The sequence below is a fragment of the Macaca fascicularis genome, chromosome 1 (assembly GCF_037993035.2).
Source record: "Macaca fascicularis isolate 582-1 chromosome 1, T2T-MFA8v1.1".
Lineage (NCBI taxonomy): Eukaryota > Metazoa > Chordata > Mammalia > Primates > Cercopithecidae > Macaca > Macaca fascicularis.
In genome coordinates, this window is record NC_088375.1 from 145,404,030 (window position 1) to 145,476,118 (window position 72,089).

Sequence of the window (72,089 nt, forward strand, 5' to 3'; positions counted from 1 at the left end):
CAATTTTGTTCTCAAAGCCAGTACTTTTTGCACAATATTACAGTACTCTCAATAATAGCATGATTTTTTACCTGTCCTTGCCCTGTAGAAGTGATTTGTATTAAAAGCACCTTAGTATAAGTTGATAGCATTGCTGGAGCAATTGAATCAAACCTGAATTGTCTTACATCACAAATAGCCAGGCATAGGAGTGTTTAGGTACAGAAAGTTTTCTTTGTGTATCTTGGACTACTCTCGGTAAGAGAACCATAGGAATTATTTGTTCTCTTTGCCTGGTATTCCAGCTTGTACTCCCTTGGAAACAAATTATACACTTTTACTATCTACATGTTACTTGATTTTAAATTCCCTGTAGCTATTACTTCAGAGGATTACAGGTGTTGACTGCAAAAGATAGTAGAAAGAGCCTAGCACTGAGGCAGCCAAGAGATCCAATGATTCTAGTTCCAGATTTGGCATTACCTAGCTGTTGTACAGTGTTGAAAGCATAACTACTACTCCAATGACAGTTTGAAATATCTTGAAGTGAGTTTGAATTATTTCTAACTGTATTAGTTTCCTTTCGGTGCTGTAAAATATTACCACAAACTTAGTGGCTTAATAGAACACAAATGTAATCTCTTACAGTTCTGGAGGTAGGTCAGAAGTCCAAAATGTGTCTTATGGGGCTGCAAATCAAGGTGTCTGAATACCCTAGTGAAAAATTCATTTCCTCGCTGTTTTCAGCTGTTAGAGGCCCCTTTCAACTCGTTAGCTCATGGCTCCTTCCTGATATCACTCCCACCTGTTTCTCCCATCATCACAGCTCCTACTCCTCCCTGACTCTTCCTATGTCCTTCATATAAATACCATTGTGATTACATTGGGCCCAACAGGATAACCTAGGAGAATAACCTTATCTGAAGGTCTTCGACTGGGTCATAGATGCAAAGTTTCCTTTGCCATTCAAGAAAACATTCAGAAGTTTTAGAGATTAGAATGTGAACAAATCTGGTGGCCATTATTCAGCCTACCACAGTAATCAAAGTGGCCAATGATAGAGGACTGTGGAATGGAGTCAGAAACAATGAACTTATTTTCAGTAGCTTTGTTTATTTCTTCAATATGTGAACAGATAGCAGGAAATATACTCTATGAGATTCAGTCATATAGACTTGGATTTAAATCCCAGCTATACCACTTACTAGCTGGTAGACCTTAGGCAAATAACATAACCTCTCTGAGTCTCTGTTCCTCATTTGTAAAATGGGAATTATAATATGGGTTTTATATATGTGCGTATGTTATTGTGTGTGAGGGTTAAAGGAGATAACATATGTGAAGCTATTGTTACAAAAGCCAGTACAGATCAAGGTCTCAGTAAATGAGGCTATTAATACTACTAAAGCTTGGGCCTTTCTTCTAATTCAGTGTGTAACGTCTAGCACTTCCCCTCCACCTTTTATTTTAAAAATAGAGTCTTGAGTGTGTAGAGATAAGTTCATTGTACTTCTCAGTATTAGTCTGTCCAAGGTTTCAGTTTTAATGATAATTTAATTTTAATATTCTTATTTCTTCCCTTCCAGTTCTCATTCCTATTTCTTCCACTGGCTTCTCAATAAATCCTTTCTAGTGTTTTTCCCTATGTATCTTTAGATATATGCATATTGTTTTAAAATATACAGCATTATTTTATACTTGTATGTCTTTTTAATTAAACAGGTTTTATAATATATTTAAGGCTTCTTGTTTTTCCCACTTATTATTGTATTGCTCAAGATGTGTCCATCCAGCATGTTACTTTTCCACTCTGTAGTGAGGGGCTTCTAGAGTGTTCCAACACACCCTGCCACAGATGCATATGCATTTGCATGTCTTCATAGAGAAATTGGAAAGGGTTGCTCTGGGATATACATCCTGTACTTGGAATGTATATGGGGTTATGACTTAAGTATTGTCAAATTGTTCTCTAGAAAGACTCTATTGCCTCTTCTTCTACCAGAAGAACACATATTCAGCATCTTTTTATTGACATTTAGTGTTCTCTGACTCTCCTTTTACATGCAGTGGTACAAAGTTGTGTCATATTTTTTTTTTTTTATTATTTACCATAGTAGAGTTGAGGTTTATGTGTTTACTACTTTTCAGGTTTTTCCATTCTATGGATACAAATTTTATATATATATATAAATATAACATATATATATTATATATATGTTATATATACACACACATTTATATATATACAAATTATATATATAATTTATATGGATGTAAACCCTTTGCTTATTATTGGTTTAACCTGATTTTTATGTTTATTGCTTGTTAATTTGTTGGTGTCCCCTGAATGATCTAGATATTATTTCTTGTTGGGTGAAGGCATTTAAAATTTCCTGTCCAACTCTCTCATCTTTTTGTGAACGTTATCAAGTATGTGTGTGTGTGTGTATAATGTTAGATTTTGTAGATATATCCAGATATAGACATTGTGTCAATTTAGGTGCTGTAACTAGCTTTGTCAAATCACCTGTATTTTACAGATTGGATGGGAGGTCTCTTGACGAAAATAAATACAACAAATTTTCTTCTATCATGTGTGCTTTTAAGAGTCTTATTAGAAATATCTCTTCTACCTCAAGATAACAAAGATGCTCTCCTATATGGTCTTATTTTGTCTTTTTGAAAAGTAACCAGTTGCAGAAAAGTCTTATTCCAGCTAAATCAGTAAATATAGAAGTTGCATTACTTGGTTCCTATAGCAGCTCAACTCTAAGGAATATGATTGTTGTTTTGCTTGAATTTTACTCCTAGTGATTCAACTTAAGATTCAAAAAAAAAACCAAAAAACAAAACAAAACCAAACTTAGGTCAACAATCAGTCAGCATCTAGTTTCTGCCAAGTATAGACTGAGCTTCCAAATACATATTGGAGTTGGAAAGAGCTGATGGGAGAAATGAAACAAAGGTCATGCTGAGTTCAGCTCAGGATTTGGGGCATGCTTTACTAAACCTTGCTGTCACAGGCTGCACACAGAATCACTGGGGCAAAATGACTACTAAAACTGTAAAAATGTATCGTGGGGAAAACTCAGCCATTCTGAAAACGTTTTAATGGTGACAAGAACACGTGTCAACCCTGGATCAAGAGGTAAATGATAACATTTGGCAGCATATTTTAGATACACTGATTGCTTATGACAAAAGACCCAGAAAGTTATTTGTGGACTTTAAAAACTTTGACTCTGTTCCTTCTTAGCTACCCAGAATCTTTCTGAAGGTAGATACAATGTCTTTCTTGTTTGACTCCCTAACATGTAGCACAATGCCCAGCACAGAGTAAATAATGTTTAGTTAATATTTGTTAAATAATGCAATAACAGCAGTATACTGGTACAGGGAGTAGCTTCATGATCTGATTATGCTGTGAGACCCCTCAGTCTTGAAGGTTGTGCAGACATAAGTTCACTGGAAAAAATCCAAAGCCTTCCAATGAACAGTCAGTTACCTCTAGGCTTAAAAACCATAGAAGAGGGAACAAAATGGCAGAATAGAAACCTACACTGTTCTCCTTCCCCACCACAAAAATGCCACTGTGAAAATGTGCTTCACACATTATTTCAAGGATCCTCCAAAAATCCTTCAAGGATTTTTGTCTTCCAAGACAAACAAAAGCTGAGAGATTTCATTAAAACCAGACCTGTATTACAAGAAATGCTAAAGGCAGTTCTTCAATCTGAAAGAAAAGGATGTTAATGAGCAATAAGAAATCATCTGCAAGAACAAAATTCACTGGTAATAGTAAGCAGATGGAAAAAACAGAGTATTTGTAGCACTAATTGTGATGTTTAAACTACTCTTATTTTAAGTTGAAAGATGAAATGATCAACGAATCAAAAACAATAACTACAGCAACTTTTAAAGACACAGACAGTACAATAAGACATAAAGAGAAACAATAAAAAGTTTAAAAGCAGGGGGATGAAGCTAAAGCACAGAGTTTTTATTAGTTTTCATTTTGCATGTCTATGAATTCAGTGTTAAATTGTCATCAATTTCAAATAATGGGTTATAAGATAGAATTTTCAAGCCTTAGAGTAACCTCAAATGGAAAAACACACAATGGAGACACAAAAAATAAAAAGCAAGAAATTAAATCATACCACCAGAGAAAATTACCTGCATAATAGAAGAAGGCAGGAAGGAAGGAAAAAGAAAAGACCACAAAACAACCATAACACAAACAAAATGGTAGGGGTATGTTCTTATTTATCATTAATACTATTGAATGTAAATGAATTACACTCCACAGTCAAAAGGCATAGAGTGGATGAATGGATGAAAAAACAAGACCCAATAATCTGTTGCCTACAAGAAACAAACTTCATCTATACACATACATGTAGAGTGAAAATAATGGAATGGAAAAATATATTCCAAGCTAATGGAAACTGAAAAAGAGCAGGGGTAGTTAAACATATCAGACAGAATAGACTTCAAGACAAAAACCATAAGAAGAGACCAAAAAAGGTCATTATATAGAGATAAGTAATTATGGCAACAAGATTTGACTGTAAACATATATGCATGCAACACTGGAGAACTCAGAAATATAAAGCACATATTATTAGAGCTAAAGAGAGAGATAGAGCTAAATACAATATTAGTTAGAGATTTCAATAACCCACTTTCAGCATTGGTCAGATCTTTCAGACAGAATCTCAACAAAGAACCACTGAGTTTAATGTGCACTACAAAACAAATGGACATAATAGATACTTATAAGGCACTTCATCCAAAGGAAGCAGAATACACATTGTTTTCCTCAGCACTTAGATCATTCTGAAGGATAGACCACATGTTAGGTGACAAGTCTTAAAACATTCAAAAATTTGAAATAATATCAAGAATCTTATCTGATCAAAATGAAACAAAACTAGAATTCATCACCAATATAAATTTTTTAAAATCTGTAAACACGTAAAAATTAAACAATGTGCTCCTGAATGATGTGTCAGTCACTGCAGAACTTACAAAGAAAATTGAATAATTTCTTGAAATAAATTATAGTGGAAACACAACATACCACAACCCCCATGATACAACGAAAGCAGTACTAAGAGGGAAATTTATAGCTATAAATGCCTACACCAAACAAGAAGAACTTCAAATAAATAATCTAATTATGAAGCATCTTAACAAGTATAAAATCAAACCAAACCCAAATTTGATAGAATAAAAGAAGTAATAAAGATCAGAGAAGAAACACATCTATTTGAAATGAAGAAAACAATACAAAGATAAAATAAACAAAAAATTGGCTTTTTGAAAAGATAACAAAAATTGACAAAACTTTAGTCAGATTTTGAAAAAAAAAGAAGAGCCAAATAAATAAAATCAGAGATGAGAAAGAAGACATTACAACTGATACCTCAGAAACTCAAAAGATCATAAGCAGCTACTATGAACATATATATGCCAATAAATTGGAAAATCTATAGGAAATGAATAAACTCCTGGACACATACAACCTACCAAGATTGAACCATGAAGAAATCCAATACCTGAACAGACCAATAACAACATCAAAGCTGTAATAAAAAGTCTCCCAGGTAAGGAAAGTCTGGGACCTGATGGCTACACTGCTAAATTCTACCAAACATTTAGATGAAGTAATACAATTCTACTCAAACTGTTCCAAAATAGGGAGGAGGAGAGAGTACTTCTAAATTCATTCTATGAGGCCAGTGTTACTATGACACCAAAACCAAAGACACACGAAAAAAAGAAAACTGTAGGCCAATATCCGTGATGAATATTGATGCAAAAATCCTCAACAATATACTAGTAAACCAAATTCAACAATATATTTAAAAGATCATTCATCATGACCAAGTGGAATTCATCCCAGAGATGCAATGATGGTTCAACTTACACAAATCAATTAAATTCATACATCATCTAAGCAGAATGAAGGACAAATCCCATATGATCATTTCAATTGATGTTGAAAAAGCATTTGATAAAATTCAACATCCCTTCATGATAAAAACCCTAAAATGACTAAGCGTAGGAGTAACATACACCAACATAATAAAAGCCATATATAACAGACCTACAGCTAGTATTATACTGAATGGGGGAAAAGTGAGAGCCCTTCCTCTAAGAACTGGAACACCACAAGGATGCACACTTTTACCACTGTTATTCAACATAGTACTGGAAGTCCTAGCTAGAGCAATTAGGAAAGAGGAAGAAGTAAAGAGCATCCAAATAGGAAAGGAAGAAGTCAGATTATCCCTATTTGCAGATGACATGATCTTATATTTGGAAAATCCTAAATATTCCACCAATAAAACTATTAAAACTGCTAAACGAATTCAGTAAAGTTGCAGGATACAAAATCAACATATGAAAATTAGTAGCATTTCTATGTGACAACAGTGAACAATCTGAAAAAGAAATTTTAAAAAATCCCCTGTACGATAGCTGCACATAAAATTAAATATGTATGAATTAACCAAGTAAGTGAAAGATCTCTATAATCAAAACTTTACAACACCAGTGGAATAACCTGAAGAGGTCACATACAAAAAGGAAAGCTATTCCATATTCATAGGCTGCAAGAATCAGTATTGTTAAAATGCCTATAATGCCCAAAGCAATCTACAGATTCAATGCATTTCTATCAAAATACCTATGACATTCCTCACAGATAGACAAAAAAAAAAAATTCTAAAATTCATATGGAACCACAAAAGATCCAGAATAGTCAAAGCTACCCTGAGCAAAAACAACAAAACTGGAGGAATCACATTACCTGACTTCAAATTATGCTACAGAGCTATAATATCCAAAATAGTATGGTATTTCTATAGAAACAGACACACAGACCAAGGGAACAAAAGAGAGAACCCAGAAACAAATCCACACGTCTACAGTGAACTCATTTTCAACAAAGATGCCAAGAACATACACTGGGGAAGAGACAGTGTCTTCAATAACTGGAGCTGGGAAAACTGGATATCCACATGCACAAGAATGAAACTAGACTCTTAGCTCTCATGACATACAAAAATTAAGTAAAAATGGTTTAAAGGCTTAAATCTAAGAGAAAACTTTGGGGAATATCTCCAGGACATAGGTCTGGGCAAAAATTTCTCGAGTATTATCCCTGAAGCACAGGCAACCAAAGCAAAAATGGACAAATGGAATCGCACCAAGTTAAAAAGGTTCTGTACAGCACAGTGAACAATCAACAAGGTGAAGAGACAACCCACAGAATTGGGGAAAATATTTGCAAAGTACCTATCTGACACGGGATTAATAACCAGAATATATGAGGAGCTCAGGCAACTCTATAGGAAAAAGTCTAATAATCCAATTAAAAGTGGGCAACATTTGAATAGATGATTTCACATTACAATAGGTGCTGAGACTTCCTAAGGACAAGATGTTTGTCATCCCTATTTTTCTCTCTGCTTTTCTGTGTTTATGAAAACAATTGACCAGATGATTGTTAGCCATGATATTACAATGAAAAGCCTACAAATAAAAATATATGTGTATGTGTTAGTCCATTTTGCCATGTAATAAAGGAATATCTGAGACTGGGTAATTGTTTTCTTTTTTCTTTTTTCAAATACACTGTATTTTTAGAACAGTATTAGGTTAAAAGCAATACTGAGAAGAAGGTACAGAGATTTCCAGTATACCCACTGCTCCCATGCAAGTATGGCCTTCCCAATTATTGACATCCTGCTCTAGAGTGGTAGTTGTGTGACAATTTATGGACCTCCATTGACATGTCATTATCACACAAAGTTCATAGTTTACATGGGGCCACTCTTGGTGTTGTGCATTCTATGGGGGCAAATGCGTAATGTCAGGTAATCACCATTATAGCTTCATCCAGAATAGTTTCACTGCCCGAATAAACCTCTGTACTCTGTCTATGCACATTGTCCTCCCTTCAACTCCTGGAAATCATTATCCTTTTAGAGTTTCCATGGTTTTGCCCTTTCCACAATGTCATATAGTTGGAATCACATATACCGAGCCTTGTCAAGTTGGCATCTTTTCCTTAGTAATATGCAAGTTCTGGTGGATTCAGATTTCCTTACCTCTTTCTTCTACCATCTTTGGTTTATCCTCCCTGAATTTCTTCCTATAAATTTTCATCTTCTAAACTTTTTTCTCCAGGTAAGAACTTTCCCCTCTGGAAGCACAGTGTGCTGTTTCTTGGAAATCCAGTCTTGTCCTGCAAAAGAGAAGTATGTAAACATAGCTGTTTATTAATTCCCTCTCTTTTTCTCTCTTTGGCTTCCTCCTGCCTCCCTCTCTCTGTCTCTGTCTCCCTCTAAACCTCTGTGTTTCTCAGTCTTTCAGTTCTGTAAGAATCAATTCAACTCTCTTAAAATCCCTCTGCTGCCCTCATGTGGACATCTGCTGAGAAGCTGGCATGCTCCTCAAATCTGATGACCAAATGGTTAATAAGGAATGGGTGGAATTATCACCTGGCTCCCATCAATGGGCGCCTTGTGAGTTGCCTCCGTCTCAGGCTGCAGCCAGGACTTTGACCCACAGTCATCGCTTTACCAGTTATTTGGTAAATTTGATAGACTCAGCTCGTTTCCTGGTGCTGTTTGTATAGGAGTAGTTTTTCCTTCTTTTCTTGTCTTAGTACTAAGGTTTGGTGTCGAGGGAGAAAGGAAAAGCAATTTCCTCATTGAGCGTTGAGGGCTGTCTTTGGAATGAGAAAGGATGCCACCTGTTGGATTGTTTCTTGGTGGGATAAGGATGGTCCTTCTCTGGTGTCCAGACCTTCATCCTGGGCACCAGAGAGTTTCTGTGGGCTCCGGCTGCTGCCTCTTATTTTTCTCCAGGGCTGGGCATAAACTATTTTTAAAGTTATAACAGTAACACATGTTTATTTATACATACTTAAGGAAAAGCAGATGGTGAAAGAAAGACAATAAAAGTCACCTGTGAATTTCAACAGACTGTCATACTGTGGTGATGCTGAGGCATAAGAATCGGGAAGTGAAAAGTTGCAGTCAGCTGAGATCTGGCCGCTGCCCTCCAGCCTGGGTGATAGAGAGAGACTCTGTTTCAAAAAAAGAAAAAAAAAAGTTTGCATTCTGTCATCCTCTATATGTATATACATCTCAGAAACATCGTATCCCACTATAGATTAGAAGTGGTTTTATACCACTCTTCTCACAAAAAGCATATTGCAAGCATTTTTCTATGCAACGATACATAGTTAGCATCATCTTTTTAACACTATCTAGCCTTTTTCATGCTCACATTAGTGCTTTTGCACTTGAGTTGCTATTTGTGAGGACAGGAAGATTTAGGAGGTCTTCCCCGGTTAGTTTTTTGTCTTTCAAGCTTCGGCTCAAACACCACCACCTCAACCTGGCTTCTCTCAGTCTGAGAAGACTTGTCTTGTGCTTGTCATTTCCTTCATGCCATGAGTCACTCATTCCCTGAAATGATCTTGTTCATTTATTTGTTTGCTTGTTTTGGCTCTCTCCTAAGTAGAATGTAAGCTCCCCGGGAGCTTCTCTATCTTTACCACTCCGTCCCCAGGAATTAGAATCTTATTTCATGCAGAGAATTTATTCAGTTGATATTTGGACTACACACTGAGTCTACTCAATGGCTGGACCAATGTACCAAATGAATTCAAACAATTTTTTACTGTAGAGCTCTTGATTGTACCCAGTTGTTTAATTTTCTTATTTATTTATTTATTTATTTATTTATTTATTTATTTTGGTCGAGGTCTTTCTGTGTCATCCAGGCTGGAGTAACGGTGGCATCATCATGGCTCCCTGCAACCTTGAACTCCTGAATTCAAATGGTCTTCCCACCTCAGCCTCCTGAGTAACTGGTACTACAGCTGCATGCAACCATACCAGGCGACCCCCCTACCTTGGACTCCCAAAGTGCTGGAATTACAGGCATGAGCCACCATCTCTAGCCCTCTTTTCAGTACTTTTATAAACATTACAAAAGTGTCTTTGCACACTAGAACAGTTCTTTTCTGCCTCTCAAAATTTGACTTTGAAACATTTTAAACATACAGAAAAGTAGAAAGAATGGAGCAATAAATACCCATATAATGTTCATCAAGATTAAAAACGTGTTAATATTTTGGCATAACTGTCTCTTTGCACACATTTTTGATGAGCCATTTAAAAGTAATTTGCGAACTTCATGATACTTCACCGTTAAATGCTTTAGCATGTATCTCCTAAGAATAAGAACATTTGTCTAAATAAATACAGTGCTATTAGCATACCTAGGAAAGTTAATAGTTAACAATTACTCTTTAATATAATTTAATAACCTGCCCATACTTAAATTTTCCATTTGTCTCTAAAAATACTTTAGAGGTATTTTACTCACTTATAGTTTTGAGTCAGGAGCAAACCAAGGTTTATGGCTTATATTTGTATATGTTTAGAATCAATCTAGAATAACTAGGTTTTCTTTTTAGTATTATTCATTTTAAAATCTCAATTACTTTTTGAAAAATCCAGATCAGTTTTCTCACGTTCCTCATGATTTACCTTCTTATATCCTCATGGTGTAGTTTGGCTTATTTTTCTTTCCCGTCTGTTTCCTAATCACTGAAGCTAGGTACTTGCTCAGAGCATGTGGTGTTGATCACTGATAGGCATGATTCTTTTCGATATTCACATTGTCCCGAATTTGTCTGCAGGAAGTGTCTGCAAGCTAGCTTCTGTGCCTTTTTCATGTGATCCTGTTCATCTTTGAGTGTTCCTTTCCTTTCTGGCACAGAAATATGTCATAGCCATACCTTGTGTTTTCTCCCTATTCTTGGAACCTGAGATTTCTCCAAGGAGCATTCTTTTGTTTCACGTTTCTTAAAATGAGTAAAAGTTATTTGCAAACAAAAATCTGGATACTGGCTCTACTTGTAACTATTGGGGTGCTATTGCTTCAACAATCTTTTAGTGGCCTCTCTCTCTCTCTATATATATATATGCATATATATAATTTTATTTTTCAGTTCAAATTTATAAGATTTTTTGTAACCTATTTTATTGTATGTTTGTATTTTAAACACTCAGCAAACAAAATACACTGATGAAAATGTTAGATTTATTTTGCAGCAAGGGAGTATGGCACACCCTAGAGAACCATAGAGCATCTCAAAAGTGGGGATTTAAGAAAAGTGCAGGATTTGGGGCTAAACACAGGATGATCTCGGCAGAGGTGGTGAGAATTTATAAACTAGGTGGGTTGCTCTTCTGGAATCTATGTGGCTGAATGAGCTGGTTTTAAGAGTTCAAGCTTAGATCATTGTCCTGCATGTTATGATTTGGTGCAGTTTATTTGTGAAGCACAGTACAGTTTTGCAAGGTGTGGTTTTTACTTCAACTATTAATTTCCCCATCTTGACCAGCTGCTGACAAAATTATTCATATATTTATTTTTAAAACAGCTTTATTGAAGTGTAATTGATGTATAAAAAACTGCACATTTTTATTGTATACAATTTGATGGATTTCAACATATATATTCACCCACCAATCACCACAATCAAAGTAATAGAAGTGGTATTGCCCGATCACATGGTAGTTATATTTTTAATTTTTTGAGGAATCTCCATACTGTTTTCTAGCAGTCACACCATTTTACATTCTCATCAACAATGTACAAGGATTCTAACTTCTCCACGTTCTTATCACATTTATTATCTTTTAAAATTATAGCCATCCTAACAGGAGTGAGGTGTTATGTCACTGTGGTTTTGATTTGCATTTCTCTGATTATTGGTGATGTTGAGCACTGTTCAGTATATTTTCAAATATATTAAAAATTCACAGTAATGAAGATAATAGAATACTGGTGTAAGGACAAAGGTATAGACCAATGGAACAGAACAGAGAGCACAGAAATAAATTTGGGCATAGACAGTCATCTCATCTTCTAAAAGGATGTCAAGAATACATACAGAAAAAGGACAGCCTGTCTCTTCAACAAATGGTGTTGGGAAAGTTGGATATAGACAACTGGGATTACATCAGACTAAAACTGTGATATGTACCTGTTAGCCTTTAGTACACTTTCTTCAGAAAAATGTCCATTCAAGTTATTTGCCCACTTTTTAAAAATTAGGTTTTGTTTTTGTTTTATTGCTATGGGGTTGTAGGAATTTCTTATATATGTTGAATATTAGCCTGTTATCTGATATATGGTCTGCAAATATTTCCACGAGTCCAGATTGCCTTTTCATTCTGTTGATTGTTTTCTTTGCTTGGCAGAAGTTTTTTAGTTTGATCTAGTCTTACTTCTCTATTTTTGCTTTTGTTTCCTGCGCTTTTAGTGTCATATTCAAAAACTCATTGCCAAGACCAATGTCAAGAAGATTTTCCCCTATGTTTTTTTCTAGAAGTTTTATAATTTTAGGTTTTACTTTTAAGCCTTTAATCCATTTCAAATTGATTTTTCTTTATGGTGTAAGATACAGGTCCCGTTTCCTTCTTTTGCATGTGGATGTCCATTTTTTCCAATACCATTTGTTGAAGAACCTATCCTTTTTCTATTGTGTATTCTTGACACTCGTGTTGAAGATCAACTGTCTGCATATGTGTGAGTTTATTTTTAGACTGTCTATTCTGTTTAATTGGTCTGTATGTGTATTTTTATGCTAGTTCCACACTGCTTTAATTACTGTCGATTTGTAATAAATTTTGAAATCACGAAGTGTGATGCCTCCATCTTTGTTCTTCTTTCTCAGATCGCCTTGGCTATTTTGGGTGTTTTGTGCTAAGCTCTTGGCTTGAGTTTGTGGACCATCCATAAGATGCAACCCTGTGATAACCACATTTCTAGTTTATTTAAAGCTTTGACATCTGTGGGCTTTGCTGACCCTAGAGAGACTGACCCTCCCAGGGCTAGCCAGTTCTTAAAGACACTAAGGGATCCTCCTGCAGGTAAAATGCAAGCCAACCAATTTAGAGCCCATACCCCAACCACTTTCCTGAGTGGCTGCCACACTCTGGGTCACCTTCTACCTGCCCTAATCACTGCTAGTCCAGGAACTAGAAAGTAAGAACGATCCCTCTGCCCTAGAGCCCACTGAAATTATTCAAACTAGCCAATGCTAAACCTGCTTGCCCTGCTAGTTCTAGTTTACTCTTGCTCTGAACATTTACTGCAGTTCTTTGCATCCATGACTGCAATTGGCACCACTTGGAGATAGGGAGAGGCTTTAAAAAACATTCATATTCAGCCTCAACTCGAGACTTACTGAATCAGAGTCTCTGGTGATGTTGAAACACTCTTTGGCCTCCTCCCCTTGTTTGGGAATTTGGCCTTTAAGATTATTGATTACAAATCAGTCAACTTTTTAATATTGCTTTAAAATATAATAAACATTTCTTCAGAATTTTAAATTGTGTCCATCACATCTCTCTTTGAATAGATTATTCAGAGCAGTCTACCACATTTCCCAAATCCTCAACCTGAGTTACTGCCAAGACTCATGTCTCTGCATTCTATCTCTTGCTTCTATTCTCAAATCCATCTAGCAGTACCGCCGTGGCAGGCAGTCCCAGCATGCTGCTGTGTCCCCTGTCAAGGGTCTTTCTCCTTTCCTTACTCAGGTTTTACTCCCAGCTGTGAGACCCTGCCTGTTTTGCCCAAGCACAACTGGGAAATTCAGAGGAGCTAAAGTCCCCTGGGCAATTCTCAACCAATGGAAACTGTGGGCTGTTGAATAAATACTCCACATTGTCCCACAAAGAGACAATTAGGAAATGCACTCTATATAACTCTCCAGAATATCCACTTTGGGGACTGATCTCCAGTTGCCCACAAGGGTAACCAACTCATTAATTCACCCGTTTGGCTTTTTCGTCGTCCCTGTCTTACTCTTGCGTTCCCTATTCCTGTCATCATTTCCCAAAGGAACTATAGACATCCAAGTCTCTTTTCCTTGGAGGGAGAAATCAAATAGAAACACATTATCCCCATGGAAACTTAAGACCTTACCATTTCTCTTCTCATTTCAATTAATCTTTAAAGAACCTCCATCAAGGCCACTGTTTACATTAGAAAATGCCTGTATTATAACAAATTATTATGAATTTCTATAAATTCTATATTAACATCAATACATTTCTAAAAATTTTACATTGATATCCACAAATCACTTTGCATAGGAAAATTCATTCATGTTACCAGATAAATTACTAAATCGTACCACACGATGGCAGTGCCTGTAAGCACTTATCTTTTTGGTATACACTTGTGATACATCCATGATAATTGTGCTGTTCCTTAATCTGTGCTTGGGGTGAACAGGCCAAATCTAGCCAATGCAAGCAGAAATATCCCTGCAAAGTCTGCATTTATAGCCTTCATCATTGCCACCCACTAGCTTTAGTCATCATGACGTACATTCACACGTTAGGCTTCCTTGTTCACTCACAGTGGGCAGGTGTCCCCCTAGCCAAACCAGGTTCTTCCTCGCTACCACTGATTATGTTCCATCACCACTTCTTTCTCTATTGCTTATCTAGGAGGAGCTATGGGGAGTGCTATGTTTTGGGAGATAGACAATTAGTTGAGCAGACATATCAATGCATTGCCCAGGAACCAAGGTAGAAATTCCCTTCTCTGATACTCAGGTAGATGTTAGTAAACACATTCTTTTTTGGTATCTCTGCTCCAGTGAGGATTTTTACTACAAATTACCTAAGAAGCAGACACTCAGATTGGGAGTCTGAAACTGGTCCACCAACTTGTAAGACAATGATACTTGAGGAGGTGGTAATCCCAGTCATGTTGCATTACATTTACCTAATCCAGAGGTCAGCAAACTGTAGTCAATAGGCCAAATTTATCCCAATGGCTACTTTAGTAAATAAAATTTCATTCAGAACACAACCACATCCACTTGTTAGATATTGTCTATGGATGCTCTAGTTGTGACAGAAACCTATGGTATGCAAATCCTAAAATATTACTATTTGATGCTTTTTTTTTTTTTAAAGATAAAGTCTCGCCATATTGCCCATGCTGGAGTGCAGTGGCTATTCACAGGTGCAATTATAGCACACTATAGCTTCCATCTCCAGGTCTTAAAGGATCCTCCTGCCTCAGCCTTTGGAGTCACTGCAACTACAGATGTGACTCAATAGGCCTAGTTATTTTGCCTTTTATGAAAAAGTTTGCGTAGATAAGGACTATGGTAGGGTAAGTGGAGAATGGAAAGAAGGAGAACTCCCTCTGTCCTCACAAAGCCCAGCTTCCTCAGGCATTTCCCTACCTCACCTATCATTTTCCTATTACACACTTTATTTGTTTCTTTCCTCCACAAACATGTCCATGCAATCACTTTATTTTCTGACTAAGTAGATTCCTTTGAAACTGGGCCAATTTGCTAATTTCTGTAGAAGGGGGATATCTATGTTAAAATATTGTCTGTGTGCTAGGGATGTGCAAGAGTTTGAGCAAAATGCTAATGAGCATCTTTAGATAATGCAATTAATTAAGGATTAGTCATTTTATCTTTAATTATCCTTATTTTCTAATTATTTTATTGCAAAATGTACATAATGTTAGAATGGAGACTGGGCCTGCAAAATCGCTGAGCAAACAAAACCACCCGGGCCTTAAAACTAGCCTTAACGTTGCTTCTACTAGAAACATAAGTAAAAAATAACAGGTCATTTCTGGTTAATGCTTATGTTAGAAACAAAGTTTAAACTCAGCCCATTGAAGACATTAAAACATGCTTTTCTGGCCTACTGAAAGTTTAAAGCAAAGACACTTAAAAAAACAGCTGGTTTTGATCTTCATACTGTTTTTTAAAAGCAGAAGATGAAATTCCCATGTGAAAGATATTCTCTCTATAGTAAAAGGAAAGGCAACATCTTTAGCCCCATGGATGGGAAGTTGAAACAAACAGAATTCTGTACAGACATTGTAAATAGCTTTTATCTTTTAAGCTTCCCCAGATATTAATAATTTAGCTATTTCTAGTTAGAAATAAAGCTATTTCTAACTGCTCTTTGTCCAATCCACTATGTAAGTAACTAACTATAGGGGCTTCTTTGAGTCTTCATTTCTTTATGAGGGCTCTCATGTCATATAAAACTCATCTTATGCTTTTCTCCTGTTACTCTATCTTATATTAATTTAATTCCCGCACTGAGCTGGGATCTAAGAGGATAGACATGGGGGTTTTCTGCTTTTACTCAGTCATAAACAGCAACCTAAAATATGACTGACTAGGGAATTTCCAACAAGGTAAATAAAAAAAAAATGCAATTTTGTAACTGCCATTTTCTTTATTTTGCTTCCATAACTGCTCTATAAATACTTGCCTCTGACACTTTGTCATTGTAAACACTAAACCTCTTTGGGTTTGGTGGGTCCCAATTCACGAGTTTTTTCTTCCTCAAGTAAAATCTTCGAAAATGTAGGGCACCCCAAATTTATATTTACACATATATGTGTGTATACATACATGTATGTATGTGTGTGTGTGTACATAAGAATACATACATACAGGCATTCCTCATTTTATTACAGTACACTTTACTGCACTTTACAGATACTTTATCTTTATACTGTATCTTATAGGAACTGCATCCCTACAAGAGAGCAAACTTTTAAAATGTGTGCATTCTGACTGTTCTTCCTACTGGCTTTCCCTCTCCTTGGGCCTCCATGTTCCCTGAGATACAACAATATTGAAATTAGGACAATTAATAATCCTACAATTACCCCTGTGTTCAAGTGAAAGGAAAGGTCACAAATCTTACTTTAAACCAAAAGCTAGAAATGATTACACTTACTGAGGAAGGCATGCTGAAAGCTGATACAGGCCTCATGTACCAGTTAGCCAAGTTACGAATGCAAAAGAAAATTTCTTGAAGGAAATTAAAAGCGCAGCTTCGATGATCACAGCAATGATGAGAAAGTGAAATAGCCTAACTACTAATACAGAGAGTGTTTTAGTGGTCTTGATAGATCAAACCAGCCACAACATTCTCCTAAGCCAAACTCTAAGCCAGAGCAAGATCATTGCTTTCTTCAATTCTATGAAGGCTGAGAGAGATGACAAAGATGCGGAAGAAAAGCTAGAAACTAGCAGAGGTTGGTTCATGAGGTTTAAGGAAAGAAGCTGTCTCCAATAACATAAAAGTACAAGATAAAGCAGCAAGTGCTGGTGCAGAAGCTGCAGCAAGTTATCCAGAAGATCTAGCTAAGATAATTAATTAAGGTGGTTACCCTAAGCAATAGATTTCCAGTGTAGATGGAACAGCCTTTTATTGGAAGAAGATGCCATCTAGCGCTTCCATAACTAAAGAAGAGAAGTCAATGCCTGACTTCAAAGCTTCAAAGGTCAAACTGACTCTCTTGTTAGTGGCTAATGCAGTTTGTAACTTTAAGTTGAATTCAATGTTCACTTACTATTTTGAAAACTCTAGGGCCCTTAAAAATATGTAAATGTACTCTGCTTGTGCTCTATAAATGAAACAACAAAGCCCAGATGACAGCACATTTGTGTATAGCATGGTGTAATGAATATTGTAAGCCTACTGTTAAGAGCTACTATTCAGAAAGAAACTTTCAAAATATTAACAATACACCTGATAATTCCAGAGCTCTGATAGACATATACAAGGCGATTAACATTATTTTCATATCTGCTAACACAACATCCATTCTGTAGCCCATGAATCAAGGAATAATTTCAAGTTGCAATTCTTATTATTTAAGAAATACATTTTGTCAGGCTATAGCTACACCAGGTAATGATTCCTCTGACAGATCTGGGCAAATTTATTTGAAAACCTTCTGAAAAAAAAATTACCATTCTAGATGTCATTAAGAACATTTGCGATTCATGGGAGGATGTCAAAATATCAACGTTAATGGGAACTGGGAAAAGGTTGATTCCAGCCCCCATAGGTGACTTTAAGAGGTTCAAGACATCAATAGAGGAAGTAACTGGAGATACGGTGGAAATAGCAAGAGAACTAGAATTGGAAGTGGAGCCTGAAGATGTGGTTGAATTGCTGTCATGAGACAACTTGAATGGATGAGGAGTTGCTTTATAAGGATGAGCAAAGAAATGGTTTCTTGAGATGGAATCTACTCATGGCGAAGATGCTGTGAACATTGTTGAAATGACAACAGAGGATTTAGAATATCGCATCAACTTAATTGATAAAGCAGTGATGAGATTTGAGAGGACTGACTTCAGTTTTGAAACAACTGGGTAAAATGAGATCAAATAGCATCTCATGGTACAGATGAATCTTTTGCGAAAGGAAGATCAGTCAGTACATTAAACTTCACTGTCATCTTACGTTAAGAAATTGCCAACAGCCACCCTAACCTTCAGCGACTATCACCCTGATCAGTCAGCAGCCATTGAATTGAGGCAAAACTCTCCACCAGCACAAAGATTACCACTTGCTGAAGGCTCAGATGATCATTAGCACTTTTCAGCAATAAAATATTTTAAAATTAAGGATCGTAATTTTATTTTCAGACATAATGCTATTGCACACTTACTAAACTTAGACTACAGAATAGTGTAAGCATAAGTTCTGGAAAACCAAAACTTTGGTGTGACTCACTTTATTGCAACATTTACTTTATTGCCATGGTCTTGAACCAAATCTACAATATCTTTGAAGTATACCTGTGTCTGTGTGTTTGCAAGTGAGTGAACATATTTAAAACATTGAAAGCTACTTGTTAAAAAAAGAACCCAAGAATTCCCCTAAGAGAAAAATGCTTACAATATTCTTGGTTTCTGAAGGTTTGTTTATTGTTTCTAATATGGGTTTTCTATTTTTCTTGTGTGCCAAGGAAACTAAAGCTAACTGGGAGAGGTATCAAGAAGAAAGCCCAGGAAGACTTCCAAGGTGGGGAAGACAGAAGAAAGCTGGCAGGACTGTGCTTGCTAAGGTGTGACTGTGCAGCATCTGTGGCTTTTTCTGACCCCTGCACCCAACCACCATCCTCAAACTCAGATCAGGGCCGGGCGCGGTGGCTCACGCCTGTAATCTCAGCACTTTGGGAGGCCAAGGTGCGCGGATCACGAGGTCAAGAACTCAAGACCATCCTGGCTAACACAGTGAAACCCTGTCTTTACTAAAAACAAAAAATTAGCCAGGCGTGGTGGTGGGTGCCTGTAGTCCCAGCTACTCGGGGGGAGGCTGAGGCAGGAGAATGGCATGAACCTGGGAGGAGGAGCTTGCACTGAGCCAAGATTGCACCACTGCACTCCAACCTGGGCGATAGAGTGAGACTCTGTCTCACAACAACAACAACAACAAAATTGAGATGTGCCTCTGCTAATTCGTAACAACTGCATGAATTGCTTTTACTTTCAATTTCAGCTTTATTGCACCATCCCATTCGTGGAAATGACTAGCTTCCTCAGCTCTCTCTCTTTTTCTCCTTTATAAAGGAGGGACACAAAAGAAAAGTGGAAGGAGGAACGAGAGCAAGGGGGTACTGAAAGGCAACTGAAAACTCAAAACTTGGAGCTGTGGTGCTGAAGAGCAGGTATGTTTGCTTTCTTTTACACGCAACTTGGTCCAACTCAAGACTCGGTTTCTGATTCAGAGTGGCAGCTGAGGAAAGGGCAGGAAGGGCAGGGGGCCTGCTGCCTGGCCTGCAGGAATCTGTGACTGGCTTTAGTTCTGGGGAAGCTCAGCTTCTCCCCTTGAACCAGTGACAGCCAAGAGGTCACAGCCAGGCACACCATGTCCCCCTGGATATGCTCCTCCCTGATCATCAACTCAGGACAGCAGTGAGTGGCCTGGAATGAGCCCTGGTGGGCGCCTGCCTGGCTGTCTCTCTCAGGTCCTGTGGCAGGCCCAGAAATGCAGAGAACAAGGAGCTTCCAGGCAATTATAACCTGAAGGGAGAGTTTCTTTTCTATTTGTCTAGTGGTCACACTTAGGAAAGGTTCAGAGTAAGAGCTCTATTTAAGTCTCTATGTAGAAATAAAAGCTAGTCCTTACATCGCTTGTCTTTATGACTTAAAAATAATTACATAGTCTCTCTCTCTCTCTCTCTCTCTGTGTGTGTGTGTGTGTGTGTGTGTGTGTGTGTGTGTGTGTGTGTGGTGTTAGTTTCCCACAGGATCATCAGTTACCTGTAGCTCTTGATAAACAGATAGATACTTAGGCCTGGGAATCTGGGTGTTAATCCCCTCAGGTGATTCTTATGTAAATCAGAGTTTGAAAACCAGTCCTGAATAGGATTGAACAGCTGTATTTCATTTAGTAGAAGTTAAAAGTTCTCTGTTTCCTCACAGCTAAGAAACCAGAGACCTGATTTATATAAAGATGTTTGCAGGAGCAGCCACATCTTTCTAGAGCTTCCTTGATTGCTTACTCTAAAGAAGGGACTGTACAGTTGCAGTCACTGTAATGTGATGAACACATTACAGTGCATTTCATCGTAGAAATCAGGGCCTCATGTTTGATCTCCATTCTCCTTACTCCCCTCAGTGAAGAATCAGACAAGAGCAGGTTGTACAGCAACAGCGTGCTTAAACTTTACTATTTTGCTCTAATGAAAAATTTATCTGTAGTTTTGGTTTCTTAGTAATTTACAGTTTGCATATTTTGTTGAACTGTATAAGCTAATGGACCAATTGTTATTGTAATTATGTAGCTTAACCTCCATTTAATTCAACTTTTACTAAAATCCTATTTTGTGCTGTATGTCATGTTAAGATATAAGCTTGTAATGTCTCATTTTATTACTAAAACACCCTCCGGGTTAGATGTATGATTTAACTCACAGACCCCTATAATTAACAGGCTCATCTAGGTGATGCTCCTTGGTCAAGGCCATATAAGTAGTGAATGATAGAGCTGGTATTTTTGATGGCATTAGAAGCATCTTGAATATTTGACATATAAATACAAAAGTGAGTATATGAAGCATTTGAAGACAATATTATATTTACATATTCTGATTATAAAGAAATACAAATATCATAGAAAATCATTTTAATATAATGGCAATAAAAATGTGCCAGGAGAGCTACAGAATAATTGTACTTTCAATACTAAATTTATGGAATGAAACTTCACCTCTCAAAAGCTTGCAATGAAATCCCGTATGCCTTTCACCTCAATTCACTCAACAGTGACACTGACATTATCTCTCAAAAGGAAATCTCTCTAACTTATCTATGTATAGAGAGATAAACCTCTCTCTCTTTATATATCTCTAATCTATCTCTCTGTATAATACGCAATGTTATACGTATTGTTATTCTAATTCTTTTTTTTTTTTGTCATCTGTGGGAGTAACTCACTGAGAACCTGACCCTTCTAGGCTAAGTGCTTCAGCCTGTATTTTAATTCTTTAGATCTAGACATGTTTCTGCTTCCCTTTTGAAAAAGGTAGCCTCCATACTCTAAAAGATTCTCATCCCACGTTGCTTCTTCCCCTTCTCCCTCCAATTTCTATCCCTCTTCTAAACCTGTAGATAAAAGATGAGCACATACAGTCACATTGACAAAGCAGAGAGCATGTTTCAGTGTATGATAATCATTAAAAAGTTACTGCAGGTTACTGATCAAAGAACATATAGGATAACCACTGTCTTTGATTGTCAGTTTGTCAAGGATTTTGTCTTTTACTTTTTTTGTTTTGTGGTGAAATAGGCATAATAAAATTAATAAATTTTACAATTTTAAGAGTATACTTCAGTGACACTAATATGTTCGCATTGTTGTGCAACCGTCTCCAGAATCTATTCATTATTGTAAACTGAGTCTCTCTACCTTTAAACAATGATTCGCCCTTCCTTCCTCCCTCAGCCCATGGTAATTATGCTTCTACTTTTTGTCTCAATGTATTTGACTATTCTAGTACCTCATCCAAGTGGAATCATTTAACATTTGTTCTTTTGTGTCTGGCTTATTTCACTTGGCATAATGTCTTCAAGACTGATCCATGTTGTAGCATGTGTCATAATTTCAGACATTTTTATGGATGAATAATATTCCACTGTAGGTATGTACTACATTTTGTTGATATCATCTGTTAATGGACATAAAGGTTGTTTTCATCTTTTAGCTATTATAATGCTACCATGACCATTGGTGTGCAATTATCTGTTTGAGTCCCTGCCTTCAATTTTTTTGGTGTATATACACAGAAATGAAATATATCTTTTTAATTATTATTTTTTTATTATACTTTAAGATCTAAGGTACATGTACAGAATGTGCAGGTTTGATACATAGGTATACATGTGCCATGTTGGTTTGCTGCACCCATCAATTCATCATTTATATTCGGTATTTCTCCTAATGCTATCCCTCCCCCAGACCTCCACCCACCGACAGGTCCCATTGTGTGATGTTCCCTGCCCTGTGTCCAAGTGTTCTTATTGTTCAGTTCTCAAGTATGAGTGAGAACATGCGGTGCTTGGTTTTCTGTCCTTGTGATAGTTTGCTGAGAATGATGGTTTCCAGCTTCATCCATGTCCCTACAAAGGACATGAACTCATTCTTTTTATGGCTATATAATATTCCATGGTATGTATGTGCCACATTTTCTTAATCCAGTCTATCATTGATGGACATCTGGGTTGGTTCCAAGTCTTTGCTATTGTGAATAGTGCCACAACAAACATATGTGTGCATGTGTCTTTATAGTAGCATGATTTATAATCCTTTGGGTATACACCCAGTAATGAGATTGCTGGGTCAAATGGTAATTCTAGTTGTAGATCCTTGAGGAATTGCACACTGTCTTCCACAATGGTTGAACTAATTTACACTCCCACCAACAGTGTAAAAGCAGTCCTGTTTCTCCACATCCTCTCCAGCATCTGTTGTTTCCTGACTTTTTGATGATGGCCATTCTAACTGGTGTGAGATGGTATCTCATTGTGGTTTTGATTTGCATTTCTCTGATGAGCAGTGATGATGAGCATTTTTTTCACATGTCTGTTGGCTGCATGGATGTCTTCTTTTGTGCATTGTCTGTTCATATCCTTTGCCCACTTTTCGATGGGGTTGTTTCTTTTTTTTTTTCTCATAAATTTGTTTGAGTTCTTTGTAGATTTTGGATGTTAGCCCTTTGTCAGATGGGTAGATTGCAGAAATTTTCTCCCATTCTGTAGGTTGCCTGTTCACCCTGATGGTAGTTTCTTTCACTGTGCAGGAGCTCTTTAGTTTAATTAGATCCCACTTGTCAATTTTGGCTTTTGTTGCCATTGCTTTTGGTGTTTTAGTCATGAAGTCCTTGCCCATGCCTATGTCCTGAATGGTATTGCCTCGGTTTTCTTCTAGGGTTTTTGCGGTTTTAGGGCTAAATTTAAGTCTTTAATCCATCTTGAATTAATTTTTGTATAAGGTGTAAGGAAGGGATCCAGTATCAGCTTTCTACATGTGGCTAGCCAGTTTTCCCAGCAACATTTATTAAATAGGGTTCTTGTTTTTGTCAGGTTTGTCAAAGATCAGGTGGTTCTAGATGGGTGGTGTTATTTCTGAGACCTCTGTTCTGCTCCATTGGTCTATATCTCTGTTTTGGTACCAGTACCATGCTGTTTTGGTTAATGTAGTCTTGTAGTATAATTTGAAGTCAGGTAGCATGATGCCTCCAGCTTTGTTCTTTTGGCTTAGGATTGTCTTGGCAACGTGGGCTCTTTTTTGGTTCCATATGCACTTTAAAGTAGTTTTTCCAGTTCTGTGAAGAAAGTCATTGGTAGCTCAATGGGGATGGCATTGAATCTATAAATTACTTTGGGCAGAATGGCCATTTTCATGATATTAATTCTTCCTATCCATGAGCATGGAATATTCTGCCATTTGTTTGTGTCCTCTTTTGTTTCACTGAGCAGTGGTTTGTAGTTCTCCTTGAAGAGTTCTTTCACATCTGTTGTAAGTTGTATTCCTATTTTATTATCTTTGTAGCAATTCTGAATGGGAGTTCACTCATGATTTGACTCTCTGTTTGTTAATAGTGTATAGGAATGCTTGTGATTTTTGCACATTGATTTTGTATCCTGAGACTTTGCTGAAGTTGCTTATCAGCTTAAGGAGATTTTGGACTGAGACGATGGGGTTTTCTAAATATACAATCATGTCATCTACAAACAGGGACAATTTAACTTCCTCTTTTCCTAATTGAATACTCTTTATTTCTTTCTCTTGCCTGATTGACCTGGCCAGAACTTCCAACACTATGTTGAATAGGAGTTGTGAGAGAGGGCATCCCTGTCTTGTGCCAGTTTTCAAAGGGAATGCTTCTGGTTTTTGCCCATTCAGTATGATATTGGCTGTGGGTTTGTCATAAATAGATCTTATTATTTTGAGGTATGTTCCATCAATACCTAGTTTATTGAGAGTTTTTAGCATGAAGGGCTGTTGAAGTTTGTCGAAGGCCTTTTCTGCCTCTATTGAGATAATCATGTGGTTTTTGTCATTGGTTCTGTTTATGTGATGGATTATGTTTATTGATTTGTGTATGTTGAACCAGCCTTGTATCCCGGGGATGAAGCCAACTTGATCATGGTGGATAAGCTTTTTGATGTGCTGCTGGATTCGGTTTCCCAGTATTTTATTCAGGATTTTCACATCGATATTCATCAGCGATGTTGGTCTAAAATTCTCTCTTTTTGTTGTGTCTCTGTCAGGTTGATGTTGGCGTCATAAAATGAGTTAGGGAGGATTCCCTCTCTTTTTCTATTGATTGGAATAGTTTCAAAAGGAATGGTGTCAGCTCCTTTTTATACCTCTGGTAGAATTCGGCTGTGAACCTGTCTTGTCCTGGACTTTTTTCGGTTGGTAGGCTATTAATTATTGCCTTAATTTCAGAGCCTGTAATCCGTCTATTCAGAAATTCAACTTCTTTCTGGTTTAGTCTTGGGAGGGTGTATGTGTCCAGGAATTTATCCATTTCTTCGAGATATTCTAGTATTTGCATAGAGGTGTTTATAGTATTCTCTGATAGTAGTTTGTATTTCTGTAGGATCGGTGGTGATATCCCCTTTATCATTTTTTATTGTATCTATTTGATTCTTCTCTCTTTTTTTCTTTATTAGTCTTGCTAGCGGTCTACCAATTTTGTTGATCTTTTCAAAAAGCTAGCTCCTAGATTCATTGCTTTTTTGAAGGGTTTTTTTGTGTCTCTGTCTCCTTCAGTTCTGCTCTGATCTTAGTTATTTCTTGCCTTCTGCTAGCTTTTGAATTTGTTTGCTCTTGCTTCTCTAGTTCTCTTACTTGTGATGTTAGTGTGTCAATTTTAGATCTTTCCTGCCTTCTCCTGTGGGCATCTAGTGCTATAAATTTCCCTCTACACACTGCTTTAAATGTGTCCCAGAGATTCTGGTACGTTGCATCTTTTTTCTCATCAGTTTCAAAGAACATCTTTATTTCTGTCTTGATTTCTTTATTTACCCAGTAGTCATTCAGGAGCAACTTGTTCAGTTTCCATGTAATTGTGTGGTTTTGAGTGAGTTTCTTAATCATCAGTTCTAATTTGATTACACTGTGGTCTGAGAGACCATTTGTTGTGATTTCTGTTCTTTTACATTTGCTGAGGAGGGCTTTACTTCCAATTATGTGGTCGATTTTAGAATAAGTGTGATGTGGTGCTGAGAAGAATGTATATTCTGTTGATTTGGGGTGGAGAGTTCTGTAGATGTCTATTAGGTCTGCTTGTTTCAGAGCTGAGTTCAGGTCCTGGGTATCCTTGTTTACCTCCTGTTTCATTGATCTGTCTAATATTGACAGTGGAGTATTAAAGTCTCCCATTATTGTGTGGGAGTCTAAGTCTCTTTGTACATTTCTAAGGACTTGCTGTATGAATCTGTGTGCTCCTATATTGGGTGCATATATGTTTAGGATAGTTAGCTCTTCTTGTTGAATTGATCCCTTTACTATTACGTAATGGCCTCCTTTGTCTTTTTTTGATCTTTGTTGGTTTAAAGTCTGTTTTATCAGAGACTAGGATTGCAACCCCTGCATTTACTTGGTAAATTTTTGTCCATCCCTTTATTTTGAGCCTATGTGTGTCTCTGCATGTGAGATGGGTCTCCTGAATACAGCACACTGATGGGTCTTGACTCTTTATCCAATTTGCTAGTCTGTGTCTTTCAATTGGGGCATTTAGCCCATTTACATTTAAGTTCAATATTGTTATGTGTGAATTTGATCCCATCGTTATGATGTTAACTAGTTATTTTGCCCATTAATTGGTGTAGTTTCTTCCTAGCATCAATGGTCTTTACAATTTGGCCTGTTTTTGCAGTGACTGGTACTGGTTATTTCTTTCCAAGTTTAGTGCTTCTTTCAGGAGCTCTTGTAAAACAGGCCTGGTGGTGACAAAATCTCTCAGCATTTGCTTGTTTGTAAAGGATTTTATTTCTCCTTCACTTAGGAAGCTTAGTTTGGCTGGATATGAAATTCTGGGTTGAAAATTCTTCTCTTTAAGAATGTTGAATATTGGCCCCCATTCTCTTCTGGCTTGTTGGATTTCTGCCAAGAGTTCTGTTGTTAGTCTCATGGGCTTCCCTTTGCGGGTAACCTAACCTTTCTCTCTGGCTGCCCTTAACACTTTTTTCTTCCTTTCAACTTTGGTGAATCTGACAGTTATGTGTCTTGGGGTTGCTCTTGTTGAGAAGTATCTTTGTGGTGTTCTCTGTATTTCCTCAATTTGAGTGTTGGCCTGCCTTCCTATGTTGGGGAAGTTTGCCTGGATAATATCCTGAAGAGTGTTTTCCAACTTGGTTCCATTCTCCCCATCACTTTCAGGTACACCAATCAAATGTAGATTTGGTCTTTTAACATTTTTCCATATTTCTTGGAGGCTTTGTTCATTTCTTTTTACTCTTTTTTCTCTAACCTTCTTTTCTCACTTTATTTCACTAATTTGATCTTCCATCACTGATACCCTTTCCTCCACTTGATCAAATCAGCAATTGAAGCTTATGCATGTATCACGAAGTTCTTGTGCCATGGTTTTCAGCTCCATGAGGTCATTTGAGATCTTCTCTACACTGTTTATTCTGGTTAGCCTTTCATCTAATCTTTTTTCAAGGTTTTTAGCTTCCTTGTGATGGGTTTCAACATCCTTTAGCTCAGAGAAGTTTCTTATTATTGACTTTCTGAAGCCTACTTCTGCCAACTCGTCAAAGTCATTCTCCATCCAGAAAAGGTTTGTTCCCTTGCTGACGAGGAGCTGTGATCCTTTGGAGGAGAAGAGTCACTCTGATTTGTAGAATTTTCAGCTTTTCTGCTCTGGTTTCTCCCCATCTTTGTGGTTTTGTCTACCTTTGGTCTTTGATGTTGGTGACCTACAGGTGGGGTTTTGGTGTAGATGACCTTTTTGTTGATATTAATGATATTCCTTTCTGTTTGTTAGTTTTCCTTCTACCAGTCTGGTCCCTCAGCTGCCGGTCTGTTGGAGTTTGCTGGAGGTCCACTCCAGACCCTGTTTTCCTGGGTATCACCAGGGGAGGCTGCAGAACAGCAAATATTGCAGAATGGCAAATGTTGCTGCCTGATCCTTCCTCTGGAAGCTTTGTCTCAGAGGGCAGCTGCCTATATGAGGTGTCTCTCAGCCCCTACTGGGAGATGTCTCCCAGTTAGGTTACATGGGGTTCAGGGACCCACTTGAGGAGGCAGTCTGTACGTTCTCAGAGCTCAAACGCCATGCTGGGAGAACCACTGCTCTCTTCAGAGCTGTCAGACAGGGACATTTATATCTGCATAGGTTGCCTGCTGCCTTTTGTTCAGCTATGCCCTACCCACAGAGGTGGAGTTTAGAGGCAATAGGCCTTGTTGAGTTGCAGTGGGCTTCTCCCAGTTCCAGCTTCTCTGGCCACTTTGTTTACCTACTGAAGCCTCAGCAATGGTGGACTCCCCTCCCCCAGTCAGGCTGCTGTCTCGCAGATGGATCTCAGACTGCTGCACTAGCAGTGAGCAAGGCTCCGAGTGTGTGGTAGTCACTGAGCCAGGCACGGGAGAGAGTCACCTTGTCTGCCGGTTGCTAAGACCTTGGGAAAAGCACAGTATTTGCATGGTAGTGTCCCATTTTTCCAGGAAGTCTGTCATGGCTTCCCTTGCTTAGGAAAGGGAAATCCCCCAACACCTTGTGCTTCCCCGGTAAGGCAACACCCCATCCTGCTTTGGCTCGCCCTCCGTGGGCTGCACCCACTGTCCAAGCAGTCCCAATAAGATGAACCAGGTACCTCAGTTGGAAATGCAGAAGTCACCCCTCTTCTGCATTGATCATGCTGGAGGCTGCAGACTGGAGCTGTTCCTATTTGGCCATCTTGGAATTACCCCAATCAGAAATGAAATATTTTGATGTTAATTCTATGTTTCATCTTTTTTTAGGAACCACCATACTTTCTCTTTTTCTTTTTTTTTTTTTAGAGACGAAGTCTCGCTCTGTCGCTCAGGCTGGAGGAGTGCAGTGGCGTGATCTCGGCTCACCGCAAGCTCCGCCTCCCGGGTTCACGCCATTCTCCTGCCTCAGCCTCCTGAGTAGCTGGGACTACAGGCGCCCACCACCACGCCCAGCTAATTTTTTGTATTTTTAGTAGAGATGGGGTTTCACCGTGTTAGCCAGGATGGTCTCAATCTCCTGACCTAGTGATCCGCCCGCCTCAGCCTCCTAAAGTGCTAGGATTACAGGCATGAGCCACCGTGCCGGGCCACCACCATACTTTTATTCTTAGTGGCAATACCATTCATATTTCTACTAGCAATGGACAAAGATTCCAATTTCTCCACATCCTAGCTAACACTTGTTTTCTGCTTAATTTTTTTTTGAAAATGTTAGTCATCTTAATGGGTGGTTGTGGAGTGGTACCTCACTGTGGTTTTGATTTGCATTTCCCCAGTGATAACTAATGTTGCACATGTCTTCATATGTGTATTAAGGTCATTTATAGGTCCTCCTGGGAGAAATGTTCATTTCAGGGCATTTTCAATTGGGATTTTGTCGCTGTTGAGTTGTAACAGTTCTTCATGTAGTCTATCAAATATATGGTTTGGAAATATTTTCTCCCATTCCATGGGTTGCCTTTTTACTACATTGACAGTGCTCTTTGATGCACAAAAGTTTTTAATTTTGATTAAGTGTGGTGTATCTATTTTTTTTTTTTCAGTTTTCTGTGGTTTTGGTATCATGCACAAGAAATCATTGATACTGGAAGTCTGAGTAAGGCAGAACATATACTAGAAAGGACAGCCCCCAGTCAGAATAGCAGGTTATAAATAAAGTCTGTTCTACTCCCTTCAGTTCAGGGAAGGGAAGTGAAAACTGGACTGCCACCTCCTCCAGACCACAACCATGCCCTTGAGGTGAGTGGATAGGGAAAGTGCAAATGAAACACCTTGGAATTTCCTACTATTTTGAATGTGCCTTTTTTTTTTCTACTGGACATTTTCTTGGGTGCTGTAGACCTTTGACTGTTTTCTAGAGCTTCTATAAGATAATTTTAGTCATTTTTTCCAGTTGTTTTTTGATGTCTCCAAGAGAGAAGAAGGACTTGGAACTTCTTAGTCTGCCACTTTGCGCAATTGTCTGGGTTTGTAATCCTGGCTCTATGACTTATGCACTCAGCCTTTGTGAGACTCATTTATCTCATTTACATATATAGGGATATAATAATCTCTAACTTGTAGGTTCTTGTAAGTGTCAATGAGGTCAGATATTTAAGGCAGGCATCACAGGGCTTGGAGTATTGTAGACCCCCTATTATGATAACAATTACTTGAGTTTTATTATTACTATTGAAGAAAAATTATGGAGATGATAATATACTATGTTTCATTGCTAACACCATTACGGATTTGGGAGAATGATGAAGGAAGCCTTTTGTAGTTCACTAATGCTAGGTTACATGTTATCTCAAAGAAATGCAAAAGTCTTATCGGTCCTAAATTTATGGGTGTTTGCATTACTGAGGCAGAGAATGTAACCTTATTTCTACTGGGAGGCTCTTCTAGGTTGGCGGTTGCCATGGAATCTGGACCCAAAATGTTGGCCCCCATTTGCCTGGTGGAAAACAACAATGACAAGCTGTTGGTGAACCAGCAAGCTATACAGATTCTTGACAAGATTTCTCAGCCAGTGGTGGTGGTAGCCATTGTTGGACTGTACCGTACAGGCAAATCCTACTTGATGAACCGTCTGGCAGGAGAGAATCATGGTGAGTGGTATCCTGGGACACAGGCCAATTGCTTGATTCCAGTATCTTAATGCTCTAACCTAGGCATGTGAAGCGCGACCCCAATTCCTTTCAATAAACCAACCTTCTCATTCTGATTCTCACCACCAAATCACTACCTTTCTGTAACCTTTCCCCATATTTTTTCCTTTATTCCCATTAAGGAAAATCTCCCCTACTAGTACTCAGAATCCTCCCATGTCTTGTGTATTCAAGTCCTGGGCTCCCATAATTGTGTCTCCTTTCTCTTATAACATATTTTACTTTCTTCACATAATATTCCCATCAACATACAAGGATGTTTGAAGGTGTATCATCTTAAAAACTCTTCCTGAATTTCACATGTCATCGTGGGCACCAAATCCGGTCTTGATTTTGTGTTTGTTTTTGTCTTTAATCATGTTCAATGCAAAAAACATTGTCTCAATCTGCTTTTTTGAATTATTTTTCTTCTCATGTCTTTATTCAACCTACTCCTGTCTGACTTTGAACCCCACCACTTTTCAGGATGTTCTTGTTATCAGTGACCTCCATTTTGTCTGATTCATGGATTCATCTTCGTCTCCATTTTAAGCACTTTCTTGGCATCGTTCTCACATTTAATGTCCCTTGCTTTTTGAAATTGATGAATCACAGAGAGAGACATTCTTGAGGAAATATAGAAAGCACCATCTTGTATGCTGGGTTAGTTACAATCCAACCAGTCTGAATCCATGGCCCCAGGGCTGCTTGGCTGCTCTGCTGTCCCCATGCTTAGCTTCCTCCTCTTCCCTGCAGGCTTCCCTCTGGGCTCCACGGTGCAGTCTGAAACCAAGGGCATCTGGATGTGGTGCGTGCCCCACCCCTCCAAGCCAAACCACACCCTGGTCCTTCTGGACACCGAGGGTCTGGGCGATGTGGAAAAGGTAAGGCAGGGAGTCATAGGCAGGTTTTTTTTATTCCAGACATGATCCTTGTAATTTAATTGTTGTGATATATTTGTGAAAACTAGAAATCCAACTACAATGAATAAGGCAAACTTTGACCTGGTTAAGTCACACTTCTAGACAAGATTAGATATCATGGTATATTAGGTAAAACATTCTTTTATTTCTTGGCACAGTGGTGAATGATTTGATTCAATTTCATAAAATCTTGTTAAGCAGTTGAGTTCCAGGCCTTTGGGCTGAGTAGCATAGACATTGGTGAACAAAGTAAAGGTCCTGCCCACAAAGAGCCCTCAGGGTGTAGAATGATTGGGAAAGAAGTAGGTTGCCGAGAGGGAGGAGATTGGAATGCAATGCAGTCCCTGCCCTCCGTCAATTCCACAGGGAGCTCTGTGGCTGGAATGGTCCTTTTGAGTTACCATGTTTTGGGACAAGGGTGTTAGGTCTTCATCCCTGGTGCTGGTCAGTCACTGGAAGTCTGTCCTGGAAAACTTTCTCATTAAGAGAACTGACACCTGTGATCCAGGCAGCACCTCACAGCTTTCACCATGTACAGTTGCGTATAACAGTGCCTTGATAAGAAAGAGAAGAGGTATTGACTCCAATCTCAGGAGATGAGGAAAGGCCTCTCACCCACCTTCTGAGCTACCACGTGAAGAGTACATTTGAGGGTTGGAATTAAGAGAGTTCAGTTTATATTTCTCAGGATGAAGCTCATCAGCTACCCACAGAGCATTCTGGAAGGCTTTGAGACACTTCTGATTGTGCTCGTCATATAAAAGTATTTGTTCTTCCTACAATAAACATTATAAGATGAATTTTTGGTGTTTAGCTTCTTATGAATGGGTGAAATAAATAATTTCTCTCTTTTTTTGTCTTAGTTTGAGACTTATTTGGGAATAGTTTCTAAATTTCTATAAATATACACTTTATTTTTGCCCAAACAGGCATTGGAAATTCTGTTTGTTTTTTGGCTTTAGTGTTGTATAATTGACAAATAAAAATTGTATATAATTAAGCTGTACAACTTGATGTTTTGATATGTGTATACACTGTGAAATGATCACCATAATCAAGCCAATAATATAGCCATTACCTCACATAGTTATCATTTTGTTTTTTCTATGCCCTTTTTTTATTTTTTGGTGTGGTAAGAACAATTAAGATCTGTCCTCTTAGCAGAAGTTAAGGTCACAATCAATATAGTATTGTTAGTTACAGTCACACTGCTGTACAGTAGATCTCCAGAGTTTATTTATCTTGCATAACTGAAATTTTATACTCTTTGACTAACATTTCTTCATTTCTCCCATCCCCAGCCCGTGGCAACCACTATTCCACTCTGCAGCTCTGAGTTTGACAGTTTGACTATTTTAGATTCCACAAATAAGTGAGATCATGCAGTATTTGTCTTTCTATGTCTGACTTATTTCACTTAGCCTAATGACCTCAGTGTTCATCTATGTTGTTGCAAATGACAAAATTCCCTTTTCTGAGATTGAATATATATTATATATATAATATTCAATATTCAATAAATATATATATGCATGCTATGGATGGGTTGGCTGTGTCCCCACCCAAATCTCATCTTGAATTGTAGTTCCCATAATCCCCACATGTCGTGGGAGGGACCCGGTGGGAGGTAATTGAATGATGTGGGTGGTTTCCCCCCGCTATTCTTATGATAGTGAGTAAGTTCTCATGAGAGCTGATGGCTTTATAAGGGGATTCCCCCTTTACTTGGCTATCATTCTTCTCTCTCCTGCTACCATGTGAAGAAGGATGTATTTGCTTCCCCTTCCACCATGATTGTAAGTTTCCTGAGGCTTCCCTAGCCATGCTGAACTGAGTCAAACTTCTCGCCTTTGTAAATTGTCCAGTCTTGGGTATGTCTTTATTAGGCAGCATGAGAATGGACTAATACAATGCATATACATGTACTCTGTGTTTTCTTTTCTGTTTGTCCATTGATGGACATTCAGGTAGTTTCCATATCTTGGCTATTGTGAATAATGCTGCAATTATTACGGATATATTTAAATATTCATACTTCCTTATGTAAATATAAATATGAAAGTACAGATATCTCTTTAAAATATTGATTTATACATAAAAGTAAGATTACTGGATCATATTGTAGTTCTATTTTTAATTTTTTGAGGAACCTCCATATTTCTTCCATAATAGCTGCATGAATTTACACTCCAAAAAACAACAATGTTCCCTTATTTTATATTCTTGCCGATAATTGTTATTTTTAATTCCTTTGGAAATAGCCATCTTAAATGTGTCAGGTGATATCTTATTTTTGTTTTAATTTGCATTTCCTTGATAATTAGTAATTTTATACACCTTTACATATACATATTGGCCATTGGTATGTCGTCTTTTGAGAAATGTGTATTCAGGTTCTTTACTCATTTTTTAATGTTTATTTTAACTTCAGGGGTACATGTGCAAGACGTGCAGGTTTGTTACATAGATAAACATGTCATGGGGGTCGGTTGTACAGGTTATTTTATCACCCAGGTATTAAGCCTAGTGTCCATTAGTCATTTTCTCTTCTTCTCTCCTTCTTCCCCTCCCACACCCTCCCATAATCCCCAGTGTGTGTTGTTCCCCTCTAGGTGTCTGCATGTTCTCATCATTTAGTTCCCACTTATGAGTGAGAACATGCAGTGTTTGGTTTTCTGTTTCTGCTTTAGTTTGCTAAGGATAATGCCCTCCAGGCCCATCCATGTCCTTGAAAAGGACATGATTTTGTTCTTCTTTGTGGCTGCATAGTATTTTATTGTGTTTACTTACCACATTTTATGTATCCAGGCTATCACTGATGGGCATTTGGGTTGATTCCATGTATTTGCTATTATGAATAGTGCTGTAATGAAAGGAAGACATGCATGTGACCAACAATCATATGAAAAAAAAGCTCAGCATCACTGATCATTACAGAAATCCAAATGGAAACCACAGTAAGATACCATCTCACACCAGTCAGAATAGGATATTAATAGAAAGTCAAAAAATAACAGATACTGGTGAGGCTGTGGGCTTTTACACCATTAGTGGAAGTGTAAATTAGTTCAACCATTGTGGAAGACAGTATGGCAATTCCTCAGAGAGCTAAAGACAGAACTACCATTGAACCCAGCAATCCCATTACTGGGTATATACCCAAAGGAACATAAATCATTCTATTATAAAGACACATGCACGCAAGTTGTTGCCGCACCTTTGCTCATTTTAAATGAGGTATGATGTTTTATTTGCTATTGAGTTATATAAGTTCCTTATATATTTTGGATATTAACCCCTTATCAAATATATGGTTTGCAAATATTTTTTTCCCTTTCCATTGGTTGCATTTTCACTCTGCTGCTGGTTTCCTTTGTTACCTGAAGCATTTTAATTTGATGCAATCCCACTTGTCTAATTTTGCATTTGTCACCTGTGCTTTTGGTGTCATATCTAAAAACATCATTGCCCAAACCAACGTCAAGTTTTTTCCCTGTATATTCTTCTGGTATTTTTATGGCTTCATATCTTTTTTTCCCTCTTCTATATAACTAAAATTTTGTGTCCTTTAGCTAACATTTTCCAACCTTCCTTTTCCCCTCTCCACTAGCTCCTTGTAACCATCATTCTACTTTCTGCTGCCATGAGTTCAACTCTTAGATTTCACATGTAAGTAAAATCATGCAGTGTTTGTCTTTCTGTGCCTGGTTTATTTAACTTAGCTTAACATCCTCTAGATTCCTCCAGGTTGTTGCCAATGACAGGATTTCCTTCTTTTTGGAGGCTTAATAGTATTTCATTGTGTATAGATTTCACATTTTTTAAAATTCATTCATCTGTTGATGGAAACAGGTTGACTCCATGCCTTGGCTATTGTGAATAGTAAGCAATAAATATAAAAGAACAGATATCTCTTTGACATAGTCACTTCATTTTCCTTGGATGTATACACAGTAGTGGGATTTCTGGATCCAGTTTCTAGCTGTCCATTTAAGTCTTTAATCCATTTTCATTAGTTTTTGTGTATGGTGTAAATGGGATCAAATATAGATCTCCTGCATACATGTGGATATCTATTTTTCCAGCACCATTTATTGAGGAGACCATTGTTTCTTTAATGTATATTCTCAGCACATTAGTCAAAAATGAGTTCACTGTGGATGTATACATTTATTTCTGCATTGTCTATTCTGTTCCATTGATCTCTATGTCTGTTTTTATGCCAGTATCATACTATTTTGGCTACTGTGGCTTTGCAATATATATTGAAATGAAGAAATATAATGCCCCAGGCTATGTTCTTCTGGTTCAAGATTACTTTGATTATTCAGGGCATTTTGTGATTCTGTTTTAATTTTAGGATTGTTTTTTATATTTATTTAAGAACATTATTGGGGCCAGGTTGAGACAGTGGAGATGGCTTGAGGCTAGGAGTTAGAAACCACCGTGGGCAACATAGTGAAAGCCCATCTCTACAAAAAAATAATAATAATAAACAAAATGCCTTTGGGATTTTTATAGGTACTCTAAAGTCATCTATCAAACAGTAATATACTCCTGTCTAAATAGTTTATTGTTTGTCACGAGTCCCACTTCTAAGAAGAATCCTCATTGATTACTTTTTTTAAAATTAGGGATTGTTGGGCATAAAGTAATGAATAGGCTATTCTTCCTACCTCTAAAATTTCATATAGAATCTTCTGGAATTATGTAGAAATCTCTAGATCTCAATTTGTATATTTGTTTTAGGAACTAGTTACATATGCTTTTTAGGGTAGAAATAATTCCTGGACTATCTATAATTTAGACATGCTCTAATTTATAAAACAAATTTAGCCTGACATTTAGTGTCCTTAATCAACCAGGTACTGGAGCTCCCTATTCAGTCTTATCTTCTGCACTTACCCTCTGCTCAGTCAGACCAATAAACTCTATTCTTATTGCAAAGATTCCTGAAATCTACAATCTCTAATTTTGTTTCTGTGGGTCTTTCTACTTGCAGAATCACCTTCATTTCTTCAAATCCACATTCTATCAATTCTTTAACATTCAGCTCATGACTTCCAGGAAGCCTTCATACTACATACACTTTCTTCAATTTTCATAGCTCTTATCTTCTAGGATAGACTTGTAATTTTTAATTTAACATTATAGCTATGGGTTCCACCTCTTATGTACATTACTAAGATGTTATCTCTTTAAAAATATTGTCATTTTTATTGGATTCATCATTATGAATGTTTGTCACAACTTTGAAATAGTCATCTTGAGAGTAAATTTATTAAATTTGCTTTTCTAAACATAAGAACAGTGAGAAACATTCTTCAGTTTCCTATAAGTGTTTGCTGAATTTAATTGAATATAATTACAATCCCCAGTTATGCATACTATGGTATGGTTTTTTTATATGATGCATGGCCAATAAATATGTTTAGACTGAAGAAGTGTTAACACTCATCATGAATATCCAACTGAGAACCAGATATTTTACTAGTTTTTCCATATATGCATCTTATTTCATCCAATTGAGGAAAAGAATAACCCTATGAAGATTAGAATCCTTTTATATGTAAAGAAATTGTGATTAGATAAAAAAAAAAAAAATTAGCCGGGCGTGGTGGCGGGTGCCTATAGTCCCAGCTTCTAGGGAGGCTGAGGCAGGAGAATGGCCTGACCGGGGAGGCGGAGCTTGCAGTGAGCCGAGATCACGCCACTGCACTCCAGTCTGGGAGACACAGCAGGACTCCGTCTCAAAAAAAAAAAAAAAAAAGAAATTGTGATTAGAAGACATATTGTACTATCAAATTGTTGTTTACATTCATGTCTATCTTCTTTGTACAGCAAGTACATTAGCTGAAATCATAAATGAAAGACTGACAAAATAAATGTCTCTGTGAATTTCCAAAGACTACACTCCTAAGTCCTTTGCTCTAATGTGCTTTTTAGGGTGACCCTAAGAATGACTCCTGGATCTTTGCCCTGGCTGTGCTCCTGTGCAGCACCTTCGTCTACAACAGCATGAGCACCATCAACCACCAGGCCCTGGAGCAGCTGCAGTATCCTTCCAGGAATAGAACAGAATCACCAAGTTTCATTGATGTTATAGGAATGGAGATCAAGTCATTTCCTCCTTCCCTTTAATTGAATTACCTTTGGTGCAGCCTAGGGAACCCAATACAAAAGAGAGTGTTTATAATATTTTTTTAAAAGAAATGTGTGAATTGTGGGCAGACAGTTGCTTTTCCTTACCTAAGTCCTAGTTATGTGACGGAGCTCACAGAACTCATTAAGGCAAAGTCCAACCCAAGGCCTGATGGAGTAGAAGATTCCACAGAGTTCGTGAGTTTCTTCCCAGACTTTATTTGGACTGTACGTGATTTCACTCTGGAGCTGAAGTTGAATGGTGACCCTATCACAGAAGATGAGTACCTGGAGAATGCCTTGAAGCTGATTCAAGGTATCAGCAGGTGGCCTGGGTTGTGGGTGGTCCAGTGGGTGTGTGATCTGCTAAACACTGCCAATCATCTCTTGGGTTTCATTTGTATTTGAGACTAGATTGAGGTCTGTAGAAATGGGGACTGAGGGGTATGTCGAAGAGCTCTAGGAATGGAGCCTAGTTCACTTAAGAAAAGTAGAGTCTAAAGTGCAGATAAATTATTCAAGACAGATTTGTTCTTTGTACAATTAGTACTGTAGCATTCAGATTACAACGGGTGCTAAGACTTTCTAAAAACAAGATGCTTGTGATCCCTGTTTTCCCCTCTGCTTTTCTGTGTTTAGAAAATGACTGACCAGATAATTGTTAGACATGAAATTACAAAGAAAAGCCTATCTAATAAAAATATATGTCTGTGTTAGACCACTTTGCATGAATGTTTATGTTAAAGGAGGTCTGTAAGCCTAGAAGATGGCAAAAAGACAATATAAACCCTGTCAAAAATACCTTTAGCTCTCTTATACCAAGACTATTTTCACTATATTCTCCATTTTTCTCATCCTTCAGGCAAGAATCCCAAAGTTCAAGCATCCAATTTGCCCAGGGAGTGCATCAGGCATTTCTTTCCAAAACGGAAGTGTTTTGTCTTTGACCGGCCAACACATGACAAAGACCTTCTAGCCAATATCGAGAAGGTGGCAGAAAAGCAACTGGATCCCACATTCCAGGAACAAACAAACATTTTCCGTTCTTACATCTTCACGCATGCAAGAACCAAGACCCTCAGGGAGGGAATCACAGTCACTGGGAATCGTGAGTCTCCTTTTTACATTTCTATGGTCCCGCATGTGTGTTGAATATATTGTATAATGTGTTTCTCAGAATTTTTGTTAGATTCCATATAGAACTATGTGTATACAGGAATCCATGCTCAATGAAGAAATGTGTATAATTATCACACTTACTGCAATTTACAAATTCCTCTCCAATATTGCAAACTCTGTCACTGATATCTGTGACTTCCTCATATCTGAAAAAAAAATCCTCTGATGATAAAATAACTAACTGAATATAAAAACAGACATATAATATTTTCTTAGGGTAAGTCTTATATGTTCAATATTCTTTGCAAAGAGAATACAAAAGATATGTTGAAGTTTAAAAACCTCTAGAAGGCTGGGGGTGGTGGCTCACACCTGTAATCCCAGTACTTTGGGAGGCAGAGGCATGCAGATCACTTGAGCTCAGGAGTTTGAGACCAGCCTGAACAACATGGTGAAACCCCATTTCTACAAAAACTACAAAAATCAGCTGGGCATGGTGGTACATGCCTGTAGTCCCAGCTACTTAGGTGGCTGAGGCAGGAGAATCACTTGAGCCTCGGAGGCGGAGGTTGCAGTGAGCCAACATCACACCACTGCACTCCAGCCTGGGCTTCAAAAAAAAAGTCTAGAAATAAATAAATATTAGCCCATAATTCCCTGAAAATACATTGGTAGCTTCCGAATTAGGAATAAATGCAATATGATTTGCCCTGCATCATTTTATCTGTGTAAACTACCTTTCTTATAATCTTTAAATGAGAATTTGTACTTCCTGTATACCCTCTAGTATGTTAGATAAAAGTAGATATTTAAATTTTTTAGCACTGTGGACTGGTGATCCATAAAAATGAAGAGTCATTATGAAAATAACAGTGATAATAGCAGAAGGAGGTAGGGATGTGGGTGTATGTGTTTGCATGTGTGCACATGTGTGTGTGTGCATGTGTGTGTGTGTGTGCTCAGAAATGTAGCCTAGGATCCCACTGAGCTTTAATTTCATATTTAGCCCCTAAATCTCCTGGTTCATTTAGGTTTGGGAACTCTGGCAGTGACTTACGTAGATGCCATCAACAGTGGAGCGGTGCCTTGTCTGGAGAATGCAGTGATAACTCTGGCCCAGCGTGAGAACTCAGCTGCCATGCAGAGGGCAGCCAACCACTACAGCCAGCAGATGGCCCAGCGAGTGAAGCTCCCCACAGACACGCTCCAGGAGCTGCTGGACGTGCATGCGGCCTGTGAGAGGGAAGCCATTGCAGTCTTTATGGAGCACTCCTTCAAGGATGAAAACCAGGAATTCCAGAAGAAGCTCGTGGTAATTTGCCTTAGTCATTACTGTTCATCATCCTTCCCCTTGAAGAATGAAGCCTATACTTGCCTTTATTGACACCAATGCTCATCTGTCACTGAGGAATAACTTATCATGGATTCTCATGAGGGATAGAGTTTCAAAAGACTACATATCCCTCTTTTATCTCCCCAAACCTTAAGCACTTAACCAGAAAACCTTCTGATAACTGAGGTAAAAATCAATACAGATCCCTTAAGATCCTCCTTAAGTGAACACTTCTAAGGATTCCTGGCCTGCTCTGAACACGCACAAGTCATCCCTGAGCGGTGCAATTTTTCTGTGCATAGTCTACCTTTCCCAGAAAACAAAGATTCTCTTACCAGATCTTCATTCCGGGCCATTGTTTAACTTACATTGCTCCTTCTTGTATCCTTGTACCACTGAGGACAGGAGCACAGGATGCTACCGCTGCAACAAACCATAGAGATTATGGGATGTAGTCCCATCATGTCACCGATGAAGAACCTGAATCTCAGGAAGGTTAATGAACTTTTCCATAGCCTTGAATAGAATTTTTAGCATTGTGAATATATGAAATTTTGTGTTTCTGATTCCACATCTACTCCACTAGAAAGTTTTTCTCATGAGGACCACAGTTAGATTGACTCTTCTACCAGATTCTTTAGAATTTCATCTCCTCCATATGTTTCTTCTGGTGACATCTCTCTACATTTCCCTTGCAGGAAATCACAATGAATAAGAAGGGGGAGTTCTTGCTGCAGAATGAAGAGTCCTCTGTTCAGTGCTGCCAGGCTAAACTCAATGAGCTCTCAAAGGGCCTAATGGAAAGTATCTCAGCAGGAAGTTTCTCTGTTCCTGGAGGGCACAAGCTCTACATGGAAACAAAGAAAAAGATTGAACAGGACTATTGGCAAGTCCCCAGGAAAGGAGTAAAGGTGAGGAATAAGGGGAACATGGGGAAGTTTATAGGATAGAGTGAATGGAGTCTTTGGCACCAGCCGTGGGTAATAAGAGGGCAGAGGGATAGCATAACGCCTTAGCTTTCAATGTCCACTATTTATTATTTATTTCTTAGAATAAAAATTTTCATCCCCAAAGAAAGAATATAGTATCAGAAATCCAGGAGAGACAGAACGAAAATTAGCCATGTGCCAAGAGCTGGTGATTTGTGTGGTTAAAGTAGAATCTTTGCATTCAAAGTTGATAAAAATGAGAGTATGAAATAAATAGACAATTGCACACAGAGTAATGATATTTATGGACCTGTGGAAAATGGGCTACCTATCTGGTGTTTATTACAACCACCTAGGTGATGGTAATACAACTAACTCACAATGAGCTGTTATTACCTACAGTGTATTGTTAAACTCTTCCCTAGACATTTTAATTTCATCTTCCTAATGACTTTAAGAAGCACCCTTATTTTGGAAATTTTGCAGATCTGAATTTATACCCAAGGATGATTATATAACTTGCCTAAAGTTGTAGCCAGCAAGTGGCAGGAGAAAGCAAGAGCATAGATTAGAGGCAGCATTGCATACTGGAAGACAACCATATATAAGCATCAGAGATTGGGAGTTTGTACACCTGTGCACATAGTTCTGCCTGGCCAGAACCCAAAGCAGGTACAGGGAGATATTATAGCCGTGGGAGAGGCACGGGAGGGAGACAGGAAGCAGGAGTTGAGGAGGGGCTCTGGTCACACTTAACAGCCTGCACACTTTGTAGGGGGCCACTTTAGAATTTTAGGCATCAAGCAAAAGTTACAAGACCATAATTGTTTTTGCAACACTAATACCCAGAACATAAATTTTCAAAGAAATCGAAGTGCTTTTTCTTGCTTCCATAGGCAAAAGAGGTCTTCCAGAGGTTCCTGGAGTCACAGGTGGTGATAGAGAAATCCATCTTGCAGTCGGATAAAGCCCTCACTGATAGAGAGAAGGCAGTAGCAGGTATGGGGCAGGGCTCAGCTGACAGCAGGAGGGCTATGTTTATACAATGCCCTCTAACAGATCCAAAATGAGGAATTTCCTCTTGTGTGGAGCACACACTCTGCTAAATCTGAAAATAACAAGGGGAGCTATGATTGTACCTCAGCCAGACAGGCAGAGCCTTTCCCATCACATTCTCAAATGTTCTCTTAATGGTGTGGACCTGGCTAAATTCTGTGATTTCTCACCCTGCCTTTCAGATTTGGTTTAGTCTCTGAGCTCAGAAAAGTGGAGATGAATCTTCACCTATTATTTTCTTCTCTTTCTAATACCTTCATGGAGCAGTGGATCGGGCCAAGAAGGAGGCAGCTGAGAAGGAACAGGAACTTTTAAAACAGAAATTACAGGAGCAGCAGCAACAGATGGAGGCTCAAGAGAAGAGTCTCAAGGAAAACATAGCCCAGCTGAAGGAGAAGCTGCAGATGGAGAGAGAACACCTCCTGAGAGAGCAGAATATGATGCTGGAGCACAAGCTGAAGGTAAGTCTGCCCTTGGCCTCAGCAGGCCAGACGGTCCTTGCCCAGGTACCTCAGGAAGGGCTGGTGAAGGTTACAGCAGCATCTTGGAAGGAAGCACATCACCATTTGCTGCTTGGGAGTCACTAAAAGCCCTGAATCCTTCTGTGTGTGTGTGTGTGTGTCTGTGTCTGTGTGTGTGTGTGTTTTATTGTTTCAGTAAGACTTGGAATTCTTCTCTATATTCTCTATACTTAGATTCTGGAGAGGTGAGGTTGACTATGATCCCTACAAGTCCTTGGGGAATATAAATACGGTTGGAGCTGCTGTTTGGGGAGATTTTAAAAGTAATCTCAAGAGGTTAAACATACATTCCACACAGTGTATTTGATGTGAACGGCAACTGGTTTCCTTCACCAAGCACATATTACCAGGAGCTCTACTACCACCCAAACACCCTGAGGTGGATCTATGCTGACGTACAACTCTCAGAAATTTCCGGACTTAAAAGGACAGGAAAGGGAAACTTGCTGCAGTTGTTACCCTGTGTGGGCAGCCTGCCCAAATTAGCACACAGTGTAGGGAGAATTCTTGCGTTGTCCATCCGAAAGTTCTCTCATAAGGGATTTCTGCATCAGCTTATAAGTTCCTTTCATTCCTACAATATGGGTGACCATGCTGCCCAATTGGGACTGAGAATTTATGCAATCAGACCAATGGCTACCTCCCAACTGGCATCTTTTGGGCAGGAACATGTAGAATTTGTCCTCATACCTGAGTTAGCACCATAGCAAAACCATAATGTGGGTGAATATTAGTAAAGTTGTAAACTATGCTTCCTCACAATGTCTAAGTCCAAATTCTCCTCTAATCATTGATAAAATGTTTTTAGGAGTAAAATAAAGGAAGTTTCACACAGGTCTTAAATACAAAATGTAAGTCTTAAGAGAATAGGGATTTTTAAAAATTTACTTTCCTTCCTACATTTTCTTTAGGTCCAGAAAGATTTGCTTGATGAAGGATTTAAGAAGAAATGTGAGGAGATGAATGCAGAGATAAATCAACTAAAACATATGATTGATACTACAGAAAATGATGATACTTCCTGGATTGCGCATACCTTGGACAAACTTGTCAATGAGCTACCTTCAATATTGTCTGGTCCTGCTAAATTAATTGGTCAGGTTGTCAAAGGTGTGAGTTCGCTCTTTAAATAGCATGAGTTCCTCTATTAAGGATATTATAGATCATACATATATGCTTTGCACTATTTTTGATCCTGATCTGTATGTTTTTCATTTTCATTCAGCAAATTTTTTTTTTTTTTTTTTTTTTTTTTTCAGAGAGTCTTACTCTGTCGCCCAGGCTGGAGTGCAGTGGTGCAATCTCGGCTCACTGCATCCTCTGCCTCCTGGGTTCAAGAGATTCTCCTGCTTCAGCCTCCCTAGTAGCTGGGATTATAGGTGCACACCACCACACCGAGTTAATTTTTGTATTTTTAGTAGAGACGGGATTTCACCGTGTTGGCCAGGCTGGTCTCGAACTATTGGCCTCAAATGATCCACCCGCCTCGGCCTCCCAAAGTGCTGGGATTACAGGCATGAGCCACCACAACCGGCCCTCATTTAGCAAAGTTTTAAACATAAAAGGTGCTTGTTAGAGGATATCAATGCCTGGCCCACATGAGATAGAACAGATCCATACACACTTTGAAAAACTATGTTCACTTTTAGGAAATATAATTTTGAAAAATCATTTACATACCAGAGGTCCACTGGGCCATTGCTTTTAATGGCAAAATATTGGAATGTACTTGAATGTCCTTCACATAAGATTGGTAAGATAAATTTTAGTATGTGCATGTACTGGAATACTATATAGCCAGTAAACAAATTGACAGTGAAGCTCTCTTTATACCAGTAAAGAATGGTCTTGAAGAGATATTGTAAAATGAAAAAACAAAACAAAAAAAACAAGTTGTAAAGCAATGTAGATTATCTTATCACCAATGAAAAAATGCAATTATTATATACAAGCATGCAAATATATCTCTGGAAAGATTAATGAAAATCTATTATTATTAGCTCCTTCTGGGAAGAACCAGGTGAATGTAGAGGTTGAAGGACCACATACTCTTCACTTTAAACTCTTGAATTTTGTAAGGAAATCTTATTTTACCTATTCAGAAATAAATAAGAAAATGTAAGAGACAATGCTAATAATGATAACAATAAAAAAATGGTGAAATTGGCTATCAGATGATGAAATTGCTTGTTGCTTCTAGGAATTCTATCAGCCAGCCCAATGAGGGGTCTAAGACTAAGATCTGAGTACTAGAATGCAAAAAAAATTGAATCCTATTCTTGTTTTCCTTTTGGCCTGGTTTTCCGATTGCTTCTATTTGTTTTGAGACTAAGGCATACACTTTTCTGTGGCCTTTGAAATCTCAGCTATAGTAGCCTCTACTTCCTTTCTCTGAATTCAAGTTTTAAGGTGTTAGAAGCATAAATTACCAAACATTAAGATTAAGCACTGATAACAGGGATCCTGCCAACCTTGTCACTAGTGGTCTCTTTGCAGTAGCCTCAGATAGAAAGGACAATGTGCCTTTCCAGAACCGAACACCCTGATGGGGGATGATAGACCCAGACACATAGAGGCCTGGTGTTGACCCTTCATTGTTAGAATCTAAGAAGATTCACTTACAGTAATGAGTGGCAGACAGCTAGGCCTGAATGAATGACATAATTCTGTAGATGGCCAATACAGTGGACCAGCCATAGGGTTAAATGGAAAGGAGAGAAAACAATCAAGTGAAATAAATGCTGCCTACCAGGAGGTTGAGAGGTAGCCCCGATAAAGTGTCACATCCATAGCCTTGATCTGAGCTAAATTCCCTGAACTCAGCTGGAGTGGAGGGCAGTACCCCAGGAAAAGGACACTGCAAATCCAGGACCCAAATAAATGATAATGATTTCCCAAGTTCTCCCCCTAGGAAACCTCTGGAGCCATTTACTGGATACCCATATACTAGGGAAATACAAACACTCAAATATTTCAAGGACCCTTGGAATCTGGATCCAAGTTGCCCATGGTACCCAGATCATGGAAAGTCATCATAAAATACCTGTTAAAATAGGAAGTTAGGGCCTCCAGGTTATAAATATAGTCTTGGCCCACATGAACTTATTGCAATATAGTATTTGTTCAAATTAAAAGATAAGGTTTGCTTGAAGACAGATACCTTGCTTATTTTTCTGTCCATCCCCTTGGGAGTATGTTCAGACATAGGATGTGCTAAAGAAGCTTCTTTTATAAAAACAATAGGATGATGCATGAATGATTATTTTCAATTGGCAAAATCTCATGAACTTCCCAGAGATCAGTGGTAAAAAGTTGTTTGAATTCTCGACACCAGGTTAAGGTCTCTGAGGTGATTTAAAGGCTATGAGGCCAGGTGCAGTGGCTCACGCCTATAATCTCAGCAACTTGGGAGGCTGAGGCAAGTAGATCCCTTGAGGTCAGGAGTTTGAGACCAGCCTGGCCAACACGATGAAACCCTGTCTCTACTAAAAGTACAAAAATTAACCAAGTGTGGTGGCACATGCCTGTAATCCCAGCTACACAGTAGGCTGAGGCAGGAGAATCATTTGAACCTGGGAGACAGAGGTTGCTGTGAGCCAAGATTGTGCCATTGCACTCCAGCCTGGGCAACAGAACCTGGGTGACAGAGCGAGGCTCTGTCTCAAAAAATAATATAAAATACAATACAATACAATACAATACAATAAAAGCTATGAGAAGAAAAGAAATTTTCCTGGTACAGTGTACTCTCGAACTCATGTCTTACAGTCTCTGTGAAACTGGGCCAAAGATGGAATTTTTTTTTCTCTGCTTTATGCAGTGACTCAGACAAATCTATGAGCTCACACAAATCTGTAACTTCATGTATCACAGTCTCTATAAAACTGTATCAAAGAATTTTTCTCTGTGCTTTATAGAGTGATTCACCCAGATCTGTAAAGAAATGAAGACAATTTTAGAGCTTTCAATATCTGATATTTCACATCAGGTCAAATCTGATACTTACAAAACTGGATAGATCTATTTCAGATAGCTTTGATGCTTATAATAAGAATCTCATTCAATGTTATCTAAGGACTATAGTTCAAGAAGACTAAGACACTCTTCAGTCGGGGCACAATAAGAACACCTTATAAGCACCACTCATCCTTCCTTTTCTGAGCATGCTTTTGGCATGTTTCAATGATTCAGAGACATTCTAGTGAATCCCATTTTGACAGCAAAGTGGGATCAAGAGACCCCAAGGCCATCCTCAGGATCAATGACTCTTTAGAAGACATGGAACTCAGAGATACATCCCATCAGTATCTAATTTATTGAGAGTTTTTAGCATGAAGCGCTGTTGAATTTTGTCATAGGCCTTTTCTGCATCTGTTGAGATAATCATGTGGTTTTGTCTTTGGTTCTGTTTATGCTGGATTACATTTATTGATTTGCGTATGTTGAACCAGTCTTTTATCCCAGGTATGAAGCCCACTTGATTGTGGTGGATAAGTTTTTTGATGTGCTACTGGATTCAGTTTGTCAGTGTCTTATTGTGGATATTCACATCAATGTTCATCAGGGATATTGGTCTAAAATTCTCTTTTTTTATTGTATCTCTGCCAGGCTTTGGTATCAGGATGATGCTGTCCTCATAAAATGAGTTGGGAGGATTCTCTCTTTTTCTGTTGATTGGAATCCACAGCCAATATGATACTAAATGGGCAAAAACTGGAAGAATTCCCTTTGAAATCTGGCACAAGACAGGGATGCCCTCTCTCACCACTCCTATTCAATATAGTGTTGGAAGTTCTGGTCAGGGCAATCAGGGAGGAGAAAGAAATAAACGGTATTCAATTAAGAAAAGAGGAAGTCAAATTGTCTCTGTTTGCAGATGACATGATTGTATATTTAGAAAACCCCAACGTCTCAGCCCAAAATCTCCTTAAGCTGATAAACAACTTCAGCAAACTCTCAGGATATAAAATCAATGTGCAGAAATCACAAGCATTCTTCTGCACCAATAAGAGACAAACAGAGAGCTAAATCATGAGTGAACTCCCATTCACAATTGCTTCAAAGACAATAAAATACCTAGGAATCCAACTTACAAGGGATGTGAGGGACCTTTTCAAGGAGAACTACAAGCCACTGCTCAATGAAATAACAGAGGACACAAACAAATGGAAGAACATTCCATGCTCATGGATAGGAAGAATCAATATCGTGAAAATGGCCATACTGCCCAAGATAATTTATAGATTCAATGCCATCCCCATCAAGCTACCAATGACTTTCTTCACAGAATTGGAAAAAACTGCTTTAAAGTTCATATGGAACCAAAAAAGAGCCCACATTGCCAAGATAATCCTAAGCAAAAAGAACAAAGCTGGAGGCATCACGCTACCTGACTTCAAACTATACTACAAGGCTACAGTAACCAAAACAGCATGGTACTGGTACCAAAAGAGATATATAGACCAATGGAACAGAACAGAGCCCTCAGAAATAATACCACATATCAACAACCATCTGATCTTTGAAAAACCTGACATAAACCAAAAATGGGGAAAGGATTCCTTATTTAAAAAATGGTGCTGGGAAAATTGGCTAGCCATACGTAGAAAGCTGAAACTGGATCCCTTCCGTACACCTTGTACAAAAATTAATTCAAGATGGATTAAAGACTTAAATGTCAGACCTAAAACCATAAAAACCCTAGAAGAAAACCTAGGCAATACCATTCAGGACATAGGCATGGGCAAGGGCTTCATGTCTAAAACACCAAAAGCAATGGCAACAAAAGCCAAAATTGACAAATGGGATCTAATTAAATTAAAGAGCTTCTGAGCAGCAAAAGAAACTACCATCAGAGTGAACAGGCAACCTACAGAATGGAAGAAAATGTTTGCAATCTATTTATCTGACAAACGGCTAATATCCAGAATCTACAAAGAACTCAAACAAACTTACAGGAAAAAAACAAACAACCCCATCAAAAAGTAGATGAAGGATATGAACAGACACTTCTCAAAAAAAGACATTTATGCAGCCAACAGACACATGAAAAAATGCTCATCATCACTAGCTATCAGAGAAATGCAGATCAAAACCACAACGAGATACCATCTCACACTAGTTAGAATGGCGATTATTAAAAAGTCAGGAAACAACAGGTGCTGGAGAGGATGTGGAGAAATAGGAACCCTTTTACACCGTTGGTGGGACTGTAAACTGGTTCAACCATTGTGGAGGGCAGTGTGGTGATTCGTCAAGAATCTAGAACTAGAAATACCATTTGCCAGAAATCCCATTACTGGGTATATACCCAAAGGATTATAAATCATGCTGCTGTAAAGACACATGCACATGTATGTTTATTGCAGCACTATTCACAATAGCAAAGACTTGGAACCAACCCAAATGTCCATCAGTGACAGACTGGATTAAGAAAATGTGGCACATATATATCATAGAATACTATGCAGCCATATAAAAGGATGAGTTCATGTCCTTTGTAGGGACATAGATGAAGCTGGAAACCGTCATTCTCAGCAAACTATCGTAAGAACAGAAAAACAAACACTTCATGTTCTCACTCATAGGTGGGAATTGAACAATGATTACACCTGGGCACAGGAAGGGGAACATCACACACCGGGGCCTGTCTGGGGTCGGGGAAGGGGGAGGGATAGCATTAGTAGATATACCTAATGTAAATGATGAGTTAATGGGTGCAGCACACCAACATGGCACACATATACATATGTAGCAAACCTGCATGTTGTACACATGTACCCTAGAACTTAACGTATAATTTAAAAATATTAAAAAATAAAGACATGGAACTCAGAAAAATGTTATGCTCACAGTTACAGCTCATTACATTGAACAGCTACAAATTGAAACCAACAAAAACAAAAGGGACATGGACCAGAGTCTGACACCAAGCATAGGCTTGCATTTGTGTTCTCCCTTGAGAGTTGCACAGACATTATTTAATTCTCCCACAAATAATGTGTGACACATGTCAACCAGGGATGGTCACACAAACTTTAGTGTTTTTATTAGAGGGCAGTCATGTAGGAATGGGGTGCTCATGTGGCTGATCTTATTTGCTCAGACTCCTGCCTCTTCAGAGGTCAAACTGGTGTGGTATATCCTAAGACCACCACCATAAATCACATTTTTAGCATAAAGTACCCGGTATGGCCCAAGCCCTCAACATGTCCAAACATTTATTATAAGGCTGGTTGTTCTAAGGGCCTACCCTTTATGTCCCAGGAACCAGTTGAGGGCCAGACCTTTCTTACAGAATTAACCTTTTATTAGATAGTGTTAAAGAATGAAGAAGGTGATAACATGAGAAATACAAAATAAAGATTTATATTGTCTTACTGGAAGAATATGTCTATTTTTTTCTTGACTTTTGAAAGTATAAATATTCTCTCTCTGAAAGATGTAACTAGGCTCTAGCAAAATATGCTGTAAGTATATGTTTTTGAAAGTAGTTTATTTTATTTCATTGTTATTCTGTGCTTAGCAACTTCCAATCTGATTACAGTTGACCCTTGAACAACGTGGGTTTGAACTTTGAGTTCACTTACCATGGATTTTTTTCAAGTAAACACAGTATGAAAATATACTGTTTGAGGAATGTGAAACTCACGTATATGGAGGGCCATCTTTTGGTATACACGAATTCTGCAGGGCCACTGCTGGACTTGGGTATGCAAGGATTTTGCATGGATTATCCACAGTGGTCCTAGAACCAATTCTCTATGTATGCTGAGGGATGACTGTAGTTATTTTTCTTGATATAGAATAGAAAAAGTATTTAATAAGGAATATATGTATATGAGACTTAAGAAGTTATAACACTGATTATAACCTGGATATGGTACAAATTTCATGGTACTAATTGGCCTAAAATCACTTGATCCAACATCGGGCCCAAATTTCCTTAATGTGTTCAAACTCAAGCTGCTGGAGTTTCTCAAGGAATCATAACCCATGAAAATAAATTATCAATCACCTTTCAACAACCAGAAATCACCACTGAAACAGGCTTTGATCAATCTTAAAAATTGACATCAAATTTTTAGGATGATTCCCACCTCCTATTGAATTTTCTACCACCAAGGTCATGCTCTGTCACCTAGAATCAGTTTTAAAACATCCTTCAGATAGTCATCTCTGGTAGTGGGGCATTGAACTATCTTCAGTTACAGCACAAAATCCCATACAATTTAAACTAAGCTAAAAAGAAATTCCAAACTCAGTGAAGTTTTCTCCTCCACTCTAAGTGAGGATCGTGCCCTGGTTAGCTTTGTTAGTTCAACCACATAGATAGACCTTACCTAAGGAAAGATAAGTACCCTATCCCACAATTTCCAAATATCACTTAGAAACGAGTTTTATGAACTTCTCTTTGGCCTTGTATCCTCTTATCTCCAATCTTGATTTTGAGTTATAGGAAAGAGGAACAGTCTTAGTTGCCACTCCTGTAAAATCAATAAATCATGGTGGTTCAGGTCCTAGAAGGATGCCACAGCTTCTCCTGAGCCTGGTGAGTGATGGTACTCATGGTGTTGTGATAAAGTGCCCATTCGAAAGCACTATCAGTGCAAAAATCCACAAGTCGTTCTTGCAATCAATCTAGAAAGTATATGGCAGCAAGAGATTTAGGCATCTACTCTTCGTTCATTCATTTGTTCACTTGCTATTTCAGCTAGGCTATATACAGCTAGATAATGGGACAAAAAACACGTATTTTTGAAGACAGTCTTAAGTTCAAACTTCAGATGTGGATAAGCATTTCTTTAGCAATTTTTTATCAGTTATGGGCTGTATTGAGGATAAAAATGCTATGAATTAAACCCAACAAGTGTTTATTGTTCATCCACTAAATGCCAGGCACTGAATTTTATTTTATGTATGATTCAATATACCAGTCTCTGCCCTCATAAAGATGACTTTTTGGTGAGGGAAATAAACAAGTAAAACTATAAATGCAACCAGGGTGATAATGTTTGCCAGAAATGTTATGAAAAACTACAATGTAAAAGAAAATGTGGTAATTCCAATAAATGGGAACAAGTACTCTGTGAGTTCAGAACAAGAAGAGACTATGACCATAAAAAATAGCCCTAGGCTTAAAATAACTGGTCTTTTAAAAAGTTATACAAGGTGTAATTGTAGAGATAAAGGGACCATTCAAGAGGAAAGACCAGCATAAGCCAAGTCAGATATGTTAGAAAGTGTAGGTCTTACTAAAGGTACTGTAGAATTATTCCATTTGCCTGAAGCACTGAATAGGTGTGTTGAAATGAAAGATGAGACTGGAAATGAGATTAGGGCTTGACAAAAAGGGACTTGAAGATCAGGAAAATAGAATTAGACATCTTCAAACCATACCAGAATTCCAGATTTGGCTTATGGTTTTACTGCCATCAAGAGCTTATAATTTGGTATAATGTGGGGTTTTTTGATCAGATTCTTAACAGATTCTATCTGGAAGATTGGAAATAATTTATATTTTGAGGAAAAATCATATCCCCAGATCCCTTTGTATTATTCCTAAAGTAATCAATTTAAATTAAAAAACAAACAAAAATAGGACTTATTTCAACAAAATCAATTTATTTTAACATTGGGAAATCATATGGGTGTTTTCTGAGATTATTATTGAAAATTCAAACTGGGAAATCCATGTTTTAAAAGTATAGGAAGCCAAAGATCTATTTATGAACTACTTTCAATTTATATTTAGAATAATGTACAATAAAGAGAAATGATTCATTGCAAATAATACTATAAAATTATCCCATGTATAATTTTTTCAATGAGTCCATTTTATAATATCAGACAAACAAAAGCTGAAGTATTTCATCAATAACAGACCTGTCTTACAAGAAATGCTAAAGGGATTCCTTCAATCTGAAAGAAAAGGACATTAATGAGCAATAAAAAAAAATCAACTGAAGGTACAAAACTCACTGGTGGTAGCAAGTACACAGGGGAAAAAAAGAATATTACGTCACCATAATTGTGGTGTGTAAACTCCTCATATTGCAAGTAGGAAGACTAAAAGATAAACCTATCTAAAATAACAACTATAACAACTTTTCAAGCATTACACAGTATAATAATAAATAGAAACAACAAAAATTTGAAAAGCATGGAGATTAAATTAAAGTATAGAATTTTTATTCATTCTCTCTTTGCTTGTTTGTTATTTGTTTATGCAGTCAGGGTTGTCATCAGTTTGAAATAATAGCTTATAAAATATTATTTGCAAACCTCGTTGTAACCTCAAATCAAAAAACATACAACAGATACACAAAGAATAAAAAGCAAGAAATTAAAACATACCACCCGAAAAATCACCTTTGCTAAAAGGAAGACAGGAAAGAAAAGACCACAAAACTACTGGAAAACACATAAAATAGCAAGATTAAGTCCTTACTTATCAATGATTACATTGAATGTGAATGGACGAAACTCTCCAATCAAAAGCCATAGAGTGATCTTCCACTGATCAGGCCTCCAAGCACGTTCCCCAGGCCCCTATCCAGGTCTTCATCTCTCCCATTCCTGCCACTGCCACCTCCACCCTTCAAGAATGAGTTAACTAGGAACATGTCTCCTCACACCCAGAGGTCTGGCAATCAGTTCTTCAGCAGAGGCAGAAGAGGTGGCAGAGTGGCCATGTGCTTCCTAGGTGGAATCATTATCTCCATCATGGAAGTGGATACACAGCACAACCTAGAGCCCCTGCCTCCACACACACATTGCTCCAACACTGAGGCCAACAAGAGTGAGGAGGTCCATCATTTCTGGAGAGTCTTTGCCCAGTTGGCTGGAGATGGCATCAAGGTCAGCGGCGCAGAACTGATGAATGTTCTCAACAAGGCTGTTATCAGTAGGACTGAACTGAAGACTCCTGGTTTTGGCATTGATACATGTCAAAGCATGATAGCCATGATGGATAGTGACATCACAGGCAAGCTGGACTTTGAGGAATTCAAGTACCTGTGGAACAACATCAAAAGGTGACAGACAATATACAAGCAGTTTGATGTTGACTGATCTGGAACCATTTGCAGCAGTGAACTTGCAGGGGCCTTTGGGGCAGCAGGGTTCCACCTGAATGAACAACTACAACATAATATTCTGACACTATTTGGATGAAGGAGGGAACATGGATTTTGACAACTTTATCAGCTGCTTGATCAGGTCAGATGCTTCGTTCCATGCCTTGAAATCTCTTTACAAAGATGACACTAGACCCCTCCAAGTGAATATCCAAGAGTGGCTGCAGCTGACAATGTGTTTCTAAATGGGAAACCCAGGCCTGCCCCTTCACTGCCTTACCACAGGAGTCACCTTGGAGCCTCAGCCTCTCCCAGCGCTGATCCCGTTTGCAGTCACATCTTCATGGGTCCTGCTGACAAATGGGCCTTTTGTTCTTCCAGCCCTTGGCACCCAGCTTCTCAGTCAACATCCAGGGTCAAATGTGCCCCAACATGCCATGCCCTGAGTTGGCCCCAACTCTAAAACATGCTAACACACACTTCCAACAGTCACCCCACCCCACCATACCCATCTCACTCTCACGCCATAACCTCACTCTTGTACCTGTGCCAACCTCAACACTTGCATTGCTCGAATGACCCAAGGGCCCTCTCTCAGTTCTGGGAGGACGACTCCACTCCCTACACACCCTGGTCCACCCATTCACAGTTACCACACAAGCAGTCAAACATCAGGCTATTCCAGTCCCACATGTTCCAGTGCTTTCGTCTGTATTCTGCTCCTAGCCTGCCAGACCCAGGAGGAAGAAAAAATGTATGAAAAAAAGAAAGGGAGAGAGAGAGAGGAAGGAAGAAAGGGAGGGAAGGAGGGAGGGAGGGAGGAAGGGAGGGAGGGAGGAAAGAAAACAGAGTGGTTGAATGGATTTTAAAAACCAAACCCCAATGATCAGTTGCCTACAAGAAACACACTTCACCTATAAAAATACACATCAAATTAAATAAATGGATAGAAAAGATACTCTATGCCAATGGAAACCAACAAAAAGCAAAAGTAACTATACTTATATCAGACAAAACTAATTTCAACACAAAAACTGTAAGAAGAGACAGAGAGGGTAATTATATAATGATAATGGAGTCAATTCAGCAAAAGAATAGCATAACTGTAAATCTATATGCACCAACATTGGCAGCTGTTAATGTATTGGGGTCTATCTCTCTCTTTAGCTCTAAAGAGATAATAGCTGGAGATTTCAACACCCCACTTTCAGCATTGGACAGATCTTCTAGACAGAAAATTAACAATAACAAAAATCAGATTTAATCTGCACTAGACAACAAATGCACTATAGACCAAACAGATACTTAAAAACTTTTCATCCAATAGCTTTACAATGCACATTCTTCTCTTTAGCGTGTGTATCATTCTCAAGAATAGACAATATGTCAGGCCACAAAGTAGCCTAAAAAATTGAAATTATAAATAGAAATGAATAATAAGGTGATCATTGAAAACCATACCTATATCAAAAAAGTAGAAAAATGTCAAGTAAACAACATAATAATGTATCTTAAAAAACTAGAAATGCAAAAGCAAACCAAATCCAAAATTAGTAGACATAAAAAATAAGAAAGATCAGAGCAGAAATAAATGACGTGAAAATTAAAAAAAATACAAAAAACTAACAAAACAAAGTTGATTTCTTGAAAGATAAAATTGACAAACCATTAGTCTAAGAAAAACAGGGAGAAGATGCAAATAAATGAAATCAGACATGAAAAAAGAGATATCACAATGGACACCACAGAAATTCAAAAGGTCATTAGAGACTGCTATAAGGAGCTATATGCCAATAACTTGGAAAGCCTAGAACAAATGGATAAATTCCTAGACAAATACAATTTACCAAGATGAAGAAATCCAAAATCCAAATAAGTCAATAATAAGTAATGAGATTGAAGCCATAATAAAAAATCTCCCAGCAAATAAAGCCTGGCATTCAATAGCTTCACTGCTTAATTTTACCAAACATTAAAAGAAAAACTAATATCAATCCTACTCAAACTATTCAAAAAAAATAGAAGAAATGGGAATACCTCAAATTCATTCTACAAGGCTGGTATTATGACACATCATGATACCAGATGAAAGACATCAAAAATAGAAATAGAAACATACATCAAAAATAGAAAACTACAGGCCAATATCTCTGATGTATATATATTTTTAATTTTTATTTTTAATTTTTGTCGGTACTGAGTAGTTGTATATATTTTTGGGGAACATGAGATACTTTAATACAGGCATGCAATGTGTAATAATCACATCATGGTAAATGCAGTATCCATCCCTCAAGCATTTGTCCTCTGTCTTGCAAACAATCCAATTACATTCTTTTAGTTATTTTAAAATGTACAATAAAATTATTATTAACTATAGTCTCCATCTTGTGCTATAAAAAACTAGGCCTTATTCATCTTTTCTAAGTACTTTTTCTACCCATTAATCATCTGGGCGATGTGGAAAAGGTAAGGCAAAGTGTCACAGACAGATTCTTTCCATTCTGGATTTTCTCCTAATCTCTTCATGATCCTTGTAATTTAACTGCTGTGATCTATTTGTGAAACTTAGAAATCCAACAAGTGAGGCAAACTTTGGCCTGTTTGAATCACACTTTTCGGTAAGATTAGATATCATGGTATATTAGGTAAAACACGCTTTTATTTCTTGGCACTGTGGTGAATGATTTGATTCAATTTGATAAGAACTTGTCAAGCAGCTCAGTTCCAGACCTCTGGGACCAGATATATGCATTCGGATTTAATGTTGTGTGACTAAGAAAGAAGCAGGTTGCCAAGACAGCGGAGTTTGGACTCCAGCGCAATCCCTGCCCTCTGTCAATTCCACGCGGAGCTCTGTAGCTGGAATGACTTTTTTCGGTTTTTCCTGTTTTGGAACAAGGGTGCTAGGCCTTCATTCCTGGTGCTGATCAGTCATTGGAAGTCTGCCCTGGAAGACTTTCCCATTAAGAGAGCTGACACCTGTGATCCAGGCAGCACATCACAGCTTTCACAATGTACTGTTGCTTATAAGAGTGCCTTGTTAGGAAAGAGAAGTATTGACCCAATCCCAGAGCATGAGGAAAAGCATCTCATCCACTTTCCGAGCTACCACGTGAAGGGTACATTTGAGGGTTGGAATTAAGAGAGTGAGGTTTATATTTTATATGGTAAAGCTAATCAACTACCCACAGAGCATTCTGGAAGGTTTTGAGACACTTTCGACTGTGCTGGTTCTATGAAAGTATGTGTTCTTCCTACAGTAAACATTTTAAGATGAACTTTTTAGCTTCCTAAGAATGTATGAAATGAACAATTTCTCTCTTTTTTGTGTTAGTTCGAGACTTATTTGGGAATCATTTCTGAATTTCTCTACTCTTCATCTATGTCCAAACAGGAGTTAGAAATTCTGTGTTTATTTTTCAGCTTTAGTGAGGTAAAACTGACAAATAAAACTGTATATAATTAAGGTGTGCAGCTTGATGTTTTGATATATGTATACATTGTGAAATGATCACCACAATTAAGCCAATAATATAGCCATCACCTCACATAGTTACTATTTTTTTTTCTATTCTCTTTTTTTTTTTTTTTGAGGTGGGGTGAGAACACTTAAGATCTATCCTCTTAGCAAAATTCAAGGTCACAATTAATAAAATATTGTTAATTATAGTCACACTGCTGTACAGTACATCTCCAGAGTTTGCCTTGCATAACTGAAATTTCTTTCTCTTTCTTTCCCTTCCTTCCTTTCCTTCCTTCCTTCCCTCCCTCCCTCCCTTCCTCCCTCCCACCCTCCCTCCCTCCCTCCCTCCCTCCCTCCTTCCTTCCTTCCTTCCTTCCTTCCTTCCTTCCTTCCTTCCTTCCTTCCTTTCTCTTTCTTTCTTTCGAGACGAAGTCTCACTCTGTCACCCAGGCTGGAGTACAGTGGCGCAATCTTGGCTCACTGCAATCTCCACCTCCCGGGTTCACGCCATTCTCCTGCCTCAGTCTCCCGAGTAGCTGGGACTACAGGCACCCGCCACCATGCCCGGCTAACTTTTTTTTTTTTTTTTTTTTTTTGTATTTTTATTAGAGACAGGGTTTCACCGTCTTAGCCAGGATGGTCTCAGTCTCCTGACCCTGTGATCTGCCTGCCTCGGCCTCCGAAAGTGCTGGGATTACAGACGTGAGTCACCACGCCCGGCATGAAATTTTGTACTCTTTAACCAACATCTCTCCGTTTCTTCCACCTCCAGCCCCTGGCAACCACACTATTCTACTCTCTGTTGCTATGAGTTTGACTATTTGTTTGGCTATTTTAGATTCCACAAATAGGTGAGATCATGCAGTATTTGTTTTTCTGTGTCTGGCTTATTTCACTTAGGACAATAACCTCAGTGTTCATTCATGTTGTTGCAAATGGCAGGATTTCCTTCTTTTTTTAAGATTGAATGTATATGTGTGTGTATATATATATTCAAACACACACATTCTATATATATAGAGAATCTATATACACACACACATATATATATAAATGTGTGAATATATACAGATATATAAAATGCATGTGTAGGTATACATATGTATATATGTGCATACAAACACACTTTATGTATCTATCTATATATATACACTCTTTTTGCATTTATCTATTGATGGGGATTTAGGTAGTTTCCATTATCTTGGTTATTGTTAATAATGCTGCAATTAATATGGATATGCTTAAATATCTGTACTTTCATATTTAAATATAAGTATGAAATTTTACAATTATTTACATATAAATGTGAAAGTACAGATATCTCTTTGAAAATACTGATTTCATTTCATTTGAATTTATAAATAGAAGATTTCTGAATCACATGGTAGTTCTATTTTTAAATTTTTAGGAAACCTCCATATTGATTTCATAGTGGCTGCACCAATTTACATTGCAAAAATTACATCCCAAAAAACAACATACCAAAGTTATCTTTTAAAAATATTCTTGTTGGCCAGGCACAGTGGCTCACTCCTGTAATCCCAGCAATTTGGGAGGCCAAGGTGGGTGGATCACCTGAGGTTAGGAGTTCAAGACCAGTCTGGCCAACATGACAAAACCCAATCTCTACTAAAAATACAAAAATTAGCTGGGCATGATGGTGCATGCTTGTAATCCCAGCTATTCAGGAAACTGAGGCAGGAAAATCTCTAGAACGCGGGAGGTGGAGGGTGCAGTGAGTTGAAATCACACCACTGCACTCCAGCCTGTATAACAGAGCAAGACTCCATTGAAAAAAAAAAAAATCTTGCCAACAATTGTTATCTTTGGGGGGCAGAGCAAGATGGCCAAATAGGAACAGCTCCAGTCTCCAGCTCCCAGCACCAGCGACAAAGAAGATGGGTGATTTCTGCATTTTCAACTGAGGTACTGGGTTCATCTCACTAGGGAGTGCCGGACAATCGGTGCTGGTCAGCTGCTGCAGCCTGACGAGCGAGAGCTGAAGCAGGGCAAGGCATCGCCTCACCTGGGAAGTGCAAGGGGAAAGGGAATCCCTTTTCCTAGCCAGGGGAACTGAGACACACAACACCTAGAAAATCAGGTTACTCCCACCCCAATACTGTGCTTTACCAAGGGTTTTAGCAAACGGCACACCAGGAGATTATATCCCACACCTGGCCGGGAGGGTCCCACACCTGCAAAGCCTCCCTCATTGCTAGCACAGCAGTCTGTGATCTAACCGCAAGGCAGCAGCGAGGCTGGCGGAGGGGTGCCCGCCATTGCTGAGGCTTAAGTAGGTAAACAAAGCCCTGGGAAGCTCGAACTGGGGGGAGCCCACAGCAGCTCAAGGAGGCCTGCCTGTCTCTGTAGACTCCACCTTTGGGGACAGGGCACAGCTAAACCAAAAAAAAAAAAAAAAAACAGCAGAAACCTCTGCAGACGCAAACGACCCTGTCTGACAGCTTAGAAAAGAGCAGTGGATCTCCCAACACGGAAGTTGAGATCTGAGAACAAACAGACTGCCTGCTCAAGTGGGTCCCTGACACCTGAGTAGCCTAACTGGGAGACATCCCCCACTAGGGGCAGACTGACACCCCACACCTCACACGACAGGGTACACCTCTGAGATGGAGCTTCCAAAGCAAGAATCAGACAGGTACACTTGCTGGTCAGCAATATTCTATCTTCTGCAGCCTCCACGGCTGATACCCAGGCAAACAGGGTCTGGAGTGGACCTCAAGCAATCTCCAACAGACCTACAGCTGAGGGTCCTGACTGTTAGAAGGAAAACTAACAAACAGGAAGGACACCCACACCAAAACCCCATCAGTACATCACCATCATCAAAGACCAAAGGCAGATAAAACCACAAAGATGGGGAAAAAGCAGGGCAGAAAAGCTGGAAATTAAAAAAATAAAAGCGCATCTCCCCCTCCAAGGGAAGACAGCTCATCTCCAGCAACGGATCAAAGCTGGACAGAGAATGACTTTGACGAGTTGAGGGAAGAAGGCTTCAGTCCATCAAACTTCTCAGAGCTAAAGGAGGAATTATGTACCCAGCACAAAGAAACTAAAAATCTTGAAAAAAGAATGGAAGAATGGCTAACTAGAATAATCAATCCAGAGAAGGCCATAAATGAACTGACAGAGATAAAAACCATGACACGAGAAATACGTGACAAATGCACAAGCTTCAGTAACTGACTCGATCAACTGGAAGAAAGAGTATCAGCAATTGAGGATCAAATGAATGAAATGAAGTGAGAAGAGAAGTCTAAAGAAAAAAGAGGAAAAAGAAATGAACAAAGCCTTCAAGAAGTATGGAATTATGTGAAAAAACCAAATCTACATCTGATTGGGGTGCCTGAAAGTGAGGGGGAAAATGGAACCAAGTTGGAAAACACTCTTCAGGATATCATCCAGGAGAATTTCCACAACCTAGTAAGGCAGGCCAACGTTCAAATTCAGGAAATACAGAGAATATCATAAAGATACTCCTCAAGAAGAGCAACTCCAAGACACATAATTTTCAGATTCACCAAAGTTGAAATGAAGGAAAAAATGTTAAGTGTAGCCAGAGAGAAAGGTCAGGTTACCCACAAAGGGAAGCCCATCAGACTAACAGCAGATCTCTCGGCAGAAACTCTACAAGCCAGAAGAGAGTGGGGGCCAATATTCAACATTCTTAAAGAAAAGAATTTTCAACCCAGAATTTCATATCCAGCCAAACTAAGTTTCATAAGTGAAGGAGAAATAAAATCCTTTACAGATAAGCACATGCTTACAGATTGTGTCACCACCAGGCCTGCCTTACAAGAGACCCTGAAGGAAGCACTAAACATGGAAAGGAACAACCGGTACCATCCATTGCCAAAACATGCCAAAATGTAAAGACCATTGATGTTAGGAAGGAACTGCATCAACTAACGAGCAAAATAACCAGTTAATATCAAAATGACAGGATCAAGTACACACGTAACAATATTAACCTTAAATGTAAATGGACTAAATGGTCCAATTAAAAGATGCAGACTGGCAAACTGAATAAAGAGTCAAGACCCATCAGTTTGCTGTATTCAGGAGACCCATCTCACATGCAGAGACACACATAGACTCTAAATAAAGGGATAGAGGAAGATCTACCAAGCAAATGGAGAACAAAAAAAAGCAGGGGTTGCAATCCTAGTCTCTGATAAAACAGACTTTAAACCAGCAAAGATCAAAAGAGACAAAGAAGGCCATTACATAATGGTAAAGGGATCAATTCAACAGGAAGAGTTAACTATCCTAAATATATATGCAGCCAATACAGGAGCACCCAGATTCATAAAGCAAGTCCTTAGAGACTTACAAAGAGACTTAGACTCCCATACAATAATAATGGGAGACTTCAACACCCCACTGTCAACATTAGACAGATTAACGAGACAGAAAGTTAACAAGGATATCCAGGAATTGAACTCATCTCTGCACCAAGCGGACCTAATAGACATCTACAGAACTCTCCACCCCAAATCAACAGAATATACATTCTTCTCAGCACCACATCGCACTTATTCCAAAATTGACCACAAAATTGGAAGTAAAGCACTCCTCAGCAAATGTACAAGAACAGAAATTATAACCAACTGTCTCTCAGACCACAGTGCAATCAAACTAGAACTCAGGACTAAGAAACTCAATCAAAACCACTCAACTACATGGAAACTGAACAACCTGCTCCTGAATGACTGCTGGGTACATAATGAAATGAAGGCAGAAATAAAGATGTTCTTTGAAACCAATGAGAACAAAGATACAACATACCAGAATCTCCAGGACACATTTACAGCAGTATGTAGAGGGAAATTTATAGCACTAAATGCCCAGAAAAGAAAGCAGGAAAGATCTAAAATTGACACTCTAACATCACAATTAAAAGAACTAGAGAAGCAAGAGCAAACACATTCAAAAGCTAGCAGAAGGCAAGAAATAACTAAGATCAGAGCAGAACTGAGGGAGGTAGAGACACAAAAAACCCTCCAAAAAATCAATGAATCCAGGAGTTGGTTTTTTGAAAAAATCAACAAAATTGATAGACCGCTAGCAAGACTAATAAAGAAGAAAAGAGAGAAGAATCAAATAGACGCAACAAAAATGATAAAGGGGATATCACCACCAACCCCACAGAAATACAAACTACCATCAGAGAATACTATAAACACCTCTATGCAAATAAACTAGAAAATCTAGAAGACATGGATAATTTCCTGGACACTTACACTCTCCCAAGACTAAACCAGGAAGAAGTTGAATCCCTGAATAGACCAATAGCAGGCTCTGAAATTGAGGCAATAATTAATAGCCTATCAACCAAAAAAAGTCCCAGACTAGATGGATTCACAGCTGAATTCTACCAGAGGTACAAGGAGGAGCTGGTACCATTCCTTCTGAAACTATTCCAACCAATAGAAGAAGAGGGAATCCTCCCTAACTCATTTTATGAGGCCAACATCATCCTGATACCAAAGCCTGGCAGAGACACAACAAAAAAAGAGAATTTTAGACCAATATTCCTGATGAACATCGATGCAAAAATCCTCAATAAAATACTGGCAAACCAAAGCCAGCAGCACATCAAAAAGCTTATCCACCATGATCAAGTGGGCTTCATCCCTGGAATGCAAGGCTGGTTCAACATACGCAAATCAATAAACGTAATCCAGCATATAAACGGAACCAAAGACAAAAACCACATGATTATCTCAATAGATGCAGAAAAGGCCTTTGACAAAATTCAACAGCGCTTCATGCTAAAAACTCTCAATAAATTCAGTATTGATGGAATGTATCTCAAAATGATAAGAGCTATTTATGATAAACCCACAGCCAATATCATACTGCATGGGCAAAAATTGGAAGCATTCCCTTTGAAATCTGGCACAAGACAGGGATGCCCTCTCTCACCACTCCTATTCAACATAGTGTTGGATGTTCTGGCTAGGGCAATCAGACAAGAGAAAGAAATAAAGGTATTCAGTTAGGAAAAGAAGAAGTCAAATTGTCCCTCTTTGCAGATGACATGATTGTATATTTAGAAAACTCCATCATCTCAGCCCAAAATCTCCTTAAGCTGATAAGAAACTTCAGCAAAGTCTCAGGATACAAAATCATTGTGCAAAAATCACAAGCGTTCTTATACACCAGTAACAGACAAACAGAGAGCCAAATCATGAGTGAACTCCCATTCACAATTGCTTCAAAGAGAATGAAATACCTAGGAATCCAACTTACAAGGGATGTAAAGGACCTCTTCAAGGAGAACTACAAACCACTGCTCAGTGAAATAAAAGAGGACACAAACAAATGGAAGAACATTCCATGCTCATGGATAGGAAGAATCAATATCGTGAAAATGGCCATACTGCCCAAGATAATTTATAGATTCAATGCCATCCTCATCAAGCTACCAATGACTTTCTTCACAGAATTGGAAAAAACTGCTTTAAAGTTCATATGGAACCAAAAAAGAGCCCACATTGCCAAGATAATCCTAAGCAAAAAGAACAAAGCTGAAGGCATCACGCTACCTGACTTCAAACTATACTACAAGGCTACAGTAACCAAAACAGCACGGTACTAGTACCAAAACAGAGATATAGACCAATGGAACCGAACAGAGTCCTCAGAAATAATATGACACGTCTACGGCCATCTGATCTTTGACAAACCTGAGAAAAACAAGAAATGGGGAAGGGATTCCCTATTTAATAAATGGTGCTGGGAAAATTGTCGAGTCATACATAGAAAGCTGAAACTGGATCCTTTCCTTACTCCTTATACAAAAATTAATTCAAGATGGATTAGAGACTTAAGTGTTAGACCTAATACCATAAAAACCCTAGAAGAAAACCTAGGTAATACCATTCAGGACATAGGCATGGGCAAGGACTTCATGTCTAAAACACCAAAAGCAACGGCAACAAAAGCCAAAATTGACAAATGGGATCTAATTAAACTGAAGAGCTTCTGCACAGCAAAAGAAACTACCATCAGAGTGAACAGGCAACCTACAGAATGGGAGAAAATTTTTGCAATCTACTCATCTGACAAAGGGCTAATATCCAGAACCTACAAAGAACTCAAACAAATTTACAAGAAAAAAACAAACAACCCCATCAAAAAGTGGGCAAAGGATATGAACAGACATTTCTCAAAAGAAGACATTCATACAGCCAACAGACACATGAAAAAATGCTCATCATCACTGGCCATTAGAGAAATGTAAATCAAAACCACAATGAGATACCATCTCACACCAGTTAGAATGGCAATCACTAAAAAGTCAGGAAACAACAGGTGCTGGAGAGGATGTGGAGAAATAGGAACACTTTCACACTGTTGGTGGGATTGTAAACTAGTTCAACCATATGGAAAACAGTATAGCGATTCCTCAAGGATCTAGAACTAGAAATACCATTTGCCAGAAATCCCATTACTGGGTATATACCCCAGGATTATAAATCATGCTGCTATAAAGACACATGCACATGCATGTTTATTGCAGCACTATTCACAATAGCAAAGACTTGGAATCAACCCAAATGTCCATCAGTGACAGACTGGATTAAGAAAATGTGGCACATATACACCATGGAATGCTATGCAGCCATAAAAAACGATGAGTTTGTGTCCTTTGTAGGGACATGGATGCAGCTGGAAACCATCATTCTCAGCAAAACTATCACAAGAACAGAATACCAAAACACCACAGGTTCTCACTCATAGGTGGGAACTGAACAATGAGACCACTTGGACTCGGGAAGGGGAACATCACACACCGGGGCCTATCATGGGGAGGGGGGAGTGGGGAGGGATTGCATTGGGAGTTACACCTGATGTAAATGACGAGTTGATGGGTGCTGATGAGTTGATGGGTGCAGCACACCAACATGGCACAAGTATACATATGTAACAAACCTGCACATTATGCACATATACCCTAGAACTTAAAGTATAATAATAATTAAAAAAAGACTAAAAGCTTCAACTATGAAAATGTTAGTCAAATATCGACAATTTTTTTTATCAGGTTTTAAGGAATATTCTGTTATTTAAACTTTTCTCACATGTTTCCCCTACTTAGTGGTTCCTCACTACCTTGTTTCGCATTTATAGATAAGAACAATTTCACAATTTTAGAAACGTATTTCCTCATATCACAACCTTAATTGGAAATTACCATATGTTAAATGAGCATTAAAAATAACTTTAAGATTTTAATTTACACAAAAAGTTTACCTAAAACATTTATCCCATTCATTGTACTCAATTCTTTCACTTTTAACAAGGGAGACATGAGACATCAATCAACATAAGTAAAATGAACCTTGGTTCAGTCCAGAAAAGTGGGACAACTCAAAGTGGGGAGGGGGTTTAGGGGCTTCCAGGTCACAGGTAGGTGGAAGACAAAGGGTTCATTCTTTAGAGTTCCTGATTAGCCTTTCCAAAGAAGGCAATCAGATATGCATTTATCTCAGTGAGCAGAGGGATGACTTTGAATAGAATGGGAGGAAGGTTTGGCCTAAGCATTTCCAGCTTGAATTTTCCCTTCAGCTTGGTGATTTTGGGAGCCCAAGATATTTTCCTTTCATAAATTACTCTCATTCATCAAAAGGAAGCATACAAACCAAGATCATCTTGTATATGATGTGTTTAGCTTGTATATCTTGTATAGCTGTGTTTATATTTTATAACCTTCTATGCCAAGCACTGACATCCCAAAATATCTAGCAAAGACATACTAAAATCCAGACAAAATGTCTGCTAGCAATTCTAAAGGCATTTCTATTTTTATTCTACCAATAATTTTAAAGCCAGCTTGTTCAGTAAAGATTTAAGTATAAATCACATGAACTTGAAAATTGCTTAGACTTGTTTATTTAATTTATGTGTGCTCTTTTACTTATAAGCTAATTTGGTAGACACATATAACAATAAATGTACATACAAATAAACACATCTAGACATGTATACACACACATAAATGAAGATCCAGTAGCTTGGAACCTTAGTATTGAGACAACAGTATAAGCTTAGTGGTTTTACTTTGTTTGCCCCAATAGATAATCCAATGAAGGCTGTGAACCAAAATTTTGGGTAAAGCAGTTTCCATGGCAGTTTGATTTTTAGAGGTCAAACCTACCTGGACTCCAAAGAGCACTGGGGCCAAACAGCACCAAAAGAGAGCATCACACATTAATCAGGTCCCCTGCTTAGAACAGCAGCACAAAGGCCTGGATACATGCAACGCCATCTCACTTTCCCATTCAACAGTAAACTCCAGACTCCAAACAATATTGGGCCAAACAGTATCGCAACTCCAAGAGAAAATTCTAAGGAGGGCTTAGTACTAGAACTCAGAACCTCTGCAGAGAGTGTCCCCTTTGGAGAGGCTGAGGTGTGGGGGATTCCCAGTGTAAAAAGTAAAGTAGAGGTTCCTCTTCAAAGACTTTCCTCCCCATCTAATTAGGAATAAATAGTAACTTCTCCTAGAAGCAAACTTCATTCAAAGATCTGTGCTCCTAAATATTTCCCCTGGCATGCTTATACTGGTCCAAGCTAGCACTAGGTCATAGCCTGTTCCTATTCTTTATTTAAAAGTGTTTTTACCTTTCTCAGCATTCCACAAGTTACATCCTCCTTCCTTTGTTCTCCTCTACCTTTGCCTCTTTTAAAAAGTTCTAAGTTGCTAACCAATCGGGACAAATACAGAATGTGAGGTCCTGTTCCATCCAATGGAAACCGGTCACAGCAGTAGAGTGGACGTATCAAGTTATAAATGACCCTGTCTCCTTTGTTCGGTGTACTCTTGTGGTAAAACTGCTGGCAAGTGTACCCTTTCTGCAGGAAGTAAAAATGGCCTTACTAAATAAATTAAATTTATGTTCAAGTGCTATTTCTTTACGGCACTGGGGAGGAAGGATTTCAAACACCAGGGTGTCTCCCTGAGGGGTTCAATCTTAGAGTGTCAGTTGTCTCTGACCTTAGGTGGGCACCAGTGCCACGTGCATGTTTTCCCTCCAGGTGCAATGGCCTACTATGAGCTTTGTAAGGATAGCCATGAACTCTAATGATAGGAATTGGAGGTTGGGTGGGCTTCTTTAGTCCTTAGCTAGTACAGTAGGGGAAGGGAAGAATTTAGCATAGGAAAAGGAGGTTTAAGTCACCTGAAACATGTGTGAGTTTGCTCCAAGTTGCACCACATGTAGGGATCAGGTACCACAACTGGAAAAGATAAAAAAGAGTCCTTCCCCCTTCCAGGCAGGGCAGTTACCCCCGTTGACTCCTTGGCCTTCAGGCAACACTGGAGAGTGACCCCCAGCCAGTTGCCCACAACTTCCAAGGAGCTGCTAGGAAGCAGCCGCTGAAAGACTGAAAAAGAAAGAAAAGAGGAAAAAAAAAAAAAAAAAAAGGAAAAAGACTCTGGTCACTTAAGTGAATCTGGAGGTGGTGGTTAGGTGCTTCCACATGGAAACCCCTTAGTTTCACTGGTCACGGCAGAAACTTGCAGTTGCCTTCATGTTTAGGTGCTGCCCACCAAGGGTCCTGAGTCGGAAAGAAAAACAGAGAGAGACTGAGACAGATGGAGAGAGAGAGAGGTTGATTCTTTGTAAGGAACAGAAAGGAAAAGGAGAAAATAAATCCCAAACTTTGGGCTTACCTCCTCCTGGCTGGCTTATCAAAATATGTTACCAGTGGAGGGAGTCCAGATTTTTGGCATCCTGAACAAAGAATTAGACAAAATGCACAAACAAAGCAAGGAAAGAAGAATCAACGAAAGCAGAGATTTATTGAATGAAAGTACACTCCACAGTATGGGAGCAGGCCCAAGCACAGAGGCTTAAGAACACCATTACAGAATTTTTAGGGGTTTAAGTACCCCTCTAGAGGTTTCCACTGGTTACTTTGTGTATGCCCTATGTAAATGGAGAGGATGAAGTAAAGTTACAAAGAAATTTACTCAGCTTACACCTTATGTAAATGGAGAGAATTGAAGTACAGTAACAAAGTCATTTACTCAGCTTACATCTTACGTAAATAGAGAGGATATTTCCTGTCATAACTGAAGTGTGAATTAGCCTTATGTTCCCGGCTTTCAGACCCTATTTTCCTACCTCAATATCACCCATGATAATTAATTTTCAAGGAATGAAGTCACCACCGTTAGGTCCCTGCACAATCATGATGTTTAAAATAATAAAGAAAGTGCCAGTATCATGCAAACCTCTCACTTCTACCATATTTCTTCTATGATTTCAGGCCACTTCTGGTGAAATAAAACTATTCTCTTGTGAACCCCCAAAATTTGAGACAGGTCTCGGTTAATTTAGAAAGTTTATTTTGCCAAGGTTGAGGATGCACACTCGTGACACAGCCTCAGCATGTCCTGATGACATGTGCCCAAGGCAATTGGGGCACAGCTTGTTTTCATACATTTTAGGGAGACATGAGACATCAACCAATATATATATGAAGTGCATTGGTTCCATTCAGAAAGGCAGGGACAACTTGAGGCAGGGAGAGGGCTTCCAGGTCAGAAGTGGGTAAGATCAAATGGTTGCATTCTTTTGAGTTTCTGATAAGCATTTCCGAAGGAGGCAATCAGGACATGCATCTATCTCAGGGAGCAGAGAGATGACTTTGAATACAACGGGAGGCAGGTTTGCCCTCAGCAGTTTCCAGCATAAATTTTCCTTTTAGCTTAGTGATTTCGGGGGCCCAAGATCTTTCCTTTTCACACTCTTCAATATGATGATCAAAACCTCTCTGAAAATGATATCCACAGGCTGACAGAGTAGAATAATCTACACATTGTCCATAAAGCCATCATATAGCAACACTGTGATTACTCCTCATTTCTTCCTTCCCTCTAAAGTTGTAATAGCCTAGCTCTACTTTTTTCAGGGCTTTGAAGCAATGCATAGGCGCCTTCCAGTTTCCCCAACCCAAACCACTAGAATAAGTCTTGCAGCTGAGCCAGTCACCAAATAGCCATTGGTACCACTCAGAGGAATGCCCTAACACTGCCTATCTGGGTGGTCTGGAAAAGGGCAATGAGGGGGCAAGAGAGAACCCTTCTTTCCCATTAATTCTCTCCAACACATGACCAGCAATGGAGATATAAAACAGTGACTAGAAAATGCTAGCATGAAATTATAGCTGTTTATACATCAGGAAGGCATCATATTGGAAAATGTTCAGTGCCACCAAGTGAAAATAGCACTCAGGCAAAAGTTTTCTCAGCAAGGCAATTTACTTCTATAGAAGGGTGTGTCTCGTGGGTGGAGCAATGGTGAGAACACACCATACAAGGGACGGGAAGGGGTTCTTATCCTAATGCAGCTAGACCCTACTGCTATGTCTTCCCCCTATTGGTTAGGGTTGAACTGCACAGTCTAAGCTAATTCCAACTGGCTATTTTAAAGAGAGCAGTGGTATGAGCCAGAGTGGCAGGGTAAGCAGTTTTGGTAGGAAGGATGGTTACAGAGCAGGTGACTAAGGATGCCTAAGGACGGAACAAGTGATAGAAGCTAAGAGAGGGTTGTTTACTGGAACTAGGGGCAAGGAAGGTAAAGAACAAGGAAGTTAAACTTTGAAATGGAGGACAAAGAACAGGGAAGCTGACATGTTAGTTCTTTGAAGAGGAACTCAGAACTCCTACTTAACAATTTTTCTCCCTCTTGAATTTTAAAGGAAGTTAACAGGCTAAACTTTGAAGAGGAATTTACTGTATCCTACAATCAAGAGTGAGAATAAGGACAATAAAAGCAGAGAAAATGATTCTCCACCCACTTTGATGTTCAAGCATAAGTTATCATTTCTTGAAATAAAGTTATATACATCCAAAATAAGGCACCGGGCAAAAGGCCTCTCACATACTTAAAAATTACTAAATAATTGGTTAATTGCTGAATTTCTCAGACTTTGTCTGAAGAAGAAATTAATGAAATCAACTATAACCAAATAGTAGTAGTAATATAAATTTTAAAATCCTCCTAAAGTTGCTGCAAACTGTGACCCCCCCATCCCTTACACTCAAGTTAAAAGAGAATATTAACAGCCTGTCTTCTCTTTGTGGTCAGCGGACCTTATCTATACTACCCAACTCCACATTCCTCAAAGTTTATTCCTCAAAGGCCCAGCGAGTTCCTACTTACCTCCTGCATGGCTGCAGGGTCACAAGACTGATAAGTTTAAGTTGCAAGACATGTTTCTCTCAAGATGTAAGAAATGTTTAATGCTGCCTTTGTTTCTTGCTTCTGTAACTCACTTCCCGCCTCACGTAGTTCTCGCTTTAAGATGTTTAAAAGTAGGAAAAGCCCTTTGTTCGGGGCTCAGACTTTCTGGACCTATGTCCAGCTGAGTCGGTGATCACCTTAATGTAATAAACTCTCCTGAACCTTTTTCGGTCTTTTAAGTCTTTGATTGTCCCACAACATTTCTGGGGGCCTACCCAGGATTCGGGATTGGAGACAGCAGATTTTCTGTCTCCTTTGCCTGTGGGTTAGAGCCCCAGGACAGGGGAGACCTGGGGTCCTTGGCACCACTGGGAGAGTTTCAGCCCAGAAGGAGAATGGCCCTCCTGTGTTCCAGAGCCTTCCACCAACAGTGCAAATGGAACCAGTGGAAAGGGTTACAAGACAGTCACGGGAGCTGTGTGCAGACATCTGAACAGCAATAAGGTTTGGGCCCTAAGGCAAGACCTGTCCCAAAAGGATGGAAGGGGAGCCTGATCACCTCCCAGGGCATGATGACTTGTCCGATCTGAGGGGGTTGGGACAACGGGAGAGGCCCGTTGATTCGGATGAAACTCACACCCTAACCAACACCAGACGCAGGTAGGGCTCGCAAGTCAGTCAGAAAGGAAAACCGTTTTGGGGACGGGGGAGGCGTGTGAAAGTGTGTGAAAGAGACGGCCTCAGGAGGGACCAGTGTGGGGCATGGTGTGGGGAGGCAGAGATCTCTTAGTGTGGACTGTGTGCTGTGAGGCGAGTGTGGGAAATACCAGACCTAGGACACTGCATACAACCTATAGGACCAGTTCCATGGCTGCATCGAACTGTGACAGGAATTAAGGCACACTCCTGGCTAAGCAGTGTCTGAACCTCCGGTGATAGGACCCAGTCTGGTGGATCCAAGAGTGAAAGTGTGAGTGAAAGTGTGCCATGAGGGAGGAAACGGGAGGAAAAGGGTCAAAGCCTACGCCACTGGAGTGCATGCTGAAAAACTTTAAAAAAGGTTTTAATGTGATTATGGGGTTAAGCTAACTCCACAGAAACTGAGAACCCTTTGTGAGATAGACTGGCCATCTTTTAATGTAGGGTGCCTGTCTATGGGGACAATAGATGGGGAGATAATCGGCCAAGTGTTTTGGGTGGTCACCAGGCTTGGAGAACAGCCCAGGCACCCAGGTCAGTTTCTGTATATCCACTCCTAATTAAGTGTAATTCAGACCCACTCTAAGTGGCTGCAGACCAGCATTGAGACCTACTGTAAGACTCTAATGGCCCATACAAAACCATAGAAAGAGACTGCAAGGCATCAGAAAAAGAAAAGGAGTCACAGGAAAAGAAGAAAAAAAACATGTCCTACAGGCTTCACCTGTTAGGTGAAGAGTTAGAAAGTCCACCCCTCTATGCACCAATTTATCCATCCCTGGCAAGCCTTAGACAGGAAACTGCCCCAGCTGCTTCTGGAGATTCAGACTCAGAAGAAAGCACCTCTCAGGCAACACCATGCAGAGAGGAGCCAGTGCCCTTTCCTGAAAAGCCAAGGGAATAACTCCAGGGGGATGAGGTCAACTGCCTTAGTCAGGCCATACCCGAGCAATGCTGATGCCCCTCCAAGAAACACAGGGACAAATTTACTCGAATGCACAGAATGAAGTCCAAGGAGAACCGTTTGTCGTTTATCAGCCCTTCTTTACTACTGATTTCTTAAATTGGAGACAACATACTCCCTCCTATACAGAGAAGTCTCAGGCTCTTATAGATCTAATTCAGTCCATTTCCCTAACTCACAATCCTACCTGGGCTGATTGCAAACAATTTCTGTCATTATTTAATATGGAAGAGTGCTGTAGAGTTATACAAACCACTCTCCAGTGACTGGAGAACAATGTGTCTGCAGGCACAGGAGATATCAGGCAATATGCACAACAAGCACTCCTGATAGAGGCTGACCCAGGCTGGGGCCCTAACCGGGCTCAAGGGCTACAAAGTTTGCAGCGGTATCGAGAGGCACTCCTAAATG

At 38.8% G+C, this 72,089-nt stretch overlaps 1 protein-coding gene and 1 pseudogene across 9 annotated transcripts; both read left to right on the forward strand.

Moving 5' to 3' along the window:
* The first annotated feature begins 19,476 nt into the window (after nucleotides 1-19,476).
* Nucleotides 19,477-49,636, forward strand: LOC102143453 (guanylate-binding protein 6-like). Of its 9 annotated transcripts, none has more exons than XM_074002127.1 (13): nucleotides 19,477-19,554; nucleotides 29,144-29,339; nucleotides 29,988-30,190; nucleotides 30,986-31,113; nucleotides 37,099-37,208; nucleotides 37,413-37,609; nucleotides 38,156-38,401; nucleotides 39,444-39,724; nucleotides 40,444-40,656; nucleotides 41,571-41,673; nucleotides 41,998-42,191; nucleotides 43,163-43,361; nucleotides 46,860-49,636. In XM_074002127.1, the coding sequence occupies exons 2-13, from the start codon at nucleotides 29,329-29,331 to the stop codon at nucleotides 46,889-46,891; spliced, it is 1,917 nt and encodes a 638-aa protein (XP_073858228.1). In that variant the 5' UTR covers nucleotides 19,477-19,554; nucleotides 29,144-29,328; the 3' UTR covers nucleotides 46,892-49,636. The 9 variants fall into 9 exon arrangements, with proteins under 9 accessions (XP_073858228.1, XP_015288636.3, XP_015288628.3 ...); XM_015433150.4 differs by having other exon boundaries at nucleotides 29,278-29,339; nucleotides 29,978-30,190; XM_015433142.4 differs by having other exon boundaries at nucleotides 29,278-29,339.
* Nucleotides 49,637-52,737: 3,101 nt separating this feature from the next.
* Nucleotides 52,738-53,706, forward strand: LOC141407712 (calpain small subunit 1 pseudogene; annotated as a pseudogene).
* Nucleotides 53,707-72,089: the final 18,383 nt, after the last annotated feature.

What these genes read in the sequence shown, in the direction of transcription:
- LOC102143453 (XM_074002127.1), top strand. An exon ending in TCTGGCAGGAGAGAATCATG is followed by an intron (nt 30,191 to 30,985) that starts GTGAGTGGTATC and finishes TCTTCCCTGCAG; the next exon opens with GCTTCCCTCTGGGCTCCACG. An exon ending in AATTCCAGAAGAAGCTCGTG is followed by an intron (nt 39,725 to 40,443) that starts GTAATTTGCCTT and finishes TTTCCCTTGCAG; the next exon opens with GAAATCACAATGAATAAGAA.